The sequence below is a fragment of the Desmodus rotundus genome, chromosome 9 (assembly GCF_022682495.2).
Source record: "Desmodus rotundus isolate HL8 chromosome 9, HLdesRot8A.1, whole genome shotgun sequence".
In the NCBI taxonomy this organism is placed as follows: domain Eukaryota; kingdom Metazoa; phylum Chordata; class Mammalia; order Chiroptera; family Phyllostomidae; genus Desmodus; species Desmodus rotundus.
The window spans coordinates 32832409-32893356 of NC_071395.1; the positions used below are offsets into that span (position 1 = coordinate 32832409).

The 60948-nt window shown below is 39.6% G+C and overlaps 1 protein-coding gene across 2 annotated transcripts; it reads right to left on the reverse strand.

Moving 5' to 3' along the window:
- Positions 1-15993: 15993 nt before the first annotated feature.
- Positions 15994-45585, reverse strand: HPGD (15-hydroxyprostaglandin dehydrogenase). 2 transcript variants are annotated; one of them, XM_045202426.3, is made up of 7 exons: positions 45394-45585; positions 44966-45089; positions 41750-41856; positions 35398-35494; positions 21601-21677; positions 19170-19333; positions 15994-18205 (listed from the first exon to the last, which is right to left on the reverse strand). In XM_045202426.3, the coding sequence occupies exons 1-7, from the start codon at positions 45484-45486 to the stop codon at positions 18049-18051; spliced, it is 819 nt and encodes a 272-aa protein (XP_045058361.1). In that variant the 5' UTR covers positions 45487-45585; the 3' UTR covers positions 15994-18048. The 2 variants fall into 2 exon arrangements, with proteins under 2 accessions (XP_045058361.1, XP_024424543.1); XM_024568775.4 differs by having other exon boundaries at positions 15994-18187; positions 45394-45569.
- Between the last annotated feature and the right edge of the window lie 15363 nt (positions 45586-60948).

The following is a 60948-nucleotide window of genomic DNA, read 5'->3' on the forward strand; positions in this document are numbered from 1 at the left end:
TTGGCTGTAAGAATGAAGTGTAATTATCAACTGGCCATGAAGGCCATAGTGAGAATGGTGTGCAAACGGGCTTCCTGAATTTTAATTTTTTGGCATCATACTTACCAATGTTTTCTTAGAAATTTGTAAACAAATATAAATTGATTTTCTTCTGAGCCTAGGATTCTCTGCTACACTCTATTTGATTTAGCAACTCCATGGTTCCTTTCTGGATTGCATTACTAATTTCTAGGGTGGGAGTGGGTGTGTGGGATGGAGAGTCATAAGGAAAATTAAGACATTGTAGATCCTGTGGTTTGATACACTTTGATATTCTACCTGGCTTCATCGGCTTCTGCCAGAACCCCTATGGAGAAGGACAGGCTGCTGGCAAATGAGCTGGTGTGAAACCATGAAGCCTAAAATAAACTGTAATTTTAAATATTTCCTGATTAAACAAAATAAAAATAAAAGGTTAAAATATCAATCAATAGGAGAATTTGGCATTCATCTACTGGTAAATTGGTACTGTAGGGAAAAGGAAAAATTCCTCTTTCCCTCCTATGGTTCTTTTGGCTGGCTGAATAATCAAATGAGGAGACATATTAACAAGAAAAAAATCAAATTTAATTTTGTGTGCACGGGAGCACCGCATGCACGAGAGTCAGAGACCCCTGTGTTGTGAGCGGTCCTGAGACAGAAAAGGAAAATGAGGTGTAGAAACTGTTCTGAGCGAGGGCTGAGTTAATACGCCTTGGCTTCAGGTCGTTGCAGGGAGAGCACGTGTTCAACGGCTAGAATTTGCCCTGTCTTTTAGGTACATCAAAATAAAGATTATCTCTGATAATCTCTTATTTTGGACAAGGCTCCTCATTCAGAGTCTTCTAGACAGATGAAGGGAGAGGACAGAAGTTTCTCTTGATAACACCAGGTCTCAGTTGCCTTTAGCTCATAATAATCCATATGTCACTGAGGCACATTGGGGTGGGTCCAGTGCCGTGGATCAGATGAGGTTTGAATGATGGGGTTTTTTTGTTTGTTTCCTGAAGCAAACCATAACCAGATATATAGAGCAGGATTTTTTACTTCAAAGCAATTGTACACGGCATTGGTTTTTCTTAAAATTGCCATTTTACACGCCAAAGAGTTTTCTTAATATAAGTGTTTACAAAATATTAACTCAATACTAAGTGATAAAGTGGTCAAGTGGCATTGTTACCTTAATAAAATCCTTTCTCTCTCTCTCTCTGTTAGAAGAAATTAAAACATATTTTTTAGATTTTTGCTTTAGGAAGAAAAAACTGTTTTTCCCAAAGTGATTTTTTTTCAAGGAACCCCATAAATATTTGGAAAAATATTTCCCCTCCAATCAAATAACCTTTTGCTTGATGTGTTAGAGAAAAGGCAGTTAAAGATGTAGTATATAGAGAGCAGAATAAAGGGAAAAGAACAATCCTATTTCTTTCAGAAATGCCACATTTATTAAATAACAGTTGAACCAGTTTCAGTTATACCTGGATGCAATTCTAGTAGTTAATCATTGCTTTCCTCCAGTGAGAGAAGTAGAAATTTTTCATAAAGCAGGTCATTTCTAGTTTGGATGAAAAGTGCAGCAGAGAAATCATGCAAACATCTTGTAAGGACAGATTGCCAAGAAAATTATTGACTGGCAGGCTCAGGTAGAGTGAGGGAGGTAGGGAAAGGGAGTAAGAAGACAAATTGCGAGGTTTAAAATGCGGCACTGATTCCTTTTGTTTGCGGCAGGTTTCTGGCTTGAACCTTCTTCTGGTTCTATAAAATGTTCTTATTACTTTGCCAATCATTGGTGTCAGAGTTCATACTCATATAAATAAGTAACCCAAACACTGGGATGTAATTTATCAACATTCCCTACATAGACCAGTTCTGGAGGAAATTAAAGTAAGTGAGGTTAGTTTTTGAACAATCTTTATCACTTTACTCTTTCCTCACCCTTACCTGTCATTATAATCTAGTCTCCACTCCGACCTACTTTCTTTTGTAGCTTATTATGGTCCAGATCTCTTTCTTCCAAGCCTTTTCTCCACCTAATACAACTTGTATTCCATTTCCTGAAGGTTATTGCTCTGCTGGAGCTAATCTGATAATCTAGTGCCTGCTGAGTTGTTTAATAACAAATGATTGCTCCTATCTTGCCCACCTAAGATTATAATTTTGAATATTAAGATCTTTCAAAACCTTATCTTGTAAGCATGACTAGTGTTGAGTATTTTATGCAATAGAGGAGCTCATTAGTTAGAGAGAAAATTTTTGACCAAGCAACCTCCAAATGGCTCACCCTCTTTTCTGGGCATATTTTTCTAACAGGACTTTCAAAGTTGGCATCAAAAGGGTGCTTGATCCTAATTAACTCTCTGTTTTTTTCACCTGAAATTCTTGAGTCCATGAAATGCTATAGTGAATGAAAATAAGCAGTAGTGATCAAGTTAACCTTCACTATATTCTTGTGTCCATTTTCTGGATAAGTCCACCTTTGCAGACGGTGGGTGTATTAGTTGAGATTCTTTGGTTGCAAATAACAGACCTCCAACTCAAATTAGCATGAATAATAAACCAGATTTATTGGCTCACATGTCTGAAAAGGCCAGGAAGTTTTGATTAAGGCAGTCTCCCAGTTTTCTGTGATTCTCTTGGCTATGTCCTTGTCTAGTGCTCTGGCTGCTTCCCCAGGCTGGCTTCCATCGTAGTCAGAAAATGGCTGCCAGTAGCAACACGCTACTTGATTCATACCCAAGGGGAGAGAGACTGTCACTTTGTATAATCATTTAACGAAAGTCTTGAGATTCACTCCAATTGCGCCAGTGACTGTGGCCAGGAAGAAACAAAATGCTGATGGATCTGGGCCCTTACTGGACCAATTTTTTGTTTTAAGTGGGATAAAATAATATACCTTGGAAGTAGAATGGAGTCAGTCCATTCAAAGTTCATGGCTATAGCACAGTAGGGGAGGGGAGTTTCTAAAGGAAAAGCTACGTGTAATTATTAAAAGTGAAATAAATTCTAAGTACATAACCAACTGTTATTCATCAAGTTCCTCTTTATATAGTTTTTGAAAAGTGTACAGGAAAACAGAGGTTTAGAGTTTTGTTTGCTAAACAGGAAGATTGTGTGTGACTCATATTTAGTTTGGCAAAGAAAGTTTCTTTCTAGTTTATAGTAACCAAATCTTGACTCATTTCTTAGAACTGACATATATAAACACATATAACCACGTGAGAGATTCTAAGAACTATATAATGAAATAGCACACTTAGCCCCCAGGCATTTGGAGAAATTCTAAGATGCCATAGACAATTAATTTATGGGGGAAAGGACCAAGACGATACCCAGCCAAAGGTATGAGACCCACCCGGTGTGGTGTGAGGTTAAAATGCTCGCCCTGCAACCGAAGACAGGCCATGTGTAAATATCTCATTTATACAAGCAGAATTCCGAGGCAAGAACCAATCTGGCGCTTAAAGAGTTGTCTAGGAACCAGTTTTCTTGACCTTCATCTCTCTTCTCGGCTCTATGGCCGCTATGTCTTCTAACAATCCACAGTTAGAAATTTTACTGGCTGTCCTTATGAGAGCTCCTACTTCATTACAGAGGTTCTCTTTCAAATAAGTGAAGGGAAAAGGCAAGAGAAAATCTGTCTTCCATTTCTTCACTTTCAGGTCATTGCATTGATATTCAAGGACAACCCAAGTGACAGAAAGTAGCAAATAATTAGTTTTCTGCTTGGTATTGACGTAATGAGCCTGTGGCAGCCCTGTGCCAACCCCCAACTTTATTGCTACCGGAGTCTCTATATCCAAACATAGCTTTTTACCTTCCTCTGGTGCTTAGAAATTTTATCTGTGGAATCATTCCTGATTTGCTTTTAGACTTTGTCTGGACAAGTTACTTTTTAGAATGCTTAATACAGCCTACATAGAAAAGCATGCTACTAATATGCACAGGAAATCATTGTCTCAAACTTGGAATGTGAAATGGTTGGCTCTTGCTTTCCTGGCCCTGGCTGCAGGTCTTTTTCACCTACTTGTGGCAAAAAGAGAATAGATGTGGAGCTCTATTTGCTGCCCCCAAAGACCAAGCACATGACACATAGCTGTGGAGAAGGCGTACGTATGAGAGTGTAAGAGTGGCCCGAAGGAGAAGGGCCAGCTGGGTAAGCAGTTTGAAAGACTGCTACTATGACACACTCCATTGTTGGAGCTGAGAATTTAAATCTTTTCTGCTCATCAACTTAAAGCTATGTAAATTGAATCCCATGAGTTTTAATGCCCACGTATTAGAAATCTTACAGAATTATCTGCCTAGCACCCCTCATTCTCATGGGGACTATAGAGCCTTCCCTGTAATTCCTTTCTCCTGTCACTGTCCTGTCCACGGCCTGACACCATACCTGAACTGCATCAACTAGAATCCTTAAAAGAGTTCTAGAGTGAAAATATTTGTTCGTACGCCAGGAGCGTGGGTCTGAAGGTAAAAATGTGGGAGCGGTTAGTGGCTGTGCTTTTTACTCTGTAGATAGAACAAGCCAGAATGCAGTTAACAGGCGTGATATTCAAATCAAACAAAGTCACAAAAGATAAGCACGCTCCAGTAGATGTTACCTACATCTAAAATTTAAAAAAAAAAACATGAAAAAAGAAATACAAAATCCCATTAAGTGGTGAAAACATGTCAGCTGAAGTCTCAGGTGGCAGAAGCCCATTTATTCACATCAGATGACAATTTTAGGTAGAGGAATGCCTTGAACCCTGTTGTCAGTGGCAGGAGCAGCATCAATCTGTATGTTTACCATCCCGGGCCTTTCACCCTGGCCCCAAATCTCAGATCAATAGTAATTTCAGCACGCTGAGATGTCAATACCAGTTCTTCTTCGAATAACAAAATCGTCTCCTTGAAGAGGTGCAAATGAAATACAGAGATGGTTAAGTACATCAAATCAGTACTTTGGTACAGTCAATCCTTCCTTAACGTCATAGATATAGGTTCTTAGAAACTACTAATTTAAGCAAAAGGATGTAAAACAAAACCGGTTTTACTGGGCTCATTGATATAAACAAGCGTTAAGGTCCTACGGCATATTTCTGGTCACAAAATCATCATTAGACGTCAACATAAAGACCTCATTTCAATATTAAACATTGAAATCAATGTGAACGACACATCCATGTTCACGGGTGGCCAGAGTCTCTCCCAGCAGCCCACGGGGCAAGACGAGCACCCTCCCTGGACAGGACCGAGATGCTCTTCCACCTCGGGGCCGCAGAGACCCACTCACCTCACTCAGACTGGGGCGATACAGACACGCCAACCCACCCTACGTGCATATGTCTGGGCTGTGGGAGGAAACCAGAGTCCCCAGAGAAAAGAGTCAAACAGATGAGAAGATGTGGCAGCACTGATACTTTTGGGCATCCTGGGTCCTCTTGTTTCTGCAGCTAGCTGCATTTCCGTCCCTTCCTTCACTTGAAACCAAGAGCTGAACTCATCTAGGTTATTTTTCTAGAATCTCTGTGAAGAAATGTAATTTTTGAAATACAAACTGGAGACAGTATCTTCTCTAGCCATAGTAAGTCCAGAAGAGCCAGAAAACACTCCAGCCTGGGCACACTGAGACTGTTTCATTCCTGAGCTGCCATCCTATTTTCCCCAGATCAGTCAACTTCCCCATATATTCAAATAAAGTGGATTTCACATTTCACCCCAGCATCATGTGGATATGGAGAAAATAAATATAAATTTCAAATTTTTTTGAAAAGAATAATTCTACTTCAAGCTTGCTGGAATTATAGTCACATTTCCATAATCTCCCAAGTTTATACCTTATTTATTTTGCAGTATTGGGATAATAATGGTGTCTGTCTTATAAGATTTTACAGGATCTGAAAGGAAGTGCTTGGGATTGTGTCTTGAATAAAGTCCTCAGTAAATATGAGGGTGGACCCCCAAAACATAATTTATTTATGAAAAATTGTGTATTTGTACTTACATGTTTAAACTTCAGTCACCTTCAAAGTACTCCATTTGATGTAATACACCCATTGAGACATTTTTCCTCTGATCCAAACAGGTTTTGAACTTGTCAATTTTGATGCCTTTTAGTGCTTCTGCTGTTTCTGTTTCACCTCTTCCACATCAGCAAAATGCTTCGCTTAGAGGGCTTTTTTTCACGGGGGAAACAAAAACAAGTCACTCAGGGTGAGATCAGGTGAACAGGGAGGGCGGGGCATGTGGGTCACTTTGCTTTTGGTCAAAAACTGCTCAACACTCAGCGTGGTGTGGGCAGGTGCTCTCACAACTGCCCCCCCCCCCGCCACACACACACCTTAAAATGAGCAAACTCAGTGAAAGAGTCTTCAAAAAAAATTCACTGAAGCCGAACACAGCCCCTCACATCACCACCAGCTGGTACACTGATACAGATGGGTTCCTACAACACTCACCTAGCAAACGAAGCCTGTACTACAAGCGGCCTGCCCTCCAGAAGATAATTCCAGTTTTTGGGGGGGTTCCTCCTTGTATTATGGATGCTGCTGCTGATGCTTTTTAAAACTTTGTATGTGGCATCTAAAAAACCTCTGAACTGTCCCTTCTTTCCACTGCTGGTTCCCCAGGTGGCACTGCTGATTCTGATTCCTGAGTGTGCTCCTTTCCACGTGTACCTCTCCTTCTCCATTATTACTGCATTTATCAAGGCCTCTGTCGGCTCTCCTATGGCATTTTGGAATATTTCCCCACTTAGTTATCCAGACTTTCAGGCCAGCCCTTACTTATTCCATTCTGAACCCACCGCAAGGCTGTCTTCTCAAACACAAACCTGCTTGTATTACTTCATTTAAAAAAAATTATTGTATTTTTTCCATTACCATTTATCCCCCTTATACCCTGTCCCACCTCCACCCACCCCTTCCTCCCATATTACTTCTTATTAATATCCATGAAATCTTCCCTATGGGCCACCAAAAGTGCAAACCTCTTAAAATGACACACGGGATGTTTCACACAGCTTCGACCCAAAGTTCTGCGCTGAACTCCTAGGGAACTGATTATAGTTTGTTGAACTAATTGTACAGTTTTCCTCTCCCTGGAATTTCTTCCTTCTAATTTCTTAAAAATCTTTCAAGGCTGGGCTCAAGTGACTCCTTGTTTATGAAGCCTTTTTCTTCCCTAATCCCCTCATCAGAGTTTCCATGCTAATTTTCCCATCAACCTTCTCCATAAACCTATTACAATCTTTGTAACATGGAGTAGTGACTTTTTTTTCTCTACGTGTTTGTTCCCTGAACATGACCGTGAGCCTCCTTGGAGGCCGGCACAAGACTGTTTCATCGTTGGTTCCCTGGTGTCTAGTGCTGTGCTTGACATGAGATGACTATTCAATAAATGTATGGAAATGGAAGAGAGGGTTATTGGTATTCTTGGAATTTTATAATATTAAATGTAATTTAAATTTAAAATTAAATTAAATTTTAACATTCACTCAGTAAATATTCTGGTTAAGAGCTTCAAGAAAATTAACTTTTCTCACAATTTTTTCTTCTTTTAGGGGAGTTGACTGTTGTATACTGTACCAGCACTAAATTAAAGGAAAGCAAGTTTGTCTCCCCAGATAGTAAGGCAGAGAAAAATAGAAAAGTATTCCATAACTTTTGTTTTTTACACGCAAGTTAAAACCTCATTAAAATATGATTTGTCACAAATAAGCTGAAATACAACAGACTTGATTGACTATACTTAGGGGGGAGTTTAAAGAAGGGTTAGTTTCCCCTTTATTTACTTTTTGTTTCCATGTTAAAGGGGAAGAACCCCAATAGAAATGGATGCAAGGAAACTTATGATTGAAAATTATTATGGGGATGACTCAGCCATTTCTCTCTTAATGCTTACGTAGCCAAGAGGAGGTAATGAAAAAAGACACTAGCATTTGCCTTAGAAACCTCAAAAAATAAGTAGCCTCTGAAAAGAGAACGTTTTATTGGAGAGTGCCTGTTTTATCCTTTCTGACTTTCTAGTCCTGTGGTGTTCTGTGTGTGTCTGTGTGTGCGAAGAGCTCTCCAAACAGCGTTACTCTGCTTAGTGGGGTTTTTTTTAAGTTTTGAATATTTTCCAGCAATGACACAAAACAGAACTGTTTGGAGTTGAGCATTCCTCATTCGTCACTCACCACAGCTTGTAATCAGACGAGAAAGATAATGGAAAGCAGAGAGCAATGGCTGCTCTGCCGCACGGTGGACCGAACGATGCTGAGAGGCGGAGCAACCCCGCAATCCCAGGGCCTGGTGTGTGATGTTTTAGAGCGTGACAGAAAAAATTGTCCGGGGTAAAGTCCTGGGAGGGATGGACACTTTGGGATTATGGCTGATAACCCCCCACTCCCACCACCACACACACACATAATCAGTTCAAATCAACCAGCAAGTAATAAGTAATAAGCACTTACTACATACCAAGGAGCTATTGGGAACCAGGGAAAGGTCTACTTTTCTGTTTGAGGGGCTATGATTATAAGAGAGGCTTATTCATTGTTTCATTGAATCCGAATCAACAATGATGATAAACATGTGTATGCATACAATTAAATTCAGAAATCTATTCCTTATGCCCTTATACTAGGCTAAATATGAAAAACACTTCTCTGCAATTCATCCAAGTCTCTTCCTATTATCTTTATCATAAAATGCCCATCTCCCTCCTACCCCATCCCTAATTTTAATTTTATTCCATGTGCTGGATTTCTGTCCTACCCATCCCCCTTGCACTTTCTTCTACTCCTTCCCAAGAAGATTTACAGATGAAGAGAAAAGGGAAATAAAGTAAGCAAAATCTAGGAGTGGAACTTGGGGATCTTGTAATTTGATAAGGATTAGCCCAGATAAGGCAGAACTGGTGAATTGTGGTTTAATTGTGAAAGGCCTGGAATGTTCGTCTGGAGGTCTGGACTTTGTGCCTTTGGAAATAGGAGGCAGGAGGTTTTGACCTGGGGAGTGACCCAGTGAGAGGCATGTCCTAGCCAATTAACACCAACACAGTATTTAGGATTAATTGACTGGGACAGATCCTGGAAGCTGGAGAGTAGTCATGAGAAACATCAAAATACATTAGCCCATGTAGGATGTTATGAGAACTTGACTTGGGGCAGCAGAAATGGGTCAGAGAAAATGGGCTGGGAAAAACAAAAGATCCCAGTCAAGAAGATTCAGTTTTCCGACACATTTCGTAAATGGCGGCACGTCACCGGCATAGAACTAGAGGTGTTGGGTAATGTCACTTCTGTGAGTTTACAAAATCCTTTCTCTGATAAGATGTAGGAAGAGGAGACAACAACAACAACAACAAAAGAAAACAATTTCTGATAACACTTTAAGGTCTGTCAGATAAGGATGATAAAGTTTACTTAAGAAATGGTATTCAAAACATCCTCCTTCCCAAGGAAACCTCCCCACACCCACTCCCGTGGACAAAAAGGATGGCACAGACCATTCATCAGCTAACATTTTGTAAGCTCTTTGACACAAAGTCTAAATAAAATGAGCACGGAAGCAGTCCAAAATTAGATGGCCTCTGTGACTCATTTAAAAATGTCCTCGCCAGAGGCTGGAAATAGGCAACGAGGTACCTCTAAGATGGGGCAGCGAAGTGGAAGCAGTGAAGTAAGGCCATACGATTCCAGAAATATCCCTGATATTAAATAGATAGGGGAAATGGGACATTAACAAAGGACATTAAAAAAGAAAAATAGTGAATGAAAACCTTTTCTGATTAAGGGAAATACTGTATTTTTCTGTGTATAACATACATTGCACCCATGTTTTTATGCACAGTATACACAGGACTAATATACCCCATTATTATGCCCATGGTGTGGAATCATCATACCCACGTATAATGCACATCCTTATTTTCCCCTCAAAAATGTGGGCAAAAATGTGTGCATTATACATGGAGACATATAGTATTACTATGAGTGGTATTTACTTGCTGGAAACTTAACTGCAAAGACTATTATGTAGTACTGTGGGATAGAAACAAAATTGAAAGAGATTTAATGCTCTTCTGGTCCAACTTCCTACTTATGTAGAAATGCTGTGTACAAAATCCCTAGTAGGCAGCCTCAACCACTTCAATGATCAATGAGTTTTTGGCTTCCAGGACAAATATATCACATTTACAGTATCCTAATTCTGATGGTGCCTTATACCACATTCCTTGTATCTCCACTTATTCATAATTCTATTCCCTGGAGAAAACTATGTCTATTCTATCTTTACAACAACTCCAAAATTTGAAGTTTTGTATATATCTCCCATTGCACTTAAGACAAAATCCAAATTCCAGATATTCAATCCCTCTTAAAATGTGATACTTAAACTCAAACACAATATCACAGAAGTCATCTGATCAAGACAAAGAAGACTAGAAATAGTAACATCTGTTTTGGGGGAACTTATATTTTTAAAGGCAGCTTAGGATGTTTTAGCCATTTAATAGACATTTCATTCATTCATTCAACAATATTTACTTGAGCCCTGGCTGGTGTGGCTCAGTGGATTGAGTGCAGGCCGGCGAACCAAAGGGTCCGCTGGTTGGATTCCAAGTCAGGGCACATACCTGGGTTGCAGGCCAGGCCTCCAGTAGGGGGCTTGTGAGAGGCAACCAAACATTGATGTTTCTCTCCCTCTGTTTCTCCCTCCCTTCCCCACTCTCTGAAAATGAATAAAATCTTTAAAAAATATATTTAAAAAACCAGTATTTTCTTGATGCACGCCATCTTCTGTGCCCTGAAACAGATAAAGTCCTTGTTTCTACAGAGCTTGTATTGTGGTAGAGTAGAAAAAACATAATGAAGTAAAAAAAGAAAGAAAATAGATAAACTCACAGAGAATCAATCCTGATAGTCTAGGGTAGAATAGCTGAATGGTTCATTTAGAGTGGTGGTCCCTGGGAGGTTATATCAGAGCCAATAATACATGGGAAAAGAGCCATCTAGGCAGAAGAGTGAGTACAAGGGCCTGGAGGGGAGAGAAAGCCTGACACATTCAAGGGGCAGAGAAGCCAGTGAGTCTAGAAGGAAGTCAGACAGGAGGGGAACGAACACCCATGAGTCAGTGCAGGGTTCTATTCTAATTGCAGTGGGAAAGCATCGGGGATTGCACTCACAATTCGATCACGCATGCAGCTGTTTTCTATTGGGTCTCCCGTTACAGGTACTGTCTTTTCTTCTTTCTATTTTGTGGACTTATTAACTTTATTATTTGAAGTTCTTCTTAATTAATTTTTATACATTCTTTGTCTTATTTATTACACTAGGCATTATTGATGTATTAATATCATCAATATCTAATTTTAGTAGGTTTTTTTTACCAAATCCCCAAAATATAAATATTTGGAACACTTGAACTATTTACACCCTCTTGACTTTTGTGCTTTCATATATTTCTAATCCTACAAGTTATCGTTTTCATTGCTTAACAGAATAAATATTTTTATTTCCTCATACTTTTTCCTTTTTCATCACCCTTCATACTTCCCTGTATTTCTCTCCCTCCATCTGGGGTCCTTTTTGGTGCCTGAAAAACTCCTTGTTTGTGTTTTTTTAATGTAGATCTGTTGTAAGAAATTCGCTGCTTTTATTTCTGAAAATATTTTCTTTACTGTACCTTTAATTTTTATTTTTTTACTACATGTATAGAACTCTGGGTTTATTCTTTGCTTTAGAACTTTGAAATATTAGTTTCTGTAGTTGAGACTTATTAGACTTATGTAGTTTCTGTTATGAAGATACTTGATGGTTTTATTTGTGTCACTTTGAAGATAATTTGTCTTTTTTCCTCTGGCCATTGGTTTTTGGTAGTTTTTACTGCTATTTGATGAAGTGTAATTTTCTTCTGGTTATTTGTATTGCTTCTTAAATTAGCAGCTTGAATTACTTTTGGAAAATTCTTGAACATTACTTTCAAATTTTGCTTCTGCCTTGACTTTTTTTCTTCTTTTCTAGAACTCTAATTGTACCCATGTTAGACTGTTTTAAGGCCCACAGTTCTCTCATGCTGTTTTTCTGTATCTTCTGTCCCCTCTTTTCTTTTTCTTTCAGTCTAGATATTTTTAATTTAATGCTAAAAATTGTGCATCAAAAATTAAAGAAGGTTTGGATGATTTTTCTCCAGAGAAGGTTTTGATTGGCTTATGACAGACGAACAACATAGTATTACATCAGTTAAATCTAATAAGGAATTAAGCACAGTTGAGTCTGGGTTTTAGTCTTTGTAAAGCCTGGTCTCTATTTCTGGTTTGCCCTTACTTATAAAGTATAGCCTTTTGGGGGCCTCAGATGAAAGCCTGGGAGATTTCCTATTACCTCACAATCATAAAGGATACTTAATTTTTTCTTTCTTCCTCACATGTAATTTGATGAGAGCTATGCTTAGTTTTTCCAGTCTTTTGGCAAACATCTTATAGTTAGTCTGCCTCTCAAACTGTGGTAGGTAGTTAGACAGACATGCGCAGAGCAAGGATGATGGGCTAGGCATAGAAGGGTCACCAGGACAGAAAGCAATGAGCAAAGTGGGGAAAACAATGACCTCATCCCCAGGGTAACCTTTCCTTTCCTAGCATGTTGCAAGTCATGCAGGTTAGACTGTCTCAGAGAGGAATGAAAAACGGGGCTAGAGTATAGCCCTTCAGCATTAAGCCCCCAGGACAATGAGGTTCTGACCCACATCAAACACAACTAGGCCTCAGTTGTGTTTCAGCTCCAGACCTAGAAAAGCAGCCAAGCCAGATAAGCATGCCACGGCTGACATCAGGACCAGCTGCACTGATTAATAACCCCCTGACCTGGTGCCAACCACTTAGTAAAAACCATGATCCTGAAAGGATGAGCCTGGAAAGCTGATGAATATTCCATTGGGATCCTCCCTTGACACTTCCAGATAAGTACCCTCAGGATGAAGGACCCAGTGCAGCTCTCACTTCTGGGAGCACTTCCACGCCTTTCCCCCCCTCCCTCTTCTTCCCTCCTGGCCAGGTGCTGCTACTTTCTCTCTCCTAAGCTCCAAGGGCCCTTTTTTTGCCTTTGTAACTTGTTTCCTGAGCCCATTCCCTCTAAGACTCACTTCATCTACCTCCGTGACTTTCTGAATAAACTTTTGCTGGTATTTGAGTCTTGACTCTGAATTCTTCCTTAGCCAGAACTCAAGTTCTGAGGTTGCTGAACTGAGATCCAATTACCGGCGACATTCTGGTGTCATTCTTGCCGCCAACAAAACCACGCTGCTTATGGAATGTTGAATGAATTGTAATGAAACTGGCTCATATCTTTCTTTTCTGTACTTCCTTTCTCTCTATAATCTTTTCCTCTCAAATTTTGGTGTCTTGGGAGTTTTAAACTCCAATTCCGAACTCCCCACCCATGTAACACTTTAATCTGGTCTATTCTACTTTTCTGTAGCTTAGTAGCCCTGTTCTGCTCAGTTTCTCAGCATCTCTGTGAATTTAAAAATTGGCCTCAATGGAAAAGTAGCAAAAGCACCACACTCATTTTAGTGAGCTTCTCTTTTCTCCAGCATCTTAGTCTCTCAAATTCAGATTGTCTGCATAGCTTTTCTATCCTATGCCATCAAAGAGAATGAGATTTTTTTTTTTTTGCATTTGATCAAACTTTTTAAATTTCTTTCTCTACCTTCCCTTTTTTCTTCCCTCCCACCTCTCTTTCTTCCCCTTTTCTCTTTCTTTCTTTCCTTTTCTTCCTCTCTCTCTCTCTCTTTCCCTCTCCCCCGTGCCCCCACCTTCTCAACAAAATCAGAAGCTACTTGGAAATTTCTGCTATTAAACATACTCTATTTTAAATGTTTTTTTTCTTTTGTTTTAGAATTTTCACTCTTTCCCTTTAATATCTTTGTTTTCAGAGCCTTTCTGCATCAGTTCACGTTTGCTTTATAACAAAGAACCCATGCATTAGTGGATTAAAACAACTATTTATCTCACAAAACTGTGGGTTGGCAATTTGAACTTGGCTAAGCTGAGCAGATCTGTTGCTCCAAGTCAGGCTTGGCTAATCTTGTACGGGCTCACTCAAGTATCTGTTGCTGGCTGATTGAAGTGTTTTGGTTTTCCTCTATGTGGTCTCTCATGCACCAACAGGTCATTCTTATGCTTTTTTAGGAGATGGCAGGATTCCACACACAGAAGCAGAAGTATGCACTCAAAAACCTCTTCAGAAATCACACAATATTGACTCTCCTGCTTTGTTCTGACAAAGGAGGTCACGAGGCCAGCCCATAGTCAAGGGATGAAGAAATAGACTCCACCTCTTGTTGAGAGAAGCTACAAAGAATTGTGGCCATATTTTTAATCTGTAACACTTGCTAAAGTCATCATGAATTCTAATATTTAAGTTTCTTGGACTTTTGTATATTAACACTTATTTCCACTGCAAATAATGAGAGGTTTTTTTTTTCTTTTCCAATTTTTACATTGCCATTTCCTTTCATTGCCTCATTGCACTGAATAGACCGCCCAGTACAATTTCAAATAAAAGTAGTCTGTGTCATGAGATCCCTATAGGAAGAACCCTGGATGTACAGCAGAGCTCTACGGTTGTACTGTCCCGCCCCTTGTTTCCTTTCCCTTCTACACGCTCCTTCTCCATCTTCCAGGGCAGTGTGCGTATTGCTCACCATGTCTGTGTGCTCTGGATTGCAGTCCTTTATTTTTCCTGAGTAAATCATTTTATCATTTTGGGGGATAGAATACCTAGTCATTTCTGTTTTCCAGTTGACACTGGGTTGTATCATTATTCCACATTTGGCTCTTTAGTTCTCTTCCAATAATTTTGTAACCAGTATATTACCAAAGTGAAAGATTCCGGTGCTGTTTTCCGGACCAGACCTTAATCAATATATGGCTGCACTAATATCTACATAGAACACAATATATTAAAATGTGCATATAAATTTTGCTCCGAAAGTTGTTCAGTAATTAAATTTGTTGAATGAGTGAATACGTGTGTAGACGTGTTCCTTGAAAGGACAGTTTCATGTTTCAAAGTTAAACTTCCAAATTCTTATCAAAATTTAGAGTAATTATATACTGATGATGAAATTTTAGTAAGAGTAATTAGAAGTGTTGCTAAGAAATTTGAATGGAACTGCAGGAATAAACAGAGTCAGACATTCAGAAAACGGAGGAGGTCTAGAGGCAAGGATCGCAGTCAATATTAAAACAAGTAGCTTTTGAACCCTTTCCCTTTGACCAGCAGTAAGAAATATATTTTACAAGGAGAATGAGCACAACCATACACGCATGAGATGCCTGCTGCATTTCCTATTCATTTTCCTCTTCTATCACATCCTATCCAATAGGATACATAACATGGATCTAGACAGAAGAACCATGATAGTCTCTGAAAATTTATCTAAGGTTAAGGCATAACTAACCTTTGTTCACTCTTTGTCTTCCTCTATAGAGGCTGTCTCTTGTTTTTCTGAGCTCGGCCTATATTCACCTCCTTTCTGGTAATGGCAGCATAGTTTTCCTCTTAGCAATTATCCCTTTCCTTTTCTTAGTCCATAGGGTTCTGGTCTATATCCTGCCCACCTCACGTGTTCCCCAACACTCTCCAATTCTAACAGGGGAGGCATGTCATTTGGTGCTGGTCAAGTAGAGTAGCCACCTCTGACTACAAAGGATGCCTCAGAAATAGTCACATGAGCTAAGAAAGGCAAACGAGCTCTGGTGCCAAAAACAAGTTCTTGTTTTGCCAGATTGGAAGCTGGGGAGAATCGTGGAAGCTTCACATGGAGAAAGCTGCCTAGGTGAGGAGCCAATGAGAGGATGGAGATAGAGGAAGACTGATGACATTTGTGACTTTGGGTTCAGTCTCCTTTTCCAGTGCCTGCAAAAGTGTCTTAGGAAATTCTAATATATAAAAAAAAGCTACCCATCAGATGATATTTAGTATGTGAAAGGATTTAAATTTTATTAAAAAATGTACATTTTCAGACCTCTCTGGTGTCCTAGATTTATGAACAAATAGAGCAAAACCAGACAGAAATCATTACATAATCACTTGTATCTTAAATGCTACTACAAGTACCTACAATTATTTTTTATGGGGAAAAAATGAGTTGGATATTTCAATGTCATTATCAAATCTCAGCCTTTTTTAAAAATCCACACATCTTTAGTTTTGCTGCTCTGCAAGCCCTACTTCATTTATTAGAAAAAATCTATATTATTCACATTAGGATTTTCACTGAAAAAAACAATTAAGGAAACTAAGCTCCCCCCAAATTTAATATTTATTTTCTCAACCAGTACATAGAGATATCATATAACATTATAGATTTACTTAAAGCTATTTATAGAAGATAAATTTCAATGTGAAATAACTTTTAAAAATATAAACCACATTTTTCAATTCTACTCAGTTTTAAACGTCTGCATACCTTATTGATTTGAAAATAAATCAAAGAAGGAGAAAGTATACTGAAGGCTGCCAATACAAAGAATAATCCATAAGCGAAAAGTTTAAGCTACAGCTTTGAACATTACAGTCGAAAAATATAGACAATAAGTGATACACCACATATAGTACCCATATCACTCACTAGCTGGAGACTGCCACAATGCACGAACACATCTGTGCCTGGTCAGACAACTTTATTAGATGTTCGCTGATGTTCATTTCTTGGTGTGTTTTTAAAAATACATTATGTGAAGATCTAGACAACAGTTACTCATATTCAAATTCCTTCTTAGAAGTAAACAGTTTGTTCTCTATGGCAGAATTACAACAGAGCAGCATGTGGCATCACTCCAGCATCTCTAGGAAGTATTTATTAATCTCCCATGGATGGATTTGGGTCCAAGCTGAGAGCTCTAAAGTTAGCTGACAGGGTGAATCACTTATACAATATTCCCATTTTGTAATTTATGTAAGTGATAAGAAGAAATGGTTGAATAGAAATTTTGTGCTTTTGCTATTATTAGCATTAATTATTGTTTGCATAGGGTAACCTAATGCAGGTGCATTTAATGATTGTATCTTAAAATACCTGACAGAAAGCTGAAAAAATATTCACAGTTATTTTGACCTCTTGTGATTATAGCTTTGAACATGTTCAGAGACAAAATTGGTTTCTTCCCCTTCATAGCTATAGATAGAACATTAAATAATTTTTGAAGATTAGAAAAAAAAGTTTCATTGAAAGGTAGGCACTTTTGAAGTTGGTACAAATAAAGAAGTAATCTGAAAAAAATAACATTCTTAATGAGCATATCTTAAACATAACATTTTAGGAGCAATAACTATCTGTTTTGCTGTAACTGTTAAACATTTCATTCCTGAGATTTTGGAATCAATTAAAATTCTTAAAGTAAGCAAAGAGGAAAGAAATGTTCTTCCCAGAGGGGAAGCTGAACTATGGATCAACATCTCAGCCAATTACTTTGTCATTTTTCCATACATCAGATTTTTCATTTAGGATATATGACACTATACCTTATTCCTTAACTGGCCCCAAAATATGCCACATTTTTAAAGAGCTGAAATGTTCAGCTGAAAGATGGCATATAAATAAAAGTTATCATTACTAAAGATTTGCCATTGTAGGTAGCCTAACTCTTTTAAAATGCTAATATTGAAACAAAATGAGGTTGTTTTTTTTTACATGTGGTTTGATTTAAATAACATTCAAGTATCGCCTTTAAAATGATGTTCTGAAAAGCATTAATATTTATGAACCACAAATTTAAATACATTTTCTGAAAAGCAGAATATTCCTTGAATATCTTTTGTCTTAATCGTTACTCAAACTATAAGAATCAAAACTGAGTTTTGGTCCACATTATAATTTTGAGGTTTCTATTTTCTAATCCATATACTTGACTAATTATGTAGGAAGAAATTAACATCAAGTGCATGAAGGCAAGAGTCAAATAATAACATTTTATTTAAAAAACTACATTCACATGAAGACAGGGCCTGCGTATGAGCCACGTGCGCTTATTTGCAGAGACGGCTGACACAGAAGATATTCACTGAGCTTTTACGTGCACTGGGGTTGCATCGTAGTCTTGAAAATGAATCCCCTTAGAATTTGTTATCTTCATAATGGCGCCATTTAAAGCATCATCTTCGATGAGGGTTATTAATCCACCGGCAATCATTGGTGGGCTAAAAGCGAAGGAAACACTGGTGTTTTAAAACAAAACACACAGGCATAATTTTCACTTGGGAGTTGCTTTTGAATAATCTGGTGCCTTTAATATGTCATAGGGAAATGTGTATCAGGAAGCTATTGTTACCCCCGTTCTTTCTATTCAACTAGATATTAACTAAATTATATGATAAATTCGGGAGTAGATTCCCATGCCTAAACTTCTGTCATGGGGAAAGGAAGGGTTTATGAATTTATATTTATTATTTGTGTTTAAAAATTATTTTTTTAAATCTTTATCCTATCAGTATATCGTAGACTTATCTGGTAGAAATGTTATTAGAGTAGGAATAAGAATTATAGCTAACATTTATTGAATGTCTGTTACTGATCTGTTGCTGTTTTAAGTACTTTACATGTGTCCCCAAAGATTGTTTTAGTATTAGCCCCCTTTCACGTGTGAGAAAACTGAGCTCCATGGATAAGTTCATGGTCAGAAGTGGAGCCAGGATTCGATCCCAGATGGTCTGATTCCATCAGCGTAGTAGCTACGACTTTGTACTGGAAATCCCACCTGCTCTGACTCAGACACTGTTCACCAAACATGTGTGCTGATCCATTGTTTGGTATGAAGTTAGGGGCCATATGAAATTTTACAAAGGCTGTATGTAAATGTTCCTTGGACTTTAGGCAGATACGGAATCATTGCTTCTAAAGGTAAAAAAAAAAAAAAAAAAATCACCTTTTCAAACAGTATCTGACTATGGTTGAAGATATTAATGATGCATTGTCTATATCTTCAAGCAAAATTCATAAGGTAGAAGCATATTCTATTCGGAAACCCAGGAAGAATATTTTCTTTTCAGAGTTTGCCAAACCAAAACTTTGAAGCTTGCATTTGTTTCTCAAATTTAAAACCTCATTTTCCCCTTTTTATTGCTTCTGTGTAGATAGTACTTCGCTCCATCATATAAAGAAGGTAGGTATAGTTTTACTTACTCCATAATCCCATAGTATTTCATCATGTCCTTGATGTGATCCTTATACTCTATATATGGTCCCATGTTTTCTTCTTTCTCAATGGTCTCGAGGATGGGCGTATTAACAAAGCCTGGGCAGATGGCATTTATTCTCACACCGCTTTTCATGAGATTAGCAGCCATCTGCCGATTGGAAATAGAAGGTGGCAGGTTTGGGTAGTTTTATAAATGCAGAACATAGGACAAACATAATTAAAGCTCTTCAGAAGACTCTGATGTGAAAAATACTGATCCGATACCCTTCTGCCCTTACAATGACGACAATGCTACAGTTGGTTGGTAGCAGAAAGTAAAAGAATTTGTACGTCAAGTGCTGAATTAACTCCTGAAAGCCTCGTCTAATTAATTTTTTAAAAGTCGGTATTACCAGACAACTCCTGGAAACAATGATCTAAACTGCTCTTATCCATTGAACTCTGAGAAAACCTGAAGGGGAGGAGCTGAGGTTTAAAATTAATATCGCAAGTTTTCTTTCAAAAATGAGGGTTGTATAAGAGGATATTTGCTTAAAAGATATTGTTAATGGAAAGTTGTAGGACCTTGATTGTAAAGATACGCTTAATTATCTGGAAGGCAACTTAAGTATCTTCAGACTAACAATCCTTGACTTAATTTTCAACCTACTGATTTTATTCGAACTATTTGTAAAATAAAACGTACTTGATTATTTGAGGATCCTCTTTGTTTACTTACTAAAACGTATTTGTAACCCCCCCCACACACACACAAAATCAATAGGCGTGTAGCCTTCGGGGTCCTCTGTGGACAGACAAGGAGCAGGGAGAAATGTGAGTTGCCCAATGCTGATGTTCCAGCTGAGATCAAACAAAATAACACTCTGTTTTCTTGTTTCAGCTCTTCTAACTACAAACAAGTGTCCTTTTCACGGTGTATTTAGCCCATGTTTTTCTCATTTTTGTGCTTTTTGTTTGTGATTTTGTTGTTTAAAATGCTCCCCGTCCCCAAGCATAATGTTGAAACGCTGTCTAGTGTTCCTAAGAAGGCTGAGAGGCGCCTTACAGAAAAAATACAAACCTGAGGTGTAAGTGCTGCTGGCTACGAGTTCAACGTCAATACCACACATGTTAAATAAGGTTTTGTCAAACAGAAACTCAAGGGGAACTTTAAACGGAAATTCACATATGTATTGATTGACTGATCAAAATTCTGTGACCAGAGGCTCAAAGGAACTTCTCTAATTCAGTGTTTGCGAGTGATTTTATTGAACACAAGTACCAGAAATAAGAATTGATTGTACAAGTTTCCAGTCTTGTCACTGTAAATAGGAGATTTCTGGTCTTTGAGATTTATTTTGTTTTTTAATACCTTTATGTGTTCGTTAAATATTGAATTAAAGATTAAGTCCTTGCAAATTAATTTAAAATTTCCAGTCAATTTGAATTAAGATTGTGAGAGCTGCTTATCTTCCTTTTTAGATTGGACATTTACTGGTCACAAATCTGTTTTCTTTAACCTGAGTATTTCTTGTATGGTTAATATTTTTCTCTCCATCTGTCTGGTCTCTCTCTCTGTCTCATCTAGACTCACCACAGCAGGGACCGCCCAATGTCCTCACCTCTCCTACACCTTGTCCTCTCAACATACTCTCTAAATAGCAGCCAGAATGGTCTCACTGAAATGGAAATCTGATCTTGCCACTCTGTGTGTAGAAAAACCCATCGATGGTTTCATTTTGAATAAAGTCTAAGCTCATTACTACAACCCCTAAAATGCCTCCTGGTCTGGCTCCTCCTTGCATCGTCAGTCATTCTCATCCTCCTTTCCCCTTGCTTGGACAGCTTCATTCAACCTACCTTTTTGCTCCCAGTTATTATGAAAAGGCAAGCATTCCCATTTTATAACATCAATGCAGGTGGTCAGTGAGGTCTAAAATGTTTATAGAGCTAATTTTTCTCTGCACTTCTCATGCTGGGCCTCCATGGAGACACATCCTTGACTGCTCTTCTGAGTGAATCCCCGCCCCCCTCTTTCACCTGCCCCCATGCTCACGCCCATTTTTATCGCATCTCCAGTGACAGCTCATGCCTGGAGCACACTGAAAATTCTACTTAAGCAAGGCTGAAGCTAATATCCTTTAGATTTGGAGTCAATTTTAAAATTAAAGACCTTCTTCCCATTATTTAGCCTAGAGGATATTTTTCAATAACACATCTGCATCTAGACTCTACTTCATTTTAAAATTATCTATTTTTTATTGGTCCTTTTTCATGTGATCTGACACTATTGTTTTTATAAAAGATTGAAATATAATATTTTTCTATCTTTTACTCAGATGTATTGAATTCAGAATTTACTCCTCTTGACTGGGTAGAACTCGTGGTGCTTATACGTACAGAGAGGAAAAGAGATACTGGGTTTTATGTTCTCACCGCTGCTGAGCGTGTGAATCCAACTATGCCATGCTTTGAAGCACAGTAAACAGGCTGTTGTGCAACTGGCATGAGTCCTAAAACAAACACAAAATTTAAACAATTTATTAAACAATAAGCAGACGGAACCCAGTAATTGCTATGCAAATGAATAGTTTATTTCTGTTCATTTAAAAATTGATCTAGAATACACCGAATACACTTCGGTGATCTAAATACACCGAAATAATCACCAGACAGCTTTGTGAAACTCACTAGTCTTAGCACGGTTCATTCTTTCTGTCACCTCTATCTACTGCACTGTCCAGAGTTCATGGCAGGTAAGTTACAGCCCAGAGAGGCAGCCAAGAGTGATATGTAAGGTTTTCTGTCTCCGTGACTTTCTGTCAAGAGAAGTCAATGCTATAAAGAGAATCATATCCTAACCCAATAAGTTACCATCTAATTTTCAGTTTTTCAGTCTAGATTTTTAAGAGTATATATTCTATATTTTAAAGACTTCCAAGTGGCTGAAGAGGTTTAAATTGCTTAGTAGAATTTAGAGATTATTATTTGTCTTCATTATAAATTAGGATTCATTTCCCTGTCAACAGTCACACCTCGAAGTGTTTAAGAAAATTAAAAGTTAACTCCTTTTCATTTTGATCTGTAGGAATGCCTGAATCTTCTTGGCCTATGGCCTCAGAAAAGAAAACCATAAATAAAAATGGTACTGTTTTATTTCCTTGCATAATCATGTCCTCAACACAACAGAAAAGTCAAGCAATGTTAGAATTTGTTTAATTTCCTACGTATACACAATAGTGACTAATCAAAAATATGATTCATTTCACGGTCTGGGGAAAAAAGCAGTATCATAGCAGTATAGCATTTTTCTCCCCTACTCCTGGCCCCATTCCCCCTGCCCCCATTAAACAACAAGGAAAACGCATTTTACATAGTAACTGTTGCTGATCAAGCTTGTTTCTCATAATTGTCAATTTACCATCTAATCAACAGTAAGACTTTTAACTAGAGCCATTTGTATATTTTGCTTTTTAACTAATTTCTTAACGTAACCAATCTTCACATTTTGTGAAATTTGTGATTTCTGAGCCAAGAAACAGTGATCTCTGATTACTCTAATGTTATTACTACCAAATGTCATGCTAGTAATACGCAATTATTCCGCTGAAGCATGCTCATCTCCACCCAGCTAACTAGTGCCGGAGTACCACCAATCAGCTGCGCGTGTTGTGCCAACGTTCAGCCATAAATGCAGACCTTAACCACTCCCTGGGTGCCTGCCAGGTCTCAATTTATAAACTACGTTTTCTCAAGAGCAGTTTAAAGCTCGAGAATGATAGTTCACACATTGTGCGTCCACCCAGTGATCTCAAAGTACTGTAACAGGTGGTTCTCATCTCGTTTTGTTTTGAAGTTAATTAAAATGTGTAATTTAATTAAGTTTGGCAATATCAGTCAACAAGCAGTCGTGATGCCTGCACAGGGTACACTATTGTGTTAGGAGCTGAGATAAAGACAATAAATAGTTGCACCAGGCATTGCTGCTTCTTATTCCCTAAGTTAGTTGCTGCTGTACCTTCTTAAACATTTCTCAAAGGCAGTGTGCTTGTACGGTGGTGTTCGCCAACTGCAGGAAATGCAGAGCGAACCTCCATCAGAGATAAGCTAGTTGACACAGCCATAAAAAGCACAAGGCCGCTGTTCCTAAGGGCTGTCAAGGATGAATTTGGAATGAATTTTTGTTATGTATGTTGAGGTACTGAACTTCTGAACCCGAGCTAGTTCAGAGTGTCACAGGACTGCAGTGAATCAAATACTGTTATATTGTTTCTGTTTAAGAAGCAAGCACAAGACATATACTTTCCTTTAAAGGTAGAACTGCAAATGCAACCAGACAGTGAAGGAATTTGCATTTTTAAAGTGGCACTTGGTTTTATGAATCTTGTTGTAATGTTCTAATGACATGTTCACTGCTCTCCTGCCACAGGTTTACTCTTGCATAGTTTTACTTTCTGAGATCAGATCAAAGGCTTCACGAATTAATTTTAGACATGCAGAAATTGAGGTATTACCGACCTATGAGTTTTGACATATGTGTACACCATGAAACCACACCACAATTAGCATAATGAACATATTGTCACCCTACGTTTCCTCATGTCCCTCTGCTGTCCCTTCCTTTTGCCTTCTCCCTCCCCCAGGCTGCCGCCATTCCACTCCTTTGTGTAGCAATAGATAGGTTTGCCTTTTCTGGAAGTTTATGTAAATGTAATCATATGGTGAAAACTTTTGTCTGACTTCTTTCACTCAGGATAGTTATTTTGAGATTCATTCATATTGGTAGTGTGTATCAATAGCTTATTTTTCTCTGTTTTTTCATGAATACTATTTGACTGTAAGGTTAAACTCATCAATTGTATATATATTCACCTGTTGATAGATATGTGGGTTCTTTATAGTTAGGAGTGTTATAAATAAAAGAAGTTTATTTTCCAGTTATTTAGTAAAGTTGGAATTAATTTAAATAAATAGCTTTCACCTCTACAGTACATGTAGAATTTTAACTGTTGCTTCTTATGTTTCCAACAGGTAGGATGGGTTAGTGATCTGCAGTCCTTTTCCCAACTTGCCAACTGACTTTCTTCCTTCTTTCTTTTCCAGGGATCTCTGAACTTTTTATTGGCTACCTGCCCCCTTTCTGCTGCATTAATGCCTCAGACTCCACTCTGCTGTCCACCACTGCGTGAGTGGTGGTCTTTCAGATGGATTGCATGGAGTTGCTGTTGTCCAGGTCATCACCAAGATCGAAGCCCTCCCCTTCTTCCAGCAGGTGACAGTCGGTGGTGATCTCAGTCCCCAGCCTGATCTTGATGTGTAGCAGGGCCTCACACTCCTCTCTGCCACGGCCTGGGTCTGGGCTGGCTCTGACTCTAGGTGAGGCAGGACCCGTTCAGCTGTTCCATCTCTATGACATAGCACCTGTTGTCCACCTTCTTCAGCCTGTTCTCCAAACTGGCCTGCAGATTCATCGGGTCCAGGTTGATCGCTAAGGATTGGACTGAACATCTCAGCTCCGTGAGTGTCATCTCAGCAGCTTCTATCTCAGCCGTCACTGTGGTGTTCTCCCCAGTCTGCTGGACCAGTATTTGCCTAGATCCTCTTGGTTCTTTTGAGCCAGCTTGTCATCCTGGGCCCAAATGTCTGCCATAATGTTGCCGAGGTCCTGAGATTTGGAGTCATCCAATCCATAGTCAACCCAATTTGGCAACCTGTTTTTTTTTTCTACCATTTACTTCCTCCTTGTGGTTCTTCACAAAGAGCAGCTCCTTTCAGGGCCTCAATCTCTGTCTCCAGCTGCAGCCGAGTGATAATGGGCACCTTTCAGAGCTCAATGATGTCACTCTGCATAGAATGGCACATGGCCAGCTCTGTCTCTTACTTAACTCTGAAGTCATCAGCTGCAAGACAGGCACTGTCAATCTGCAGAATGATGTGGGCATTGTCCACAGAACTTGCAAAGATCTGAGCCCTCAGGTCCTTGGTGGTCTTAGAATAGTGCCTTCAGCCTCTGACCTGGGGTCCCTTCTTTTCCAGGTGTTCCCAGGTTTTGCTCTCCAGTCTCCTAGCATTAGCCTCTCACCCTCTTGCAGGCAGGAGGCCAGGTGGACATTCAGTTATTGCATAGTTTCCTTCTCACTCTGGATGTCCCCTATGCCCGCCAGACCCCTGACCATCCCCGAAGCCAAGCCCCCAGATCCCAGCCACCCTGCATGCTGGTAGAGCGGGATCCAGAGACCTGGGGGCCTGAACGCCCAGTGCCTGCATAGATGCCAGCCAGGCCCAGTGGCTGGGTGACTTCATGTAGCCCAGGGTCAAGTAGTTTGTAGAGAAGCTGGAGCAGGTGTTGAAACTCATGTTGTTCAGGGAAGAAGGTGAGAGGCTAAGACTCAGGTTCAAGCAGCTCAACTGACTTTAATATTAAAGTCTGACTTTGAGAGTAAATGTAGAGATTTACTATCTCTACCTCGGTTTGCTGCTTTGAAACAGTCAGTTAAAAGAGGGGAGAAGAGCTCCTTTTCAAGCTTTTTTGTGACAACGATTTTAGCTGGGATGAAAATTTTTCAGAAATCAAACATTTTCTATGGGATGTCAGGACACATTTTCCCCTCACAGGTATAGGATTATTGCTATTGTGGTTCAGCTTCAATATTGGTTAACCATACTTGTTCCCTTAAACCCACACACCAACACATAATGTTTCTCTGTGCTTCAGACACAAATGTGTTCTGATGCTGGTAATAAGGGTCAACACAGAGAACTGTGTTGAGTAGGCCGAGTGTGCACGGTGCGGGTCTGGGGGCACCATTCATGTGGTAGTTCGTATAAACAGCACCCCAAATGCTTGTGCAGGTTACAGCTTACATAACTGTATAGGGCAGCCCTCTCTGGTAGGGAAGAGTAGCCAAGCAAAAGAGAGAAAAAAAAGGTAAAGGGATTAAGAGAAAAAAAACCCCAAAAACCTCACAGACACAGAAAACAAACAGTATGGTGATTACCAGAGGGAAAAGGAGGTAGGGGCGGTAGAAGAGGGTAAAGGGGGGATAAATGGTGATGGAAAGAAACTTGACTTTGGGTGGTGAACACACAATGCAATATACAGATTATGTATTATAAAATTGTACATTTGAAACCTATATAATTTCATTAACCAATGTCACCCCAATATATTCAATAAAGAGAGAGAGCAAGAAAGAGAAAGAGGAGTAAAAAAAAAAAAAGAAAGAAACAAGCTAAATGTTGGGTCATAGAAATTTAGGATAAAAGTATGTCAACAGACCTAGAGTGGTCACTGTTATCAAGTGAAGAGTCAAATGACAGTCGCTCTTTCTGAGATATGAACACGTGTCAATATCACTCATTTAAAAATATTATCTCTTTCTCGGTCTCACATCTTTCTCCAGCTCCCACGCCATTTCTCTTGTCAACAGAAAGTACTCAGAAGAGTTAGCACAGTCATCGTCTCTACTCCTCACCTCCCATTTGCTCCACAGCTCACTCTAAGGCCGACTCCAGGCAAACAGATCTTAACCAGCGAATCCTTCTGCTGTCCTTTGTTGGCTCTTTCCCCTTGACCATACCCATGAATATGCTGGAGGACTCCACAGTGGACCCTGGCCCTCTGCTTTTCTATGCACACTCTTTCCCTAGGTGACCTTATCCATTCTTTGGGATTAAATTCTTCTCTCAATGTCTCTGTCTCCCTCCCTCCCTCCTTCCTTATCTATCTATCTACCTATATCCACAGGCACACAAACTTCCTAGACTTAAATTCCAGGTCTCCAGCTAGGGTCTCTTACTCTATATGGAACTCTAGAGAAGAACGGTTGGGTTTTTTAATGCCCACTCATTTTCTTTCCTAAAATATAGTGTGCGCTAATTCAAAAGGTTTCGTAGGGGTGAATTCACCTTAGAAATATGTGTTTGGTACCAATTAAGTACTAAATAAAATGAAAATATTGTTTTAAATGCAGTCCATTGAAACATATAGAACCAATGGGAGGACCACCATTTTATCAGAATGTTACTTATAATACTTAGCTGTTTAAAAAATGTCTTCTTAATCAAGTTTATCAAGAGGGATTACAGCACAGTGGTTCTGGACTCTGGGCACCAGACTCACTGAGCTCAAACCCTCAGCCCACCACAGGGAGCTGCGTTAGGTTCAGAGGGGTAGCTGCTGGTACCACAGTGTTCTCCTTCTGTGAACTAGAGTATAAATAGTAACTACTGTGAGTTTTGAACAAGCAAATATACATAAAATACAGAAAACAGGGCCTGCCCCACAATAAGCACTACTATTTGCTATTCTCTTTGTAAAAAGACAAAGGTCAACATTTTTGCTTTAAAAGCAACATCTCAAAGTCTTGTTTTATTTGCTTATTTACCTATTTATCCACCTGTACCTCCTTGTGAAAATGTGTGTTTTGCAATAAAATGTCACAATCTGGTCCAGAGTCCTACCTTGGTTTGTTTCTGGACCTTGTCAAGCTGTGGACTGTTGCTAGTCCTAGTTCAAAAGGATTTACAGAAGTGCATTCATTTAAGATCTATGTGTTTGGTACATCTGAAGCGCAAAGTATAATGAAGGAGCATTGAACACTCTATTGTGCAACACCCACAGAAGGAACCCCGGCGTGGGGTAGGGTAGCACTTACTGGTCCAACAGTCAGACCGACCCTCTCAGCGTCAGGGAGTTTTGCCAGTATAATGACACAGGACCAATTTGTTGCTGGAATTAATTTAGTTTTTTCAAGCCTTGCAAATTAATTCCCACATTCACAGGGAACTTACTTGCCTTAGTGTGAAAGGATTTGAGGAGCAACAGCACAAAGGGTTGTGACAGTGAGGAAGGAGTCTCTGAAGAAATGTCATTTTATTAAATGTTGTGAGAAATCTTTTATTTGTGCTTAAAAATGAGTAACTTGCATTTAAAAAGGATAGGGGTGTGTTTTTTCAGTTTTATTCTAGGCCCACCATTTTGCAATTTTACTTGAGGGATTAGAAAATGGCTCTCCTCAAAATAGAACATGTCTAGTTAGGAACAGGCTTATTACGGCTGTCATAACTATAGAGTCAGAAAACAATATCACCAGAGGGAGAAATTCTACCCGCAAAACAGAGACATATTTTCTATAAGCACTCAGGATAATAAGACCAAGTGGCCACCGACTGATGAGATAATTATAAAACATTAAATGACTGAAAATTACATATGTAACAATAGAAGAAATAAGGAAGTGATTTAGAAAAATAAAACATAATTTCCATTGCCACATTTGTTCTTCCATCTTTAATATTCTTTCTACCCATATTTTAAAAAGATAACTTTAATCTCTACGTCTCATAGAAGACAAACAGCTCAAAAAATTGTGCAAAAAACTGAAATCTGCTCAGATGGGTCAATTGTACTCAGTCATAAAACATATTTTCTTTTAAATAAATAGGAACCCTGTAAAATAGACTATACAGAAATGCTAAAGAAATTCAGCTTAGGGAAATAAAATGAGAATCTAAGGATACTGACCTTTGTCTGATCCTTGAGGTTAGCAGAAGTGCCAAAAAGCAGAAATCTGAATTCCTCACATTTTCTTTACCATAAAAAAAATTGTCTACCCATCTTTCTGTTTTTAACCATCACTTCTCTACTACAAGGTAAAAAGGGGAACTACTGTGAATCTATGTTCGTGCAGACAGTTAACGGAATTAACTGGTGAACTTCCTCATTATGTGATTTTCCCACAAAATAGAACATTGTATCAGATGCTGCTTTTCCCCTCAGTCTCATGTTTGCCATTAACACATAAAGTTGGAAGTGTGACTTGACATAAAAAGTGGCAGAGGCTTCCATAAAACCACTACATCTTCTATAATTAAAATCTTTCCAGAAAGGTAACTTTAAGAATTAGCAGTTAATTCTCAGAAAACTGCTCCCAATATCCCACCAAAATCCACCTTCCTAAAAGTTCAGGCATTGCTTAGGCAGAGATGAGCTTCCTACCCACTCAAAGATCACCACCATAGAACCTGGAAGCTGGCTCCTCCAAGTGAGGGCCGAGGACCGGAATCAGAATTCCTGGAGTAGAATGTTAGGACCCAGCCCAGACCTACTGTCATAATCTGCATAGGAACAAAGTCCCTAGGTAGTATCTATGCATGATAAATTCTCAAAACTATTCATTTCCTAGTAGTGTTTCTATCCCCTGGCCTAGGAAACCCTAAATCTTTTATCCATTCCTTAAAAGGCCAGCTTGAAACTATTTAATCTTTCCTACTTATTTCTTTCAGTCAGTCTTCTTAGTAATTTTAAGCCATAGACAACAGAATGAACCCCATGGAGAACTTCGCCAGCACTCAGCAAGAAAGGTGGCTCATGTATTCATAATAGTTGGTATCTGACCAACTGATGTCCCGAAAGGTAGGTTCATTCATTCCATGACGTACACTAAAGTATAGCAAAATAAAGTCGCTTTTATTACTACTGCTAATTCTCACCACATTTTCCAAGTGAGGAAGCCTGTTTGATATTAGTTGTTCAACTCTAAATTGAAGATTTTTAAGTTGACATCTATTGTAGGGACTTGTAAAAGTTAAATGTGATACCATAGAGTCAATAGTTTGTCACAATACTTGGAACTTGGCAGTTGCTAACTATGTAAGGCCCATGCCTTATATCAGCCATAGTTGCACAGGTAGTACCACGTGATTTTATTTTTAGCCTGGAGATGAAGGAAGGTGACTGATGTTTTTTGCCTGAAATTTCTGGTCTGTCATGATATCCCAGTCCAATTATATTCCGCCGTATTGATACAAGATACTGATTATATAGCTCTGTGGTAAAAACTTTGCCTAGTTACTTTTATTCCCTCAATTCCTTTCTGTAGATGCTCAACATATGTTTGATTAACTTGAATTTGTTCCTTAAAGTGGTAACTTTAGCAGTCCCACCTTAACACAAATGGGAAGCTAATTATATTGTTTTAGATATAAGTTATAGCTCACGTGAGTGTGTCCCTGGGCAGATTACTTAGGACAGGCTAAAAAAAGTTTCTTATGATCTTCAAGTATTTTTTTTTTGAGACTCTAATATATTGAACTCAGAGTAAATAAGGCTTTCATAGGATCTCCCACAAAATGCCACCGAGCGACCAGAGGCGCAAATGCCCCCAGAACACCAAGACTTCAGCAGCTGAGTATGTAGGCAGGTGGAAGCCAGGATTATAGGCAAATTCTTTTTCCTCTGACAACTACTCTGTCCTTCCCACAGTTTTTAGCAACTAAGTATATAAAAAGCACACTTGATTTTTATGGGATGTTTTATGGGAATTCTGACATTTAATTACCTGCATTAATCCAGGCTTCACTCTTCTCTGTTGAGCCTTCCAACTTTTCTTTTAACAGTTAAGGATGGATGTGACAAAATGAGCGTAGGTTTCCATAGTATGTTTACAAATAAAAAGTCCTATAGAAATGTCTATGTGGTTAACAATGATCAGAACAACTTCTGGGCCTCCAGACGGGAGCACACCCTTCCCTCAATATGCTGAGGAATCACCCTCCACTTTAACTACTCCTATGTTTGTTAAACTTATTAATTACATTTGATATTCAGTCTGCGTCAGTGGTCATTACTCGTTAACATCTCTGCCCAAACCAGTGTGTCAAGGTTCTTACGATGACAGTGAAGGACTCCACCGAAACCATGCAAGAGATCGTGATGACTGCTTGGGTGGAATGCAACCCACAGCTATGCCTTTAATAGTGAGCAGTGGCAGGCAAACAAGAAAAATCTGTGAGGAAGGAAAGTTTGGAAACCAAAAGGGAGCAAACAGTAGAAATACTTTTCCTACAATTTTGTGAATTATACCTCAACAAAGTTGGTTGAAAACTAATTCGACTCTAGAATTCCTCAAAGACTTTGGTCATCTGATCTCTACCCACATACTGTGACTTCCAGGGTATGAAAATGGTTGATAAAATTCCAGAGGAAAGTGCAAAGCCAGAGAGGGCCATCTTTATTTTCTACTGCTAGAAAATTCTGAATTTTTGTTAAACTAATCTCATCATAGTAAGAACAGAAGCTCTTGGTGAGTGGGTAAAATGAAATACATTTTAATACTCTTATTGAGATGAGGGCTTCTTAGTGACCACATCCTGGTGCGTGGAGAGGAAGCAGGGGCTGTCCAGGTTGGCCACTGGCAAGAGGAAACAGTATAAATGCACCAGGTGTGGAGGCCGGCATTAAGAAGGGAGGGTGCCTCCATTTCTACTGACGAAGGGACTGAATCAAGTAGAAGGCACAAAGGTAAACTATTTAATCATTGTAAATAGAGTCACCCCGCTGGTCAGGTAGAGCATCAGAGGGAGGAGCAATTTGGAATGCTGAGATGCTTATTAACTGTAAGAGACCTAAGACAGATCATTTAAAACCGGAACAATCTTATCACTGAATTTACAGCCATTCATTGTTCTAACTGCTCGATTAGAGGAAGATCCACACAAGGTCCCAAAATTGGCTCTGAGATAGGTAAGAAGAGAATGGACACCCAGGGGTGGGCTGGTGATAAATGCCAAACTCTTAGCCAACGAAGCAAAGTGGACCTCTAATTATGATCCTTAAATTGCTCTTCTCAATGGCATGTTTTGACTGGAGACTTTGGTAAGCTCCCCAAATGTTTTCAGAGCTTTACTTCGTGTGTCAAATGGGGGCAAAAGCTTACGATGTCACTGAAGGTTCAGTAATGTGGTGTGAATATTGAAGCAGTTGCTTGTATACGCCAGCAGAATTTGCCGATCTCTTTTCCCCACATTCTGGCCAGTCATGAGTATTTACACTAAACCTACACTGATCTGATGGCTAAAACATTACATTTTATTTTGGTTTTCACTTGCATCATTATGATTACTAGTGAGGTTGACCGTTTATTCCTGTTTATTAGTCATTTGTTCTATCTGTTCTATGAAGGGTAGGTTTATGTTTTTGCCCATTTTTTTGAGAATACAGGTTTGTTATCAGTTATATTGATTCACTATATATTAATACTTTTTCATTCTTATTTTAATTCTGAAATATTTGCTCCACAAATAAGGGCCATAGACCTCAAGAAAGCTAAAGGTATTTTTCTTGTTAATAAATATATCCCAACAAAATGTCAATAGTGCATTAAAAAAATTAAAGCAGTGTCCAGGAGGCCTGAAGATACTAGCAAATTACACCGGCTTAATCACGCTGTAGTTCTTTTTTTTACTTAACAGGCAAAGATGGACGTGGTTGAAGAGATTAGCAGACGAACCCACAGATAGAAGATAATCTAGCGATTGGACATAAGAGGTCTTTTATTAAGCTGCTTGCACATGAATTCCAGCTCTACTGCTTCCTTGATGTAAAAACTATTGCAAGAAACTTAAACTCTCCTGCCACAGTTTCCTCATCTACAAAATGGAGATTATAAAATCTGTTTCATAGGGTTGCTATATTAAATGAGATAATCTCATACACAGCATTTAAAACAATATCATGTAAACAGTGAGTGCTCAGTGAATGTTAATTGTTACATATTTAAATATTCTAATTGGATAAAAGGCAGTACTATGTTGCATCTCTCTATTTATGGTCTATATGGCAAGTAAACCTCCTCTATGGTACAGAACTTCTTCCATAAAACTGGTCCAGTCCTGAGGACCTCCAGCCGTCCTAAGAAGAAATCAGTGTGTCCTGTGACACAGGGCAAGGGGCGCCCCGTACAGTGTTCACGGTTCAAGCTTTACTCGCTCTCCTGGCTCTAGAGAGAGAATCCATGGAACTGTCTCTTCACCACTCCCCTGGGTTGTTTTACATTTATATTTTAAATAAAACATTAACTTTGGGTTAATTTTCTAATTATTTATGGGGTTTTTTATGGTTTTATTTTAAAACCATGTAGATTTAGCCTTGACAACTTCGTCTTTAGGGTTTCAGCCTCCTAGAATCTAAAATGTGGTCCTTTCTGAGGTTAAATATCTTAAGTGTTGCCCATGCTCTTACCTTTCAATGTATTCTTAGAATTAAAATGTTTTATAATTTTAAGTGGATGTCATATTAGGAATAACAACTAGATTATCCTGAAAAAATTATAAAATTAGTTATATAATCACTTCAGGGATGCCATTTTGTCCTTAAGCAACCCAGAAAATGAGAACTTCTACAGACAGAGATTGTTTTCAGAACTTCTACAGATGGAGATTTCTAAGTCTCCGTTGGAGGCAAGTTTCAGTGGTTCGAGGACCATCTGAGAATGATTTCTGGAAGAATGAGGAAAATGCTGAGAATCAGACACCACTGTGCTCACAGCAAACATGACTCCCCAGACACTCCTGGAGCTGGGAGGTAGAAGGCATGGGGCGGGGGCACCTATGGTAAAATGACCACACTAACAGAAACCAACCAGATAATTTAAGGCAGTCTCACTATTTTTGGATATAAATAGTTTAGACTTGCTGTCACTATTGATCAGAATTCTAAAACTTCTTAAGAGCCCTTGAACTATTCAAGAACCATTGATTTTTTTTCCTACAATTTTAAAAGTAAGGGTCTGGCTAAGTTGATTGAAAAGTTTGTGCCCAAGAAATATGATATCGGCAGAGAGTAAATCATTCTGCCCTGAGAAAAGCAGTTTAGATTGCATGTTGTGATAGAGACTAACTGTCCACAGGAACCTACTTTTTCCTTAGGCACACAGCTAGGCTGCATTTCCCTGACTCTCTTGTGGTTAGATGAGCATGAGATCAAATGCTACACTAGAGCATGTGTGGAAGTGGAGGTTGCCATTACTGGATGAGGGAGGGGGGTTTCAGAAGAGCAGCTATGCCTTCTCAGAGTTCTCTTTCTACTGGAGAGAAGGAGTCCACCAATGCCACAGTGAACCTTGAAAGCTCCATGGTGAAGACAGAGCTTCTGCCAGCCTTGTTTTCCAAATGACTGCATAGAGTAGAGGTTCCCTGCAACAAGAACCTCGGCCTGGGCTGATGTACGAGTGAGAACTAAGAGTACCCTATATTTAAGCCATATGTGTTTGCCATTTATTACAACAGTTTAGCACTGAAAGGTGGCACACTAGGTCACCCCCAAATATGCCATGTTTTTGTATAAGCATTATTTTGAAGGAAAAAGACTTGAAAAGCAGTAGGTGCAAGAAAGGCACTAGGACCTCCCCTTTTCTTCCTGAAAGCGGGAGTTATAAATCTATGTAAAAGATGCCCTACCTACACCAGGGAGAAAGAAACATTCTTATCACCAGAGACTGGGAGTCAAGGCTGAGAAATCTGTAAAGAACTTGTTAAAATAAAATAACCCTTCCTCTAGTCTCCCTGTATACTTTAGTTACTTTTCCACAATTGCTTCTCTTTGTTCAATGTTCATAAGCGCTTTGGCTTGGCTACTTCTTTGGGTCTCCCTTTTCCCATGTACGTGTAAAAATTTATATGCTTTTCTCCAGTGAATCTATCTCATGTCAACTCAATTCTCAGGCCCACACTGAGAGCCTAAGAGAGTAGAAGTAAAGTACAGCCTCCCAACAGCATATCCCAACTAGTACGTCTACCATGTTTTAAAACTCCACATTCTGCCCTGGCTGGTGTGGCTCTGTGGATCGCGGGTTGGCCTGCAAACCAAAAGGTCACTGGTTCAATTCCTGGTTAAGGCACATACCTGGGATGTGGGCCAGGTCCCCATTTGGGGGCATGCAGGAGGTAACCAGCAGATGTTTCTCTCCCTCTCTTTCTCCCTCCCTCCCCTCTCTCTAAAAATGAATAAATAAAATCTTTAAAAAATAATAAAAATAATAAAACTCCATGTTCTTTCTAAAATCACGTGGGAGTCATACCTTAACTTTGTTTTGTACTTTTCACTTTGTCAAAGGGGCTTTCACATGTATTATCATTAGGAATCTCACAACCACCTTTGAAAAACACTAACACTGGGGAAAAAAATGTATATATATATATTTTTTAAATAGTACTGCAGTAAGATAACTTAAGGAGTCACAATTTAAAATAACAGAGATGAATACACAGTTCAAACTTTTGATATGCAATAAAACATTTTAAAAATTTATTTTTAATTTTTAGAGCCATTAAAAGAAAACAAAAATTAAAGTTTCAATTTCAAACCCAATATGATAGTAAATATACTGTGAAGAATTATTTTTGTGGTTCAAATCACCAATAAGAAGTTATTAACAAAGCCAGCGTCCTTACCTGCCATGGATGACATATTGATGATGATGCCGCCGTCACCTCCATTTTGCTTACTCATGTAATCCAAACCAAGATAGGTTCCACTGATAACAGACACCTAGTCCAGAGGCAGGAAGGAGAAAAGCAACAGAGCCATTACACTCTGTCATGCAATCCCACACCAGCGTTCACCACTATCCCAGGCACCAGTGTAGGTTCCCGCAACTGTTATTAATGAAAGGTTTTGAAATGGCTTTTGAAAAAAAATGTTAGCCATGGACCTGGATTCTCTTGTTTGCTTGAAGTTGTGGAGCTCTCACGTCTCTGCAGAACTTCACTTAATTGTCCAATCTGAGATTTTATGATAAAGACTTTTACCCTATAGTGTTTGTCAACGTTAACTCGATTCTCAGTATCTCCAAGAGTTCTACATATTCTCTTTCTTTTCTAAATATTAGATATAAAATTTATCCTTATTAGAAGCATATGGTTCTCACGTCCAGGGAGTCCACATCCATCTGCCCTATTTAATTCTCTTAGATCTTGCAATATATAATAGTAGATACCCTTAATTTCTTAGTTTTCATTTGCTTTATTTTCCCTAATAAAAACTCTATTTTGCCTTTGTATCTGCTTCTTCCCCATGTAATACACAGGAAGGTAATCTCCTAGCTTTGGTGTAGACACTGGTTAATCTAATTCCGTTGTGGGAATCCCATTCTCCTTGCCAGTGAATGGTTTAGAGACTGGAATGTAACCCATTTTTGGCCAGTGAGACTTGAAGAGCAGTCAATGGAGGGGGTGGGTAGGTCCGGGTTGGGGAAGAGTGGTGGAAAAAAATGCTGAGAATCAGAGAAAATTTTCATTACTCTTAAGAAAACCAGAAAGAAATTATTACATTACTCCTTTTTCATTGTTTTGTATGGCTGCAATGAGTATTGCTAACTATCATCTTTATGATGAACCAGCAAAGAGGATGGCAGATGGGAGAGTACGTAGGAAACTGAGACGGAACCACAAACAGTCCTGATACCTAAGTTCTGTTGTGTGAGGTCAACTTTCACCAGTTCAAGTGGGAGATTTTCTGTCACTGGGGGCACATTGTCTTCAGTAATGTCCATCACTTAACTGTGTTCGTCACAGCTTACAAGTCTGCTTTTGATGTTTCACTCGGCTTCAGTACTCATCACCACATGTATGTGCCTTTTCTGTTTTATTTTAACATTTAAGAATTCGCCACTACCCAAAACAACTTGTGATATGAAACTTGTATTTGAAATCCTATTTTCCAACCCTGGCTGGTGTGGCTCAGTGGATTGAGCGCTAGCCTGAGAACCAAAGGGTTGCCAGTTCGATTCCCTGTCAGGGCACATGCCTGGGTTGCAGGCCAGGTCCCCAGCAGGGGGTGTATGACAAGCAACCACACATTGATGTTTCTCTCCCTCTCTTCCTCCCTTCCCCTCTCTCTAAAAATAAGTAAATAAATTTTTTATAAAAGAAATCCTATTTTCCCTTTTAATTTAAGAACTCTCTCCCTTCTAGCTCAGACTTGTAAAAGGTGAAAATTTTCTTTTGACATCTTAATTCCTAATTTTTTTTCATTCTTTGTAATGCTGCAAAGAAAATGATGCAACAGATAATAAGTCTGGAACTGAGGGCACATATTAGTCTTCACCTTCTTTTAATTTAAAAAGTCCTTTGGGAGTTTTTTGAAAAGCATTCAGAGTTGCCTCTCTGCCTCTTAGGATTTTAAAACAAAGAAGTAAATTGAAGATTCTATTCACTTAAGCTGTGTGTCAGTTTGGTATTAAGTAGGCTTAGAGAGCATGAGTAAAATATCCACGTGATTCCCTTTAAAATGGAAACACAAAACACTAATGGTTTGTATAAGGAAAAAATGTAGCTGGCGGAAGTTACTGAAGTTAGACACTCTTAGCTTCTGCCCAAGTCTCCAGCACGTCTGAACAGAACTTCTGTTTACACTTATTGGCACTGTGCTTTTATTCTCAGGTATTCACAGCTTGCTAACACCCCGCGTTTGTGTTTTCAGCATCTACAACATGCAACCAGATAGAAAATTTGGGAATGTGTAAGCTTTATTTTAATTCTTTTTAAAGCAAGATTGATTCCCAGGTCTTTGGTGGAGGAGGAGGATGAAGAATAATTTTCTTGTCCATTATCAGGATAAGAACTGCGTAACTTTTCAATGAAAATATTCTTGGACTACATCTACATGACAAGGCCTAATGCTTGGTCTTTCAGGTTCTTGTCTTTTCTTCAGTTCAGTTCTCAAGAAATATACTAATATACATGATCCCTTTTTCTGGAATCCTCTGCCATCTTTTATCTTTCAGGTACAATATTTTTCCATTTTTGCTATATTATTGTCTTCCTGCTGTGGGAATTACTTCCGATTTAGCAAGTTCTGTCTAACTATAATAATAGTTCAACTGAATCTTTAGATATTATAGAGTAGCAGTAACAGAAAGTAGTTACTAATTTAATTTGTAATCAACATCTTGGTAGCCAAGAAAAGGGAGTGCATTTGACAACAATGTTTCTATCCATTCCTTCAACTCTTCATTTAGAGGTAGAATAGGACAGAGGAACCCAACTCATACAGAAATGAGGTAGTGAGAATGAAGAAAATGTAGGTTTCTATACTTTGGGGAAGAAATGCAATTTATTGAGTGGATAATATGTAGTAGAACTGTGCTGGATGTTTCATACAAATTATGGTTTAATTAAGCTTAACCATCCTTAGAAGTTACCTCCGTCCTTTCACAAACTAGGAAATTCAAGATCAGAGAAATAAAAGTTCATGAATTCTAAATTCCAGACTAAAATCTAGTTTTGACTAATTCTAAATGCATACCCTTCCAAGTTCAAAAATTTAGTCAACTCTTGTATTTCTGGGGGGGGAAAAAGCAATAGGCATCTCTTTTGTTTAATTATTACATGAATATACTAAGGGATTTCAGTATGTCCAAATTAGATTATAAATCCCACTTGGGTGGAGATGAATTCTTTAAGTCTATTAAAGCTACAGAACGAAAAATAAGTACATTACAGGATGTCCTTATCAATATTCAAAGTTAAATCTACCTCTGCCCAATTGCCAAAGTAACCTTTGATAATTATTACAAAGACTTCTTTTACAGTTCTGAGCTGCTATAAATAAGGCTGCTGCGGTTGGCTTCAGACTAAGGAGGAAGTACGGAATAACCTAATGGAAACAAAAGACTGGGAAGAGGTTTCCTGTATCTCTTGTAATGGGAAGAGCAGTGAGATCAAAGAATAAGGAAGGGGAAAGTTGGTAAGAAGTCAAAGTGGAAGGACAGATAACACTGTTTGGCAATACTGATGTATCAGGAAATCATCCAAACTTTGCATTAAAAAGCAAACTTGAATATCCATGGATGTAAAGTATTACAGAATGGCAGTTTATCCAATAAATGTTACTACTCTGTACACAAAACAATTTTCTGCCTTGAAAGAGCTCATAGCATACTAGCATAAATTATACATGTATAAAAATCATTCTAAAAATACTAATTTTTATGAAATTTAAAAATTGGTATATCATATAAGAATGGTATAAACATGTTGTATGAGATTTCAGAAGGAGAGATAGGTAGGAAGGTTCCTTAAATAAGTGGTTACTCTCTTACAAGGACAGGAACATAGAGAAGTGTGCAAAAGAACACACAGGATTGTATGAGGAGGCAAATTACATTCTGAACAGTGTCTAAAAAATTATTAAATAAACCACACGCAAATATTTGCATTATACGAACAGAGATAGGTTGGAAGGACAACGATTGGCCACTTTAATCTACTCTTGCAGCGGGTGTAAATTACATGGGAAGGGGAGTAGTAGGTTTTTTAGTTACGTATAGGTAACAAAGGTTATATCTTGTTGTCCTATGTATAATTAAACAAACATCATCAGTCTCTGGTGTTAAACTAAGGAGTGGCCTATGTCAGCTAGAGGAAGGCAGATCATTCCAATCCTTTGGGACAATCTTTTCGCTGTTTTCATATTTCTTGTATTGACTCTAATCATTGCACACTTTTTGGACATCTGCTTTCCCAGTGTATACACTCAGTAGGTGTGCATTATGACTGCACCGAGTATAGGCACTTTATGCCCTAGTGACCCTTTCCTATAAAACACCTGGAGATGTGCGTTCCTGATGAAACTATTAGAAATATCAAGAGCGATGCCGAAGGGCGAGAGTTGCCGAGGCGTGACATGTGCTTTCTCACAAGGCTGCACAATGCAAAAAAAAAAAAAAAAAGTCTTGTCCCTATGTGGTTTTGGAGAGTAGCATAAGTTTATAAAAACATACTCTTAAAACTTCATGAAGCTCCCAACTGGCTGTATATTAATTTTTTGTTTTATTTGGCAACCAAAGGATATAGTGAAATATGGTTCATACTAAGTCAGGATAACTACCAAAGATTAAATATCAAATGTACAGTTGTCTTACCAGCAGGTGAAAATTAAAGCTATCCAATGGAATTTAAGAAGTAAATAGAACAAGAACAAAACCGAAGAAACATCAGTAAATATAAACTAGGAAATAAAGTAGAGGAACTAAGTGTTAATAGGCAGGTTGATTAACATCTGTCATTTGATATAGAACTCCATTCTGTTCAAGAACGGATCAAGGAGATAAGAGTCAGCAAAGGAAAAACTGACGCTCAAACAAAAAATATTAAAAGAAAATAAAATCACGAGTTACAATCATTTATAAGCAGAGAGACAGAAATATAAAATTAAATGAGGTATAACTAAGCAAATTTGATGATGTATTAAACACTGATATATCATAAGATATTATTTGGCTAAGAGATATAAGTAAGTTTCGCAATGAGAAAATATTTCATTTCATTTTACTTATGGTACTAGTTGAAAGTAAAAGAAAAACCATAGGATTGTCTTAGTTGAGGAAAAGCAATTGTCAGGTATCTCTAAACACATACACACACCAGAAACATTTTGAGGGAAACTTGACAAGTGGGTCTGAAACTTATTTTGAAATATAATATCCAAGAACACTTGAGAAAAATTTCAAAAAGAAATTAAAGGAAGGTGTTTGTTCTTTCAAATAGTAGCTTTTCTTTTCACTTAAAGGACTTTAGACATCTGTCAAACATGGGGAGCAACTCCGTGCCCTTATCAAAGTGGTGCTTACAGATTCAGCTCTTTTGTGAACTGGTGTAATTCTCATTACTTCCATCAAGTTATTAATAGAATTAAGTAATTACTGCTGGAAATGTTGATTCAAGTCAAACATTTACCAACCAAGCTCTGTCTTTAAGATATTGGACCGATTACGGAGTGAGGAATGAAAAAGAACAGGACGCAGTTCCTTTTCTAGAAGGAGTTCATAATCTCCTAGTTGGATATCGTGAAGTAGGGGCCACTCCCTAGACTTTACCTAGGCCCGCTGTCCAAGCGAGAATGACCTTAGCAAGGGCAGGGTGACTTCCTGCACAGCTCAGCTGGGACATTTTGCCTTAGCTAAGGTTTGGGTTTTACTAAACCCCAGTATTTTATGTCAAATGTGTTTATAAAATGGAATAACCAATGAACATGTTTTACAATGAATGAAACAGAAATTTTCCTTCCTAATTCCACATTTTTGTAATTTAAGTAAGACCTAACTAGTCACCAAACACTGTGACAATCACACACATGCACACAAACACACTGTCATACATGCACACACACTGACATTATTAAGATAAAAATCTTAATAATTACAAAGTTCAAAAGTCACTCTAGCCTTGTTTTCTGTTATATTTCTGGAATTAAGATTCATTTTTTAAATAAATAAGCCAGGGTTGGCAATTTTTTTTTTCCTGTAAAGGCCAGGATGGTAAATGTTTTATGCATTGCGTATCATACATCTCTGTATGATGTACGGTACGCAATTATTCAGTTCGGCTATTGGAGCATGAAAGTAGCCAGAGACAATATGTAAATCAATGACTAGCTGTCATCCTTTTTGCATTTCTTCTCACTTTTTTCAAGCACTGTAAAACCTATTTTTAGCCCGTGAGTCATACAAAAGCAGGTGGCAGGCTAGCACTGCCCGTGGGCCATAGTTCACCAGTTCCTAAGTTATGCAAGAAACTCTGTTCCTTTTCACATTTCCATGTATCATTTTAAGAGAGATTTATTTGCATAATTAAAAATCTCAAATATCATCCTATTTGTAAAAGGAAATGCCTTATTTCTAGCTTTCTGCTAACTTTTTCTATAAGTCATTATATTGTTTCCATGAATATAAAAACCATTGTCCTTGGAAAACATCACAGTATTAAATAACTTCGGGTAATAAACATGGCTAAGACCACTTACCAAATTAATCTGCAGCATTTTTTCCCAGTGTTTCTCATTATTCACTCCAGCGTTATTGACCAAAATGTCCAGTCTTCCAAAGTGGTCTACAACCTTTCTGAAAGTATCTAATGTCAAAAAAGAGACATTATAGGTATGTTCTTACTTTCCACATACACATTTACATCGTCTCCTATGCCATGAGATGAATTTTTATTTACCCACCCAGGTATGAAAATTACACTCTTGGACAGCGACTCAATGCCTTGCTCCTCTAAGTGCGGTTTGTGAGCCAGCGGCACCCAGCAGCACTACCCGGGAAGTTACTAGGAAGGTAGAATCTGTGACCACCACAGACCTACTGAAGCAAAAATCTTAACTTTAATAAGATCCACAAAGGATTTGCAAGTACACTGAAGTTTGCTCAGCAGTAACTTAATGGTGTAAATTTTAGAGAACTGAACCTCCTATGCTAAGAGCTCTTGGAAGTCAGGTGGGCAACCTGCATCTCTCTGTCGCTAAGAAGTTACTGGAGCTGTGGGGCTTAGACTATGATAAGTATCCTTCTTTAATAAGTCATATTATCTTCAGAAACTGTAATATTAAACACATCTTCTTGTGTATTCAAATCCATTCTCATAATTTCAAGGAGTTTTAAGAGCCTAGCAAGTAAAATCAACTTTTCATTTTATTTATTTGATTACTGTAACTTCAATATGTACTATTTCATTCTTTTCTCTTTCTCACACTGTTATTACCACTTTGTGTAAAAACTATGTTCAGCCAAGGTAAAGTGTGCACAGCTTCTGAGGCCTGAAGGTCACTCATTCCATTGTCCAACTACAAATCCAGTTCTTGCAAACCCTCCCAAGCCAGTTCATACTAGGTTTTACTCCCTTTGTATTGAGAAACACATTCTTTCTCAGAGTTGACTTTTACATAGTTCTGTTGATTTAAACTGTTTCCCCAGGCCCTTTAACGCTGGTTCTCGTTCCATGACTTGAGACCATAGATACTAACTGTGGCTGCTCTTCTAAATAACAATCCGCGCTCTAAGGTTTTGGGCCCAACATGTGAGTTCCTTGAAGAAAGTACGTCCCCACACACTTTATTTTGATTGAAACAAAATCACAGAATTGTTAACAACCACCAGACATATTGAGGAGGGCATGGCTTAATCAGTTCCCAAGTTAACTGTCAAAAATTGTGCCAAGATATTTTAATATGTGCCCTTTACAGTGCCCTTTCCCATACTGGAATGGAACAACAACAAAATAAAAACTTTACTTTTCATGGAACTTCTAAGTGTTTCTTAAGATGTCAAATTGATACTAGAAAAGGTTCTCTAGTAGGAGAAAAACCTTTAAAATACATTTTTTTGCATTCCATCTTAAGAATGTTCTCTTCAGAACTCCACAACCACCTTATAGGAAATTATGCTGTTGATATGTATGCCTAATAGCTTCTTTAATTTTCTTGTTTTAATCTCCACTGCATTTCTTACATTCTACCCTCACCAATGTATAATACACCATCTTCTTTCTGACCTAACACTGGATTTTGGTTTCAAGCAACTTAAAATCTAGCTCTTGGTGGCATTTCTGTGCTGTGGTACTCTTTATCATTTACCTACCCTTCCCCCACCCCCATATGCATTTCTTCATATATAAAATGAGTTACATCTTGTCCAAACATTTTCATCTGTGTATTTTTATGATTTCAATAAAGTCTCCTTTGGCCACATGTCTAAACTGTTTCAACAGTTGTGGGCAGTACTTAATCCTGAAATTGGAAGAGGCAATGCCATGTTTTCCTGAACTGCAAATACGGGCTGATGTCCAGACGGCATGTGGATTTCTCATGACCACACGCCTCCTGGTCACTTATTATGTGTCTGAGTTTCCTCCTCCACAGTCATTTATCCTTAAGGAATGTGTTTACAGCCAAGGTACTAACTTTAAATACAGGAAAGCAAAACAATTAAGGTTAAATGTCACATGTGCAACTACATAAGTTCGGACAGAAATAGCTTACAGATGGTCTATCCTGTTCCGTATTCCATCCACATGGATGCTGAGATTTGGCATGTCTCTATTCTTGATCCAAACTATCACGTGCAATCAACAAAAAACGCTATCCTCTGGCAAAATACGTTCCACCAGCATGGTGTTTATAGATTTCTTCTATTCATGCTTGTGATCCATGTCATAAATCTTTATTAGCATTTGCAGATTTTAATTATACATTTTCCTTTAAAACAATTTCCCTTGAGTGTAGGGGAACACTCGCTTCTGACATGCTGCTCTAGTTTTGTTCTCTTACAGAACATCCCAACCTTTTCAAAGAAAGGCACACTTCAGTGTTCCTTTAAGAACAGGGCTGTGAGAGTGACTTTTACAGAAGTTTTTGCTCCCTTGACAAAAAATGTGCCCAACAATTTGCTCAGTCTTTCAATAAAACTTTGTGAGATACAAATATTTTAATTTTCTCTTCTTTTCCCAGAAAAAAAGGGTTTTTTTCATGCATATCTATTTGTCTTCTATATGACCAAATTTGTTTACATGCCAATAGTGTCCCTGATACTACACAAGTAGATTGTTCTATATTAAGTGGGTAGACGGAAACAGGAAAGCATTGAGGAAAGTCTGATAGAAACTCTTCTTCTGCCATTCCACTTCTGTAGCACAGCCATTATTACTTGTAAAGTACCATCTCATAGGGGAAAAACCAAAGAGAACATGTGGCTAACAGTATCTAGAATGTCTGTGATGATAACCCCTTGAGGCGCACTCCAGTACATTTTAAAGAGAAACCTGACACGTTTAATGGTCGTTGGACTCTGTGTCTTCCAGCTTTCTGGGGAAAGTTGTTTGTCACGGTCCCTTAGTCTACCTTTAACTTTCCAAGTTCCATCTGCAGTTTTAATCACTTAATAACTACTGTTAGCAGTACTGTCTTTGAATTCACAAAGGAATTTTGATTACATTATGCACTGCCAAATGACTAAAATAAAAGGATTTCTCAAGCTGACTTGGGTTTCCCCATCCCCCCGCCCTCCTCTCTGTTTTTTTGGCTATTGGGATGTCAGCAGGGACACTACACTCCAAGCTATCTCTAGCCTCTCTCCAGGAGGCCCAGCTGCCTGCTTACTCCAGGCTGGCTCTCTGGCCCCTGGCTGCCGTCAGGTTATTGCTAGTTCAAGGCGTGTTGCGCGCTCATGGACGGATCCGCTCTTACCTCTCAGTTGCTCCCGGTCGGCCACATCGCACTGGATGAACAGAGTCTTCTGAGGTTCAAACTGCTCATCCAGAGCAGCTTTACACTTCATACCTGTTTCACAGTTCCAATCTACCAGCGCTACCTATGGACAGAGCAGAGGAGTCCAGGTCCTGCGCAGCTCGTTAAACAGACACACAAACAGTAAATTAGCAGCAGGACGCTCCTCTTTTGGATCTGACTTTCTGCAATTAAAGGTCGTCTTTTCTCCTAGCCGCTTTCAAGTCTGCTTCTCATGAGAGCATCAGCCTCCACAGCTTTTGAAAGTGGCAAGGTGGGCACTTGGGGCTGAACCTCCGTATCTCCCCGGGAGCCCCGTGGCTTGGCGGGGGTGGCGGGTGAGCCTCGGGGTGAGCAGAGAAGTTTCTGCGGCCAGACGCCGCTCTTACCTTGGCGCCCTTGTGCAGCAGCGCCTCTGCAAACGCTCTGCCGATGCCCTGCGCCGCACCGGTTACCAGCGCCACTTTGCCGTTCACGTGCATTGTGCGGCCGCTGCTCGTGCGTCTCCGCCGCCGCCGCCGCAGCTTTTATGTTCCTGGTGCACTTGCAACCCGGCCCAGCGCTCTCCTGCAAGTGGGCGGGGATGAAACTGTCAAGCCAACCCTGGGGCACCCAGGACCCTGTCACCTGGACTGAAGGCTCCCGGGCGCCAGGCTGCGCGATCTTTGCCTTCCTGACTCACAGCAACCTCTGGCTTCGTTACTGGCGGTGAGCCGACAGGAAAAGCAGAAAGGTTATTTCTTAAAAAGATTTCCCTCCATCAATAATATTGGATGGTGCCAGATGGGCACTGGAAATACCAGGGGGAACACTCTGTAAAGTGTGTGATTGTCTAACTGCTATGCTGTACACCTGACACTAATACAAAATAATGTTGAACGTGAACAGTGATTAAAAATAAAATAAAATAAAATAAACATTTCCCTTCAGTTCCCCAAGACCACCTCCATAAAACGAGGGCAGAGGAGAGGCTTGGGAGCTTGATTTCCTTCGCCTGCCCCCCAGACCCTCTGCTCCCTTGCTCCCCAGGCTCCCCCACCAAAAGGAAACACAGCAAAACTTTAGGGATGTTGCTCTTTTGCGCAATCTAAGTTTTTGTATGAATTCTAATCTCGTAGCGTTTGCAGTGGGGGTGGGGAGAACTGAGGTAAGTAACACCCCTGTTTTTTACTTCGTTGTGCTTTTGACAGACTTTTACAGAGCCTGGAGATCAGTGAACTGTGCCCTGACCACAAATCCCTGAATCTATTTTTTCATGGCTGGGACTTCAGGAGTCTATTGACACTACTATTTCAGATCAGTATCAGTCATGTGTCATCTTGAGAGCACTCTGCAAGAGTTGTGCTCACTTACTGGCCCAGAACTTCCAGGTGGCTGTCAGGCTGGTGACTTGCTGGTTCAATGGAATGCTTACTCACTGAATCATTCTCCCTTCGGGGCCTGAAGTTAAGTGTGACAATGAGGTTCCCTGTCCTCCAGGAACTTGAGAGGCAGCTGTGTACCGAGGTGCATTCAGCCAGGGCTAGTTTGCTGACTTACTCACTCTTTCTTTTTTCCTTTTTTCATGTTGTTGGCATTTGTTATGTGAACAGAGAACTCTATAAACAGTTGGGGAGGTGACCTTTGTGTACTTCTTTGGGGCTTACAGGACACAGGAGGAAGGCACTTGGCTCAGCAGGGGAAGGCGTGTTTGGGGAGGCTGTGTAAGAGAGATGCAGGTTTTCAGTAAGTCACCGAAGCAGGTCCTCAAAGTTGCTTAGAAAATGGGTCTTGAAAAAACATTGAGAATTTAAGACAAGACAAGCTATGTACATTCTATCACAATAACAAAAATTGTAATGTGAACAATCTGGTTCTCTAAATTGAGGTATGATGTTTTGTCCTCTGTGGACAACACATACTGCGAAACAAACCAAACCCAATCCCTCCAGCAACATGTGCAGAACATGAAAGAAAATGAAGGTTTCTTTATCAGGAAAGAACTGACAAAAGAGAGTGACAGGGGAACATGCTGGGAGAGCAAAGCTGCAGCACAGCGGGGAAAGTAGTTCCAAGAAGACAGGAGCGATCAATGCGGCAAAGCGCGCCGATGAGAGTAAGGAAAAGAAGGACAGAAAAAAGAAATGCTTTGACTTTTCTGTGCCTGTGATTAGTGTCAGTAAATTTAGAAGGCACAGTAAACATTACTTGTAACTAATTACTCTGGATTATTAATAAAAAGTACATGTGAGCTAGAGAAAAATGTGAGACAGTTTTTTGTTGTTCTTGTTTTATTTGGTTTTCACCACACAGGAAAGACTGGAGTCTAAGGCATAGTTCGTGCCCCTGACTCCTCGTTCTTCTCGGTTCCCACTGCCGCAGTCTCCGTTCGGACTCATGCATTCTCCTGTGATGATGGCAACAGCAGTTAGCCTTCTGAGTTACTTCTTTGCCCCCAAATTTCTTAAACCAATTCAATTTCTACAGTCCTCCAAGTAAATATTCTAAAACATAGATCTGATCTTGTTTGGACATCTTCATTTTTTACATTCTTAACATATTTAAACTCCAGGGCATTGCAGAGGAGGGACTCTATGCCCCATATCTTTGTTGTGGCCGCTCTTTTACATGTTAGGAAACCCTGTTGGTTAAAATCTACCCCACTTGCCCAGCCTCAGGCCTTGTGCCCTACAGTGTCTGCTCACCTGACTATCCTACCTCTCCCACTTTCTTCACTTGTCTTCCAACTCAGCCATGAACACTCTACAGGGGGATACCCTGATCACATTGTTGTAATCATCTCCTAATTTCTGAGTGTGTTCAAGGAGAGCTGTGTCTTTATCTCTAGACGCCTCTAGCATCTGGCCAAAGTATGTGCTTGTACTTTTGAATGAACTTCAGATAAACATGAGATGGGTGTTCAATCAAGAGAAGTGGGAAAAACATTTTTTAATTATATTTTATCGATTACACTATTACATTTGTCTTAATTTTCCCCCCTTTGCCCCCCTCCACCCAGTGCCCGCACCTCCCGAAGGCAATCCCTCCACCATTGTTCATGTTCACGAGTGTAAGTTCTTTGGCTACTCCACTTCCTATGCTGCACTTTACATCCCATGGCTGTTCCGTAACTACCTACTTGTCCTTCTTAATCCCCTCAAGTCTTCACCCATTCCCCCATACACACCTCCCATCTGGCAACAATCTGGTAACTAACTTCTTTCCTCTTGCTGTTTTCAAGATTCTCTCTTTATCTTTAACCTTTGACCTTTTAAAATGATGCGTCTTGCAGTGGGACTCTTTGCATCCATCATAACTGGGACTTTCTGTGCTTCCTGCACTTGCATGTGTATTTCCTTTACCACATTAGGGAAGTTGTCTTTCACTGTTTTTTTCAGATAGATTTCCAATTTCTTGCTCTTTCTCTTCTCCTTCTGGCACACTTATGATGAGAATGTTGGACCTCTTGAAGTTGTCCCAGAGGCTGCTTCCGCTATCCTCATTTTGTTTGGATTCTTTTTTCTTCTTGCTCTGATTGGTTGGATTTTGGTTCTTTATGTTCCAAAGCATGGATCTCATTCTTGGCCTCATCCACTCTACTGTTGTTTCCCTGTAAACTGTTCTGTATTTCCGTTAATGACTCCTTTGTTTCTGACTGGGTCTTTTTTATGCTGCAGAGATCCTCACTCAGTTCCTTGAGCATCCTTATGAATAGTGTTTTGAACTCTGCATGTGATAGACTGCTTATCTCCATTTCATTTAGCTCTTTTTCTACAGTTTTGTTCTGTTCATTCATGTGGGCCATGTTTCTTTGTCTCCTCATCTTGGCAGCCTCCCTGTGGTTGTTTCTACATATTAGGTAGAGCTGCTTTGACTCCATGTCTTGGTAGTGTGGCCTCATGTAGTAGGTGTCCTATAGGGTCCAGTGGCACAGCCACCCCTATTACCCAAGCTGGCTACTCAAGGTGCACCCTTTGTGTGGAATGAATACACCCTCCTCTTGTAGTTGAGCCTTGGTTGCTGTTGGCAGATCAATGGGAGGGATTTACCCAGGCCAGTCAGCTACATGGACTGGCTGTGACCACTGAAAACCAGTGTTTACCATCCATGGAGGGTCAGCTGTGCAGGGGCAGGGTGGTGGTGCTCTGATGTGTTCTGTGGCTGTTCACTGGGTGTGCTGGCCTTGGGGTTTCCCAGGTGGTGCCCGCCAAGGTCAGCCCCCACCTGTGTTTTGCCCAGGACACTCTGCCTGAGCTATGAAGCAATCTGAGAAGGTTGATACTCATGCTGGGCTTGCAGATTCCCAGCCTGAAGCCAAAATGTGAATCCAGTCTGGCTGCTGCTAGGCCTCACTAAAGCCAGCTGTGGCTTGGTTGATAGGATTTAGGAACCTAGACCAGCCATTTACAAGGAAAAGCTGCTTGGGTAGGCCCAAAAGTTGGGTGGGGCAGAGCCTCTAGGGAACTCCAAGGCAGTTCAAACAATGTTAGCCAGGTTGATGGAATCCCAGATATGGCACCAGCTTGCCAGCTCTTTGGCGGAAGGGTTTAGCAAAAGGACAATGGTCTCTGCTCACCTTGATGCCAGACCCTTTAGTTTCTCCCTGTATACCACTGGTGCCTTTCAAGCTGCCACCCTGGTACTGGAGCTCAGGTGAGTCAGTAACTGAGTCCATGTGTGGGTTCTTTAAGAGGAACTGCTTGTGGCTCCAGGAGTTTCTTCCACTGACTCAATCTCCATTGATTTTTGCAGCAGAAGTTGTGGGGACTTATCTTCCTAGCACTGGAACCCTGGGCTGGGGGTCCTGGTGTGGGTCTGGGACTCCATGCTCCCGAGATATCCCTCCAAAATTTTTAACCACATGGGTATGGGAGCAGCCTGACCTGCATCTGCACCCATCCTACCAGTCAGGATGGATGTGGTTTCTTTAATTCCTTAGTTGTGAGGCTTTCATTCAAAGCCTCGATTTTGTGGTGTCAGTCTTCCAATTAGCTCAATTTCTGACATTTCTGAGTAAAGGTTCTTCTATATTTTAGTTGCAATTTTGATGAGATTGTGCAAAGAGGCAAGCCATGTCTGCCTACTCACCCCCCATCTTAGAGAAGTGGGAAAATTGGAAATAGATGGTGAGATTTCCTGTACACCATGGTTACCTTTTAACATGACTTAAAAGGAAGACTGAAAAAAAATACATTGGATGTATAGACCACACAATTTTCTTTATCCAGTTACCTACTGAAGGACACTTTGGTTGTTTCTATGTCTTGGTCACAGTGAATAATGCATAGAGCTGCATATATCTTTGCAAATAAACTTGAGGTTCAAATTTGGGGGGCAGATACCTAGAAGGATTGCTGGGTTATATGGTAACTATTCTTAATTTTTTGAGGGACCTCCATACTGTTTTCCATAGTGGCTATACCAGTTTACTGACCCACCAGCAATGAACAAGGGTTCCTTTTTCGACCTCTCTAACACTTACTACTACTTGTGTTGTTGATAATAGCCATTCTAACAAATATGAGGTGGTATCTCCTTGCAGTTTTGTTTCACATTTTCCTAATAGCTAGTAAAATTTAGCATCTTTTCATATATATGTGGCCATTTGTATGTCTTCTTGGGAGTAGTGTCTGTTCAGGTCCTCTGACCATTTTTTAATTGGATTGTTCATTTAGTGTTGAGTGTTGTGAGTTCTTTATGTGGCATTTTATATATTAACACTCTGTCAGCACTGTTGTTTGTGAATATCATCTCCCATTCAGTTGGTTTGCCCTTCTGTTGATGGTTTCTTTTGCTGTGCAGAAGCTTTTTAACTTGATATAGTCCCATTCATTTATTTTTGCCTTTACTTCCCTTGCCTTTGGGGTCAAATTCATAAAACATTTTCTAAGACCAATGGAACACTACTCAGCCATAAGAAAAAATGAAATACTGCCATTTGCAATGACATAGATGGACCTTGAGAATATTATGCTAAGCAAAATAAACCAGTCTGAAACAGGTAAGAACCATATTATTTCACTCATATCTGGATATAAAACTGAAACTCATAGACACAGACAACAGTATGATGGTTACCAGAGGGTGAAGGAGAGTAGGGGGCTAGTAAAGGGTAAAAGGGGTCAAATATACGATGACAGAAGATGATTTGACTTTGGGTGGTGGGCACACGATGCAATACACAGATCGTGTATCATAGAAATGCAAACATGAAACTATAAAATCTTATGGACCAACATCACCCCAATACATTTAATTTTTTTTAATAAAATTAAAAAAATATTAACTCTCAACCTCCACTCCATAGTCCCCAATAAAGAGTGCATTATTGTTGCTGTTTTGTCAATGAGATGTCCAAGTCTGGGAGCTCACTCAGGGTTACAGAGGTGTAAAGGCAGAGCCTGGATTCAGACCATTCTGCCTCCAAAAAGGATACAACGTGCCCTTTTGCCCTGAGTTCTTCTCCTAGTGCTGTGCATTCCTGGAAGGCATGACTATGTTTAACAAGTATTTGTACACATCTCACAGTGCTTTATACATTATCAATCTTCAAAATGTATTCAGAATTCTAAACCTGTAGCAACCTCATATCAGTTAGGAATAGGTTCAAATGCACATAACAGAAGATTCAACTAACAGAAGCTCAGAGAAATAAGGGTTTGTTTTGTCCACATGACAATGTTTTGCTCACATGGAGGTAGGTGGCTGGAGTGAGGACAGATGATTCAGAAACGAAGGTTCCCCAGTCATGTAAAAAAATGGGTGACTCACTTGGAATGTTTGCCTACTGAACTATTCAATCTTCCAAACCCAGTTGTGCTATAATAAAGAATTTGTCTTATCTTTGTCCAGGATTCCTAGCACGGAGCTCCTGAAGGTCTTGGAATTTCCTGAGTGATATCGTTTTATGCAAATGAGGTGACTCGTGGCAAGACCCTAGGAAAAGGCTGATTGATCACCAGAGAGTCCAACTACATAATTAGAGGGTTGAAACTTCTGGCCAGTTTCGCCCCTCTGGGGAGGGTAGGGGGGCTAGAGAATAGTTCAGTCATATGGCCAATGATACAGTCAATCATGCTTATATAATGAAACCCTGGTTTTTAGTTCAGTAAAAACCCTGGACACCAAAGCTCAGTGGAGCTTCGTGGTTGGTGAGCACATCAGTGTGCTGGAAGAGTGACAGCTATGCCCTGACTCCATGCAGAGGGCACAGAAGCCCTGCATCCCTCCCATACCTCATTGAAAGGGTAAAGTCAGCCCCATTGCTATTGTGGCACCATTGCTGAGCAGGCCTGTGACCTTGTGAAATGTGACTGCCATTTTACTCTTCTGAGCTTCTGTCCCCAGAACTGGAAATTACTGGAAAGCAAGAACAGTTCCCTATAGCCACAGGCAGAAGATAACAATAGAACAAACTGGGGCCTCGGGTTACAGCAGCAACCCACACCCTTTTTTAATCCATTTATAATCCAATAAAAGCTCAAACCTCCACCCCTCAACACTGGGGTGTCTCTCCACACCATGGCTCTCTTTCTTAGAGAGTGAATGAAAACTTTATTCTCTACACTTTCTTCTCTTTGTGAATTCTTTCACAGCCAGCGTCACCGACCATCCTAACACTCATCCTATGTGTCTCCTGTATAATGAAACTGTAATCTTAAGTATAATACCAAAAAAAGAAAAGATACATTGGTATGAAGAAGAATGTTTGGGTATTTCAATAAAATAGTACCTATTTAATAAAGGTGTTATGAAGTCTATATCGAATTAAATAAATACAAATCAAATGGTTAGACCAGTGACTGGCACATAGCAAATGTTATAAAAATGCTATTACCACTAAGCACTATACATATATAATTGCATTTACTGTTTACAATCCAATAGTAAGGTAGTTGTTATTATGGTCATTTAACAGATGAGGCAAACAGGTTTGAGGAGGCTAGTGAATTGGGCCAACATCACTTACCTAGAATATTGGAGGAGGTTACCTTGACTCAATCTGTGACTGGCTCCTGAGTAGCACTTTTTTAAAAAAATTAAACTCTTTATTTTGAAATCATTGTAGCTAAGCAATACTTTCAGCCATGATTGAATAGTGATTTCTTTAAGAAATACAAGTTAAAAAAAGACAAATTTAAACTGCAATTTCTTGATCAAATATGCATTTTCTCTCTCTCACACACACACACACATCTTAGTTCACAGTTCTAACCTGCTGAAACAGGCCAGTCTTAACTCGATTCTCCTTTGTCCTATGCCCAGGAGTGAACACGGATATCCCAATGTCACCTGGTCACAGGCCCAGCTCAGAGAGTGATAGGTTGGTCACCTGCTAAATAACAAGCTGATTTCGTTTTTAAATAATCACATATAAAGTAGTACAGAAATAGCCTTTCTTTTTCTATATTAAAACCAAAAAGCCCTGCATAAATAAGGCAGTTTCTGCAAGTATTGGGGTCTAGAGTTCTTTTCTTAGCTTTGCCTTCACAAGCGACAACAGAGGAGCTATTATTCTTGAATATCTACTATGTTCTTTTCCTTTGTATGTTATCTCATGTAACCCTTTTACCAACCCTGCAAGGTAAATATTATTATTCTTGTTTTTACAGATAAAACTGAGGCTCATGGAGGACAAGTGACCTATCCTACGGTCACACTTGGAAATTTAGCAACAAACCTTTGCTAAACTTCATGTGGTTCCAAAACCTTCGCTGTTTCCACCCCACTCAGCTCTCTTAGACAAACGCATATTCAAATGCAGTCTCTTCCTCTTTGCTAACTGTATGACCACGGTCTGGTTAATCAGCTCCGTGGTTCTAAGTCTCCTGAGCTCTTACGTGGGGAATACGCTGACGTTCCATGAAACAACCAGTACAGGCCTCACACTATTTGGTGATTGGTAAATTATTATTAGGTTCTTCCTTAATATTTGCATTTATTTCTAGATTTAGAGATAAACACTTAGTTAACAATAGAAAAATGATGTTAAGGATAGACTTTTAGCTCCACAGTACAGGTGACATATTTTAACTTTTCCTAAGGTGTTAGTCTCCTCTGGCTGCCCTAACAACACAATATAGACTCTGTGCCTCAAACAACGGGAATTTCTTTTTCTCAGTTTTAGAGGCTGAAAGTCCAAGATCAAGGTGTTGGCAAGTTTGTTTGTTTGTTTTCTGAGGTCTCTCTCCTTGGCTTATAGATGGCCACATTCCAACTGTATCCTCGCATGGTTTTGCCTGTGTGCATGAGCCCCTGGTCTCTTCCTGTCTGTTCGAATTTCCTCTTCTTACAAAGACAGATCAGAGTAGGGCCTAACAGCTTCATGATAACCACCTCTTTAAAGGCCCTGCCTTCAAATACAGTCATATTCTCCGGTCCTAGGGGTTAGGCTTCTAAATGGATGAATTTGGGGAGGGACACAACTCATCTCATAACAGGTTTTCCAATTTGGAAATGGATGTCTGTTTATTGACTAAACTATATTGGGAAACCTTAAAAATGCGTTAATGATTGAGCCAGACTTATGACTTGTGATTGATAAGGCATCACATTCCTGTGGATGCAAGAAGTGGAACACAAGAGAAATGGGAAAAGAATCGAGTGGTCACGGTTTCAGCTGCCAAATGGTCACATGGCAGTGACAGGGGGTGGAAGTGGGAGAAAAAAATTCCCTCTTGAAGGTGACCTGAGGACTGAGAGAGAGGAACCTCTGAATAATTGCCACGCCCTGTGATCCCACACTGTGTGGCATCAGTTGTGAACAACTGCCGTGAAGTGACGTCTATTTCATATGTCAAACATATATAATTTGTACAGTTTATTCAACAAATATCTGGGGGGCTCCCAAGCTATGTCCTGCACTAGGACATGAAGACAGGCAGTAAATAAAACAAATGGTCCCACCCAATAGAGCTTGTAACCTAAGCTGGCGGGGGCGGTAGACAATAATTTGGACACAGGCAGGGACATAGGAGTGTGAGTCAGAAAGACTTAATGGAGTGAGGTGGAGTGAGGAGAGAGAAGGCTCCTGTAGGAAGCACTGTTTCTGTTGCATCTTGACAGATGTTTAGGAGCAGTCCAGAGGGGAGGGGAAACGGTAGTGCAAACTTTTAGAAGCTTATTGTGTAGCCATTGAAGAGACTTTTTATTTTTTACTTTTTTGAAGGAAGAGTTGTTGTAACACACGATTTTCCATGTTTCATAAATTCATACAGTTTTATATGGTAGGTAATTTAATAGCCCTTATATATTAAGGTCAGAAAAAATTCATCAGTGAATCTATTTTTGGTTCCGAGAGTTAGAATACGTCACAGAAAACCAGATTCAGACTTCTAGAATCTGTGACTTTGAAGTCAGGGGAATTTTCCCTCATACAGGCTGATGAGATCGAGCTATCTGTGCATCTACCAATCAGATCCTCTGTTCTCTCTTGTGTTACATTAGGGCCCAGGTTAATAGGAAAGCCCATATATCTCTCTAAGGAAGCTGTTTGATCTCCCTTCCCCAACCCCCTGCCTACCTCCTCTTCTCTTGTTTCTCTCTCTCCCTCCTTCCACCCCCATACTTTTTGTAAGCCAGGCTTAGAATTCCTTGCAAATAGGAAACAAAGAATGGGAGCAGGTCAGGGAAGAACTGGTTGTTCTAGGGAATCTCTAGCAGTTCGGTCCACTGTTCCCAGGGAATACATTTTATGCTCTCTTTCTGAAGAGAATTGATGGGATTTATCAATACTGAAATCTACCCCCCTCTGGAAAAGATGGTGGCATAGGCAGATATGGCTTCCCTCTTCACACAACCACATCAAAACTACAACTAAAATATAGAAGAACCTTCACTCAGAAATGTCAGAAATTGAGCTAATTGGAAGACTGACACCACAAAATCGAGGCTTTGAATGAAAGCCTCACAACTAAGGAATTAAAGAAACCACATCCATCCTGACTGGTAAGAGGGGCACAGATGCTGATCTGGCTGGTCCCACACCCATGTGGGTATAAAAATTCAGGTGGGATATCTCAGGAGCATGGAGTCCCAGACCCACACCAGGACCCCCAGCCCAGGGTTCCAGTGCTAGGAAGATAAGTTCCCACAACTTCTGCTGCAAAAATCAATGGAGATTGAGTCAGTGGAAGAAACTCCTGGAGCCACAAGCAGTTCCTCTTAAAGAACCCACACATGGACACAGCTACTCAGACTCACTCCCTCTGAGCTCCAGTACCAGGGTGGCAGCTTGAAAGGCACCAGTGGTATACAGGGAGAAACTAAAGTGTCTGGCATCAAGGTGAGCAGAGGCCATTGTCCTTTTGCTAAACCCTTCCCCCAAAGAGCTGGCAAGCTGGTGCCATATCTGAGATTCCATCAACCTGGCTAACACTGAACTCCACCAACCTGGCTAACACTGTTTGAGTTCCCTGGAGGCTCTGCCCCACCCAACTTTTGGGCCTACCCAAGCAGCTTTTCCTTGTAAATGGCTGGTCTAGGTTCCTAAATCCTATCAACCAAGCCACAGCTGGCTTTAGTGAGCCCTAGCAACAGCCAGATTAGATTCACATTTTGGCTTCAGGCTGGGAATCTGCAAGCCCAGCGTGTGCATCAACCTTCTCAGATTGCTTCATAGCTCAGGCAGAGTGTCCTGGGCAAAACACAGGTGGGGGCTGACCTTGGTGGGCACCACCTGGGAAACCCCAAGGCCAGCACACCCAGTGAACAGCCACAGAACACATCAGAGCACCACCACCCTGCCCCTGCACAGCTGATCTTCCGTGGATGGTAAACGCTGGTTTTCAGTGGTCACAGCCAGTCCATGTAGCTGACTGGCCTGGGTAAATTCCTCCCATTGATCTGCCAACAGCAACCAAGGCTCAACTACAAGAGGAGGGTGTATTCATTCCACACAAAGGGTGCACCTTGAGTAGCCAGCTTGGGTAATAGGGGTGGCTGTGCCACTGGACCCTATAGGACACCTATTACATGAGGCCACACTACCAAGACATGGAGTCAAAGCGGCTCTACCTAATATGTAGAAATGATCACAGGGAGGCTGCCAAGATGAGGAGAAAAAGAAACATGGCCAACATGAAAGAACAGAACAAAACTGTAGAAAAAGAGCTAAATGAAATGGAGATAAGCAGTCTATCACATGCAGAGTTCAAAACACTATTCATAAGGATGCTCAAGGAACTGAGTGAGGGCCTCTGCAGCATAAAAAAGACCCAGTCAGAAACAAAGGAGTCACTAACGGAAATACAGAACAGTTTACAGGGAAACAACAGTAGAGTGGATGAGGCCAAGAATCAGATCCATGCTTTGGAACATAAAGAACCAAAAACCAACCAATCAGAGCAAGAAGAAAGAAGAATCCAAACAAAATGAGGATAGTGGAAGCAGCCTCTGGGACAACTTCAAGAGGTCCAACATTCTCATCATAAGGGTGCCAGAAGGAGAAGAGAAAGAGCAAGAAATTGGAAATCTATCTGAAAAAATAGTGAAAGACGAATTCCCTAATTTGGTGAAGGAAATACACATGCAAGTGCAGGAAGAACAGAAAGTCCCAAACAAGGTGGACAGAAAGAGTCCCACTACAAGACGCATCATTTTAAAAGGTCAAAGGTTAAAGAGAAAGAGAATCTTAAAAGCAGCAAGACAAAAGAAGTTAGTTACCACAGGGGAGTTCTCATAAGACTGTCAGCTCAAAAGAAACTTTGCAGAAGGGAATGGCAAAATGTATTCAAAGTCAGGAAAGAGATTTAATGGGATTTATGGGGACCTACAGCCAAGATTACTCTACCCAGCAAAGCTATCACTTAAAATTGAAAGGCAAATAAAGAGTTTCCCACACAAGAAAAAATTAAAGGATTTCATCATTGCCAAACCATTATTACATGAAATGTTAAAGGAACTTATTTAATGAAAAGAAGATCAAAACTATGAACAATAAAATGGCAAAAAATATGTATCTAGCTACAATGGAATCTAAAAAACAAAGTAAGCAAATAAGAACAGAGAACCATGGATACAGAGAGCATTTTGATGGTTGCCAGATAGGAGAGGAGTGGGGGGGCAAATGGGTGATAGAGGCGAGGGGATTAAGAAGTTCAAATAGGCAGTTAAGGCATAACCATGGGGTTGTAAAGTACAGGGTAGGAAATAGAGCAGTCAAAAAACCCACACGCAGGACCCATGGACATGAACTGTGGTGGTGGGATTGCCTGAGGGAGTGGGGGGAGCTGCGTGGAGAGGGATATGGGGGGGAGAAATCAGGACAACTGTAATAGCATAATCAATAAAATATAATTAAAAAAAGAAAGGAAGTTACCCCGAAACCTCACATTAGACTCAGAAGAGGAGTATATTGTGATATTTAAGGTTACAGTGTCTTGACATGGTTAAATAGATGTACTTTAGTTTCCTGGAGCATGTTTCCAAAACATTGGTAAAGATGGTGATGATAATGAAGATGGTAGTTATTAAGGGCTTGCTCTATAATAGGCATTATAGTTAGAGGTTTACACACAGTATCTCTTTTAGTCCCTAATGTAGTGCTATGAGGTTAGAACTACTATTTCTTCTGGTTTACAGAAGAGGAAAGTGAGGCTCAGAGATGTTTAGTCAATTTATCCAACTTCACACCATCCGTGAATGGCCGAGCTGGCCAATGTGACACACACAGCCTGTGTGCTGTCACTGTATCATTCTGCCGTGCACTTGAGAGTCTCCCAAATTGTATGATGCTCATTATCTCCTAGCAGTTTTTTTCTGATTTGTGGTAGAATTGAGTAACATTTCCAGAAGACATTATTGATATATTTAGGTAATTTTTAGAACTCTGTGGTAGGAATTAGATCCTGGGCATTGAGTAACGGTATGGTTCGGTGGTGCTGAGTACCCAGATTTTTCTGGATTGAGTTTTAGAAAGAAAAAGGGAAACATAAGTCTTCGTAAAAGGAAAGAGCAGTAGAGATGGGATCCCAACTTACCCACCATGCAAGTCACTTAATCTTTCTCAGGTTAGTTGTACACAACTTGAGATGGGCTAATCGTTTTTATAATAATTTCAACAGGAGGGTTAAGTGATAAGATGGGTGTGAGACTGTCCAGCACAGTACCAGGAGGATCATTAAGTGTTCGATCCCAGGAAGCTCCTGGCAAAGTTGGAGCACATTTCAAAAGACTGGATTTTAGCAGAAGGATTGGAGGAAGGGGAATAAAATGAAACCCCAGAGTCTTTGAAAGGGTTTCCTGGTAATTCTTACGTGAAAGCAACAGGAAAAAAAACACACACTAGAAAATGTGAATGATTGTGAGCAGTGAGTAATATCAAATTCAAATCTGACCATAAACAGGTGAACATGATCTCGGTTGGTACTGTGAACTAGCAGATGGCAGTCAGACAGGGATATGGCCGGGTAAGCGCGTCACTTGTATTAAAGACAGAGATCTGAGAACAAGGCCAGGGGAGTAGAAAGTACATGCATAGTGTCATTTCAACTGAACAGAAAAGCATGAGAAAAATACTTAACTTACTTACTGTCAGAAAATACTTAACTTACTTACTTACTGTTATCGTCTCTGACGATAGATGAAGTGAAAAAGGAATAGTATAACTGTATTAAATTTGAATCCAAAAGGAAGAACTGATTTGTATACTGAGACTACATAATAAATTTGGCATCTTGGTATTCATATTGGCCAAAGAAAAAAAACGCTGAAATTGGAAATCATCTTTCAACAGTCAGATTATAGAATAGTCAGAGAAAATATGAGAATGATATCATGAATAGAGATCAATAAAAAGAAACATTATTGGAAATATTTGTGAGGTTTGCAATAATAAAGTTCTAATTTACAACTGAAAGTGACCACTCTTACAGGTACAAATTTGGAAAGTATTCTAAAATAAAAAATCCAATAAGGAAAACAGTAATTAGTTCCTGGACAGGAGGCTGGTGACATAAGCTTGGACTCACTTATTCATTAACTAAGGCCAGTGTTCAATCGGTAGTGTAAACTCCAGTTCACACCTGGCATCTGCTCAGATTGTGCAGGGTCTGTGCTGTGCCAGTTAATGCTTTGAATGTTAGCAGTGCATTAAACTGATATTTACATGATACTGATCATGTGCTTGGGTCAGTAATATGCCCTGGGGTAATACTAGTGTACCTGCTTTCACGGAGCTTACCTCCTGGTCGAAGGAGACAGAAAAAATAATTATTGCAGGGAGTGTGGTAAGAGATACAAAAACAATAAAAAAACAGGATTGAGGTAGAGTGACAAGGGTGGCAGAAAAAGAAAGATTCTATGATTTCTAGCAGTGAACAGAAGCCCCTGAGGAAGGGACATTGAGTTGAGAAGGGAACAAGAAAGAGCCATCTGTGTGAAGACTGGTAGAAAAATAAGAAGAAATACGCAAGATTTGAAGAAGAGTTTTATGGTGATCATTCTGTCACGAACTGAGATTTCAAAATCATGGGGCAGGCAGTAAAAATGGTCTTTAAAATAGGTGAAGTAAGACAAAGTCACAACAAACATATGAAATATATTTACATACATACATATTTATGTATATATAAATATATAATATATAAAATATAAATATATATGTAAATGTGGAGAGGAGCTAGAGTAGCCAATATAACAGATAATAGTGAATATTTAAGTATCCATACTTCTATGCTGCTATTTTGTTTGTAGTCTTTTTATCCAGGAGAGCATTATTTGAACTGGAGATCACAAAAACTTTGGAAGATTTAAAGGCTCACCTGGATACTTTTAAAATGAGTTAATTATCAATCCACACAGTCTTTCACCCCTAAGCATTCTCTTTTGTGATTGAAAAGCTGCTGTGAACAAACTCGGAGGAGACGTGACTATTGCCTGAAGCCCAGAAATGAGCAAATGGCTGTTTTCAAAAGACGGGTCAAGACGAGAGTTAGGGCGGGGTGGGGGGGGGGGCGGGGGTAGGG

Excerpts from the sequence above, each read along its gene's own strand:
- HPGD (XM_045202426.3), bottom strand. The coding sequence starts at position 45,486 with ATGCACGTGAACGGCAAAGTGGCGCTGGTAACCGGTGCGGCGCAGGGC. Across the intron at positions 45,090-45,393 it reads TGCTGCACAAGGGCGCCAAG|GTAGCGCTGGTAGATTGGAA; the intron begins GTAAGAGCGGCG and ends CTCTGTCCATAG. Across the intron at positions 21,678-35,397 it reads CAATATGTCATCCATGGCAG|GACTCATGCCAGTTGCACAA; the intron begins GTAAGGACGCTG and ends TGTTTGTTTTAG.